This window comes from Cantharellus anzutake, assembly GCF_015039405.1.
Source record: "Cantharellus anzutake strain C23 chromosome Unknown EI90scaffold_310, whole genome shotgun sequence".
NCBI classification, from domain to species: domain Eukaryota; kingdom Fungi; phylum Basidiomycota; class Agaricomycetes; order Cantharellales; family Hydnaceae; genus Cantharellus; species Cantharellus anzutake.
Window position 1 is genome coordinate 2,179 of NW_024067260.1, and position 69,150 is coordinate 71,328.

General features: G+C 48.1%; 3 protein-coding genes and 10 non-coding genes across 13 annotated transcripts; 6 read left to right on the top strand and 7 right to left on the bottom strand.

Annotated features, from left to right (window-relative positions):
- The first annotated feature begins 6,365 nt into the window (after window positions 1-6,365).
- Window positions 6,366-7,106, top strand: EI90DRAFT_3103594 (uncharacterized protein). Its single transcript, XM_039062595.1, has one exon. The coding sequence runs from the start codon at window positions 6,537-6,539 to the stop codon at window positions 7,026-7,028; it is 492 nt and encodes a 163-aa protein (XP_038907517.1). The 5' UTR covers window positions 6,366-6,536; the 3' UTR covers window positions 7,029-7,106.
- A 5,698-nt stretch (window positions 7,107-12,804) lies between these two features.
- EI90DRAFT_3140266 (uncharacterized protein) lies at window positions 12,805-13,032 on the bottom strand (the record flags this gene model as incomplete). The annotated part of the gene is made up of 2 exons (XM_039064953.1): window positions 12,805-12,954; window positions 13,024-13,032. 2 exons carry the CDS (start codon window positions 13,030-13,032, stop codon window positions 12,805-12,807), a joined length of 159 nt encoding a protein of 52 aa, XP_038907518.1.
- A 16,713-nt stretch (window positions 13,033-29,745) lies between these two features.
- On the bottom strand, window positions 29,746-30,380 carry EI90DRAFT_3140269 (uncharacterized protein; the record flags this gene model as incomplete). Its single annotated transcript, XM_039064954.1, has 2 exons — window positions 29,746-29,826; window positions 29,913-30,380. The coding sequence occupies 2 exons, from the start codon at window positions 30,378-30,380 to the stop codon at window positions 29,746-29,748; spliced, it is 549 nt and encodes a 182-aa protein (XP_038907519.1).
- A 6,460-nt stretch (window positions 30,381-36,840) lies between these two features.
- On the bottom strand, window positions 36,841-36,921 carry EI90DRAFT_t347. The gene has a single exon. It is a non-coding gene; the product is annotated as a tRNA-Ser (tRNA).
- A 220-nt stretch (window positions 36,922-37,141) lies between these two features.
- EI90DRAFT_t346 lies at window positions 37,142-37,223 on the bottom strand. The gene has a single exon. It is a non-coding gene; the product is annotated as a tRNA-Ser (tRNA).
- A 72-nt stretch (window positions 37,224-37,295) lies between these two features.
- EI90DRAFT_t345 lies at window positions 37,296-37,377 on the bottom strand. The gene has a single exon. It is a non-coding gene; the product is annotated as a tRNA-Ser (tRNA).
- A 69-nt stretch (window positions 37,378-37,446) lies between these two features.
- Window positions 37,447-37,528, bottom strand: EI90DRAFT_t344. The gene has a single exon. It is a non-coding gene; the product is annotated as a tRNA-Ser (tRNA).
- Window positions 37,529-37,598: 70 nt separating this feature from the next.
- Window positions 37,599-37,680, bottom strand: EI90DRAFT_t343. Its single transcript has one exon. It is a non-coding gene; the product is annotated as a tRNA-Ser (tRNA).
- A 372-nt stretch (window positions 37,681-38,052) lies between these two features.
- On the top strand, window positions 38,053-38,135 carry EI90DRAFT_t338. The gene has a single exon. It is a non-coding gene; the product is annotated as a tRNA-Ser (tRNA).
- Window positions 38,136-38,206: 71 nt separating this feature from the next.
- On the top strand, window positions 38,207-38,288 carry EI90DRAFT_t339. Its single transcript has one exon. It is a non-coding gene; the product is annotated as a tRNA-Ser (tRNA).
- Window positions 38,289-38,357: 69 nt separating this feature from the next.
- Window positions 38,358-38,439, top strand: EI90DRAFT_t340. The gene has a single exon. It is a non-coding gene; the product is annotated as a tRNA-Ser (tRNA).
- A 56-nt stretch (window positions 38,440-38,495) lies between these two features.
- Window positions 38,496-38,577, top strand: EI90DRAFT_t341. The gene has a single exon. It is a non-coding gene; the product is annotated as a tRNA-Ser (tRNA).
- A 228-nt stretch (window positions 38,578-38,805) lies between these two features.
- Window positions 38,806-38,887, top strand: EI90DRAFT_t342. Its single transcript has one exon. It is a non-coding gene; the product is annotated as a tRNA-Ser (tRNA).
- The last annotated feature ends 30,263 nt before the right edge of the window (window positions 38,888-69,150 follow it).

The following is a 69,150-nucleotide window of genomic DNA, read 5'->3' on the forward strand; positions in this document are numbered from 1 at the left end:
CTTGGTCTTCAGCCTCTTGACGGTGATGTTCGCCCACGAACCAAGCTGCCAAGGCGTCCGTTCTGGATCTCCCACCGCAATGGGGATCAGCTGCCAGAGACATATCTCCGCTGCCGCTGCGTAGAACTTGCATGACGATGTCAGTAGGGGGGAGAGAGAGGGGAGTTGCACTCTCACGTTGTGCATTCCACGTGCATGCCAGTTGCTGAACGCTGTTTGACGCTTTTCGTCTCGGAACCAAGGTATCCTCTCCAGGACCACAAAGATGTTCCGCAGCGACGACGACTTGAGGCATGGTTTGATGTTCGATAGCTGTTTGTTGCTGTTGAATCGTGCTGTAAACGTCGACATGGCATCCACAGAGGGACGTGGTTTGCGGTGGAGGGCCTCGAGGACGAGCGGTATGAGATCCACCCACTTGAGTGGGGCCTTCTCCAGTTGCAGGTTATCCTCGAGCATCCAGGAACGGAACATGATGGTGTTCGCCATGACGCCTGCCATCCATGTCAGCGCCCACATCTCGGGAAGAAAAGATGACTTGCTGTCATCGTAAACCCTGGCCAACCACCATGCTCCCTTTGCAGCATGCACTTGTTTCATCTCCAATAGGGACAGACTGGAGAGATCGCCTGCAAACTCCCTCTCATCGTGTCGCAGGAGTTGGAGATGACGTGCGATCGTCACCTCCATCACGGTCTTACGATGTTGCCCATGGATGATCGACACATCCCCACGCAAGAACCCATCCTTATCGATCTCAAAGGCTGCGCCATGGGGGAGAAGCACGCTCATGGCGAACAATTCCGTGTGGTTCAAGATGTGTGAGCCCCATGCTTCCACATGTCTCTGAACCCACTGCCAGTTTATCTCCCTGTTGAGTGGGTGCTGCTTCATCTGTGAGAGCCGAATCTGCCATCATATGAGATGTGATATGTGTGGCCACTGATGAGATATGGACCTACTTTTGCAGTTCCTCTCAATGCAGCCCCCTTGATTGCATCGAATTCGTTCATCTCCATGTTCACAGGCATGGACACTTGTGCGACTTGCCCAAGCTGGAAGGTGTTCAGTGGGGTTGGAGTGGCCATGTTGTGTGAGTGGGGGGAGATAAAAGTGGGGAGAGGACAGGGTTTTATACCAGAGTGGCTTGGTCATGTGCCATGATGTGTTTCAAATCACCTGATCAAGAAAAATTTATCTTGATGGTGGCAGTGCACAAGACAGAGGGTTGGGTTGAGGGCCTGGCTGTAACCTTTCACTGGTTTCACTGGTTTCACTGGTGCTTGTGTGTTTTTGCCCACGTGAGTTTTCGTGTGGCTCCTCAAATGACAAGTGGAAAAATAAGGGAAAAAAAAAAATGGGGAAATGGGGCAAGGGGACGAACTGACTTTCCATGGACGTTCCACAGAGAGGAACGGGGATCACCATACATTGTTAGTTTGTTATCTTCTGGCAGCGCTGTCAGGGACTGTCAGGGATCGCTCATCATCGGATATCGCCCAAAAACATAGACAAAGTGAGGTTCCAACCCTCACCGATCAATCGGGAGAGACAGGATCAAAGGAACGAAACAAAGAATAAGGAAACACTCGGATCAAAGGGCCAGAGTCGGATCAGGATGATGCCTCATAGTCTTACGAGAACCGCTGATGGGGGGGAAACGATCCATTGATCTTCTGACTAAAAATACATGAAAGTTGGGGAGGCAACTAAGACAGGAATTTGTGGAAAAACCACATAATCACATGAGTGGCACCGTTCCTCCACTTCCGGTTCTGTCCATCGTATGGCTGTTTGAACCACTGGATCAGGTATTCCTGATCCAGTAACCTATCATCATGCATGTACTCTGCCAGTCCTTGGATCATGGCATCGTTCTCGAGGATCAGCCACATGATCTCGAACGCTATCCCCTCGTACAGGCATGCCTGGGCTGCATCGTGCAGTGGAGCGAAATCTGGGTTGAGGAGGCATTTGTAGCAGTAACCCCTGTCACCCTGGTTGCAAAAGTACTGCTTCTTCCATGCAAATGCTTGCTGTCCATTCAACTTCACCCTGATCCAATAGGCACACTTGTGTGACTCATGATCTGTGGAATGCTTTCCGATCGTGAGACATGTCAAACAATGCCGCTTCAGTTGTGGGAGGATCTTGAGCAGTGTGGGGGGAATGTTCAGCAGATGAACCAACTTCTTATGCTGCAAGGCGGAGTTGACGTTCAGGGAAGTCGATGTTTTTGCAAGGGGGACTGGGGCAGTGTGACTGGCAGTGGGTGTGGATGCAGAGGCTGGGGTGGGAGCATGAGGAGTGTGGGCAGGAGCAGGAGTGTGAGTGTGGGGAGCAGGAGGAGGAGGAGCACGAGCAGGAGGAGGAGCACGAGCAGAAGGAGGAGCACGAGCAGGAGGAGGAGGAGCACGAGCTGGGGCAGGAGCTGGGGCAGGAGCGGCAGGAGCGGCACCTCCATGCTTGTCTGAGAATATCCATCAGATATCGTTGGAAAGACATTGCATCGAAAGCCTTACCCAAAGGTGAGTTCCATGGCAACGCATCGTCATGGCTAGATTGGAAACATACACCACATGCAGCCACCGTGGTGCTCGACTTCTCCCTCAACTCCAAACACGTCACAGATCGGCCATCCATGTGATGGGATGGGAAGGATCTCAGGCACCTCGTGGTGTCGTGCAGCATCTGCTTGATCGACTGGTGCCCTCCAAACGTGTCTGCATGCAACTTTACCTTCTGCTCCTCACTTGGCAGCAGCGTGATGCAGAGAGAGGCCTTTCCATCCCTTCCTATCCTACCGGAGCTCTGCATGTAGTCGGACATGCTCCATGGCGCTCCGACCATGACTGCAAAGCGCACGGATGGATAGTCGAACCCATAGAATCCAGCCTTGTTGAGACACATGAGGGCATGCAACCCACCCCTCCACTCGGCGAACCTATCCCGTCTCGTCGCAGCGTTGACGCTCCCACTGATCGATGGGCAGCCCAACGCCTCGCCCCACAGTGCACAATCTTCCTCGCTGACAAAGTATACCAATCCCCTCTCTCCCTGATGACGCACGAGACGATTCTCCATGACCTTGATGAACCTCACGGTTGCCTCCCTCCACCTCTGCTGCCAACCACGAAAGGCTGAATCGTCCCTTCCAGGCGATCTCCCAAGCTGCATGTTCAAGACCTGGTAGCAGATGTTCGGCCTCTGGGTGGGAGAACGGATGATTTGGATGGAGGTCCCAGGACTGAACTGTACCTTTACGGCCTTCCAGAATCCCTCCATGTGGTGAGGGGACATCGTGGCGGAGCAGAACATGACGGTGCAGTTTGGCAGCTTCATCAGCTGCATGATGGTCGCATTGTATGAAGACCTGAACGCCGAATCTTCGACCAGCCCATGGGCCTCGTCGAACATGACCGTCCCGAGTTTCCCAGATTTAGCCACTCCGCTCAGCCAGCTGGTGCATGCTTCGGAACAGAACGACTCCAGCGAGATGGTCACCACTCTCTCCATAGGATTCGGGTTCCGTCCGGATTCCCATTTCCCACATGTGATCCGGATCTCCTGCATCCTCCGCTGCATGTCGCCGTGGAGCACCTGGTATGGCAGCACCATCACTGCCCTCACGTCTGCAGGCCAACTGTACACTGCAAGCTGGAAAGGAAGGGTCTTCCCAGAGCCTGTGGCGGAGACGTTGACCAGGTGCACCTTGCGCTCCAAGAGCTTTTTGTAAACGTGGTACTGCGCAGGGGAGCGGAACGTTGCATTGGAATCCCTGAGCATGCTGCGAAGCCGAGCGAGGGAGTTGGCATCGTACTGGCTGTCGAGCGTGTCAGTGGGGATTTCTATGGGAATGGAGGGAGTCTCTTCTTCGAGATATGGGTTCGGGAGGTAAAGGTCATCGTCGTCCTCGTCCTCGCTTGGAGGCTGCCGAGGTTGCTGGGGCTGTGGGGGTTGCTGGATCTGCCGTGGCTGTTGGGGTGGTTGGATGCTCTCCACGAACACTCTGTCAGCGACCTTGTCCTCCAATGCCTTGATGAGATCTGGCACGATGCGAGTCGTCACGGACTCGTCGAACGCCACCTTCACCTGGTCGACGATCGCCTCCAGATCCCTGAGGCCAAATGAGCGAACTGGGGCAGTGCCAGCCAGCTCTTCGATGGAGGAGTCCCGACTCAGTATCTGGTCCATCGTGGCCACTCTTCCCTCCAAGTTGAGTCCGAGCACCTTGGCATGCCACAGGCGTGCCATGGCACGGAAGAGGGCGATGACACGGGGTGAGAGTCCACCCACCTCCTCCGGCTGCAGTCCATAAATCAGCTCAGAGGTGGCCGTTTGGTGCCCAGCCATGGCGTCCATCCCCGTCGTGATGTCATCATGTAGATCGATGATGCCAAGGTGAAAGTACCGACCCACTGCAGATGCCAGGTGTCGATAGGTGGACACGTTGAGTTTCACCCCTAGGTGGGCCTCGGTGTGTTTCTCCATGATGCTCGTCAGGTCAAAGGTGCACAGGGTGTGACCGTTGATGTGGTAGAAGAGGTAGTGATGGAGGACCTTTGCGGCATCGTCGCCCCAGAGGAACTTGCCAAACACTTCCTCTGTAGGGCGCACGTGAACGAGATAGCGGAGGAGCAGGTTGCTGAGATCGATGTGGGGAAAGCGTGGGATGTATCGCTCCACTCCAGCAGTGGAGTTTGTCTGTTTCGAGAATGTCAATAGTGGCTAGAGAGAGAGAGAGGGAGATTACCTTGTTATACCCGATGATCGTTGCAAGACCATCGGGGGTCATGAACAGGCTCCTGTGGACGTTCTGCATGTTTCGGAACAGGATGCCAAGGATCTCGGTGCCCCGAGCTGGCTGTCCACTCCCTAGATGGATGAGGAAAAGCAGGCACATGTTGAGCTCCTGTGCCTTTCTCATCCAGTCTCCTGTCAACACGGCGTTCCATTTCACTTCCCCCCTCTCCCGTCCCAGAGCGTACTGGCGATCGGAAAGGAAACGAGTGATCAGGGCGAAACGATTGTCCCTGGTGTTGGTCAGGAAGGAATACCCAGGCATTCTGTTCTCCAGATCGTCCTTGCTGGAATTGTCGTAGATCTGTGTGTCTGCGTCTTGAGTGAGGGATTCCAACAGCGATGTGGCTTCTGCCATGACCTTCTTGTACATCTTTGGGATGTCCGCCAGGATCACCGTCTTGCCTTTGACCGCGATGGACCTGTGGTCTCGGCTCCATAACGTGCTTGGGAGTTGGCGCTCGCTGCCTGCGATGGTGGAGCAGTAAGAGTTCAGGGAGGTGACCACGTCGAATGGGGATGAAGTCCCTCGTCGAAGCCACTGTAGACAAAACTCCTGACAGGCCCTTTTTGCGATGAAGATATGAGTCAGAGATGACATAAAGAGAGCAAAGATCCTTACTCGAACAATGGGTCCATGGTCCTTGTCAGGGCTGCAGCCTGGATGTGGATCTCCTTTGCAGCGACGAGGCGCATGATGTGGGTCAATCCAGACATGATGGTGGTGACCATACGAAACGTGGAAAAGTTGCCCCCCTCCTCTGTGTTGATGCTCATGAGGATGAGGGACATGTGGACCGGGTCCTTGTCTCCAACTCGGGGAAGGGATGGAGGTGGGTGGAAGAAGATGGAGAGAAAGAGCGAGTGGATGAGCCTGTCCCACGATTCGTTCGTGTGGGAGAGCGGTGTGTTCAGTGCCTGCCAAACATTCATTGCACATTTCTGCTGGTGCTCAGACAGGATCACGTGGATGGGTGGCGAGTCCAAGGAGCAGTAGCGAAGAACAAAGCAGATGACCTGTAGTGCATATGAGTGGTAGCGTTGGGTCGTGCTCTTGTTCTGTGGATAGGTGAACGGCCGGTGGGCGATATCTCTGTGGGGCAAGTGTCATGACGGTCCTGGATCCTGATGGTCGAGCTGCTCACCCTTCCGATGTGTTGATCCACCTCAAAACGAGAGGTGGCGTGTTCTCGACGATGCCCCGAATCTCCTTGAAATAGGGCACCACCCTCTCCTTGAAGCAGAGGAGGAGAGGCTCGTGTGGGAGAGCCACAAGTGCGGAGAGCGCCTTGTAGTCCTTCCCCTCTATCGTGCGTATCCAGCCATACTCCCTGTGGAAATTGTGGACCTGCTGGGCGCTGTCGGGAGCCTGGATGATGCCTTGACCCCACCCCCTCCTCCTCTCTTGCTCCATGAGATCCTCCAATGCGGCAGCATGATCGATGTCAGATGCGGGAGCGGTGTAGTTGGGGTTGACTGCCCAAACCTGGTGGTCCTTCTTCTCTGGAAAGACGACCTGAATGGGGGAGGACACGACATGGTCCTTGGGTGCGAGGAATGGGTGGGCCTTGTGGAAGTGGTTCCTGGAGAAGGAAGAGTACTGTTCGGCAGCCAGGTAGCACCCCTCGACGGTGCACATGTAGCCATCGAGGATAGGGATGGAGGCCACAGGGGCTACCTTCCTCTGTGGGTGGTGGATGTGCTGGGGAACTCGGTGACGTTGCAGGGCAGGATCGATGGAAGGGGGCAATCGAGACATGTGGTGCCGTTTTGCAACGTGGTTTTGGAGCGCACTCCTTTGGACTGCATGTCCACAAGCCTCGCACACGATGCAGAGATGTTCGGGGTCGATGCCTATCTGGAGCGTTTTGAAGTCTTCTTCGGGTTGGATGAGCAGGCGTCCAGAGGGACGGTGGGCAGTGGGTTGCGTTGGAAGGTATTCGTCATCTTGGATAGGGTCAAGGGGGCGGGTGGTGAGGGCAGGGGTGTTGGGGACCGTCGTGGCAGGGGATGTGGATGCAGATGTGCTGGTGGCGGTGAGGCGAGGAGTGCTGCGTGACCTGGAGGGCCTCGTGTGGGATACCTTGGCCAACCCCTTGAGTTGGATGATGTGCTTGTGGCGGGCAAAGTTGCGAGGATTTTCATGGGTGTATGTGCATTTGGGGCAGTGGAAAACACCATCTAGTCGGGAAAGGGTTAGGTCAGTGGTGATCCTTACCTCTGACTGATGGACTGTAGCCATGTGTGTCCTGCATTCGTTGGTGGTGGCAAACAAGAGTCGACATGCCTGGCACTCGAGATGGTCGCTGGAAAACATGTAAGGGAAAGATGATCACACAAGTGGATGATACTGACTCCTCATCAGAGGTTTCCTGAGCTCTGGATGTGTCTTTAGGCATGGGGGGGACAGAGGACTGTGGTAGAGGAGGAGGAGGAAGGGGGGGAGCTGGAAGAGCTAGAAGAGCTGGAATGTCCCTACCTTTATAGGGAGATGTTAGGATCAGGTGATCAAGTAAATATTTTCTTGGTCATGTGGAGCCAAGGGGGAGATCAAGTAAATATTTTCTTGATCACATGAGGTGGATACCAACCATTGTGGATTCCTTTAATAATCATGCCATGTTTATTGATGGACACCCATCACAGGGACAGCACGACTTCCTACTTGTGCCATTGCTGTTGCTTTTTTCCTCATTATCGACTTCACCTGTCTTGGTGCCACATGATCAAGAAAATATTTACTTGATCACCTGATTTGCAGATCCAGAAGGTATAAATAAAGATGGGATCGACTGCCTCTGTTTCCTCTTTACCACCTTCAGACCCCCCCTTCAGACGTGAGTTTGGGACAGCTTTGAGGGAATCCATCGCTGACACAGGCTGCCCATAGGATGAATGCACCTCCAAACAAAACTCTTTGTGAAATTGCAGAGCATTGCATGCCCCAGACCCTACTTGCCCTAGTGTCCCAATGTCTTCATGCCACCGTTCAGTCACACATCTACAAATGCGTTTTGATCATGGAAGGGAATCTTCATCGGCGATGAGCTGCAGAAGAGATGGGTGTAGACGCCATCTCTGGGTCATGCCACACATACTTTGCATTGCTGCTCCATTTTGGTTCCCAACTTGAGGGTCCTATGTGTCAGGGCAGACCTGCTTACCTCCACATGTCATATGGACACCCAGACCATTTCACATCTGACCTCCAGACCCAGATCACCACCCAGCCTCCCCCTCTTGCTGTGTTTCCCCTCTTGTCAAGTGGTTATGCATAGCGTGTGTGTATTAGCTTTCATATGTGAACATATACATTGAACCTCCCTTCACTGCCCAGTCCCACTGGAGTCGGTACCTCACACCTCTGGGGTCTTCTATTGAGACCGACCCCAGCCCTTCCGGCCATGACTCCAGTGGCAGCTCGTTGAAGGACATCCATCACAACCTGATAATGGTCCATGGCATGATTGGGCACAAGTTGATCATGCCATTGCTGTTTTCTCCTCCATTTTTCAGTATTATCACGTGCTGTTGATGTTCCGAAAGCCATATTGATCATCTCCACCGGATGCAAGAGACCCTGAGTCAGTAGCTGCTCTCGTTCCCAAGTTATTCGATAAACACACTTGTGCCTTGTGCCCCTCTCCCATGTTTGCCCATTGTCCAACTTTGTTTCCTGAATAACGTCACGACAAGCGACCCACCTCACTCGGGGTTTTTTTCATCTTGTAGAGAAAATCCATACAGCCTTTGGACATTGATTTATTAAGAACTGGACAAGTACTGGCCAATGGAACGATAGGGCATGACTTGGCATGCTATTTTCTTTCCTCAATAACTGGGTGACCATGGTAGCTATTCACTCAGGGCTTGTTGCATCTTGTAGAGGGGATCTATACAGCCTTTGGATACTCATTACAACCTGATGATACCAACAAATGGATGAGTGATGGCCCATGGCATGATTGGGTACAAGTCGATCGTGCCCTACTTGTGCCATCACTGGTTTCTCCCCCATTTGTGAGTATTAACTGTTGATGGTCCAAAGGCCATATGGATATCCTATATTAGATGCAAAAGATTTCGAGTCCATAGCTACTCTGGTTCCTGAGATATTCAACAAATAAACTTGTGCCCTCAACTCGTGCCATGTTGGCACAATAGTCTATTTGCAATAACTCAGTCACCAGAGCAGCTATGAACTCATGGTTTTTCCATCATGTAGGGGACATCCATACGGCCTTTGGACATCCATCACAACCTGATAATACCAACAAATGAATGAGTAATGGCCCATGGCACGATTGGGCACAAGTCGATCGTGCCCTACTTGTGCCATTGCTGTTTTCTCTCCCATTTCTCAGTATTATCAGGCCTTGTTGATGTTCCAAAGGCCGTATTGATAATTACCACCGGATGCAAAAGACCCTGAGTCAATAGCTGCTCTCGTTCCCGAGTTATTCGATAAATACACTTGTGCCCTTGACTTGTGTCATGTTGGCACAACTTTCTTTTTTTGATAGCTCAGTCGCCAGAGCAGCTATGAGCTCATGGTCTTTTCCATCATATGGGGGACATCCATACGGCCTTTGGACACTTATCACAATCTGATAATACCAACGAATGGATGAGCAATGGCCCATGGCACGATTGGGCACAAGTGGATCGTGCCCTACTCGTGCCATTGTTGTTTTCTCCCCCATTTCTGAGTATTATCAGGCACTATCGATGTTCCAAAGGCCGTATGGATATCCTCTACAAGATGAAAAAGACCCCGAGTCCATAGCTATTCTGGTTCCCAAGTTATTCAGTAAACACACTTGTGCCCTCAACTTGTGCCATGTTGGCATGACTGTCTTTTCTCGATAACTCAGTAACCATGCCAGCTATTCACTCAGGATTTGTTCTATCTTGTAGAGGAAATCCATACGGCCTTTGGACATTCATCACAACCTGATAGTACAAACAAATGGATGAGTAATGGCTCATGGCACGATTGGGCACAAGTCGATCGTGCCCTACTCGTGCCATTGCCATTTTCTCCCTCATTTGTGAGTATTATCAGGCACTATTGATGTTCCAAAGGCCGTATGGATATTCTATACAAGTTTAAAAAAACCCCGAGTGCATAGCTACTCTGGTTCCTGAGCAATTTGACAAACAAACTCGTGCCCTCGACTCATGCCATGTTGGCACAACTTTCTTTTTGCAATAACTCAGTAACCATGCCAGCTATTCACTCAGGGTTTGTTGCATCTTGTATGGGAGATTTATATGGCCTTTGGATGCTCATCGCAACCTGATAATACCAATGAATGGGTGAGTAATGGCTCATGGCACGATTGGGCGCTACTCTCCTTCCCAAGTGATTCAATAAATATAAACTTGTGCCCTCAGCCTGCAGTGACTTGACCACATGACCAAGCGAAAGCAAACTTGGTCACATGATCAAGTCCAAGCAAACTTGATCATATGATCAAGCCAAAGCAAACTTGATCACATGATCAAGTCCAAGCTGGCTTGATCATATGATCAAGTCAAAGCAAACTTGATCACATGGTCAAGTCCAAGCTGCCCATTTCATTTCCTGTATGTCCTACTTGTGCCATGTGCCCTGCTGAAAATCAATGGCATGACTTTCTTTTTTCGATATCTCAGGAACCAGAGCAACTATGAATTCATGGTCTTTTGCGTCTTGTAGGGGAGCTTCATATGGCCTTTGGACACTCATTGCAACCTGATAATACCCACGAATGGATGAGTAATGGCTCATGGCACGATTGGGCACACGTGATCGTGCCCTACTTGTGCCATTGTTGTTTTCTCCCCCATTTCTGAGTATTATCAGGCACTATTGATGTTCCAAAGGCCGTATGGATATCCTCTACAAGATGAAAAAGACCCGAGTCCATAGCTATTCTGGTTCCCAAGTTATTCAGCAAACACACTTGTGCCCTCAACTTGTGCCACGTTGGCACAACTGTCTTTTCACAATAACTCAGTAACCATGCCAGCTATTCACTCAGGGTTCATTACATCTTGTAGAGGAGATCTATACGGCCTTTGGACATTCATCACAACCTGATAATACCAACGTGAGTAATGGCCCATGGCACGATTGGGCACAAGTGGATCATGCCCTACTCGTGCCATTGCTCATTTCTCTGTCATTTCTCAGTATTATCAGGCACTATATATGTTCCAAAGGCCATATGGATATCCTATACCAGATGAAAAGTACCCTGAGTCTATAGCTACTCTGGTTCCTGAGCCATTCAACAAACAACCTTGGCCCTCGACTCATGCCATGTTGGCACAACTTTCTTTTTGCAATAACTCAGTAACCATGCCAGATGTTCACTCAGGGTTTGTTGCATCTTGTAGAGGAAATCCATACGGCCTTTGGACGTTCATCATAACCTGATAATACCAACAAATGGATGAGTAATGGCCCATGGCACGATTGGGCACAAGTGGATCGTGCCCTACTCGTGCCATTGCTGTTTTCTCTCGCATTTCTCCGTATTATCAGGCCTTGTTGAGGTTCCAAAGGCCGTATTGATAATTCCCACCGGATGCAAAAGACCCCGAGTCGATAGCTGCTCTCGTTCCCAAGTTATTCGATAAATACAGTTGTGCACCTGTCCCATGTTTGCCCATTGTCCAACTTTGTTTCCTGAATAACTTCATAACAAGGGATCTGTTTTGCTCAGGGTTCTTTTCATCTTGTATAGAAGATCCATATGGCCTTTGGACATTAATAACTGGACAAGTAGCCAATGGCACGATAGGGCACGACTGGGTACACTATTCTCAATAACTTGGTAACCATGGCAGCTAGTCACTCAGGTTCATCTTGAAGAGATTCATAGGCCTTTGGGAATGTATCACTACCTGATAATACCAACATGAGTCCATGCATGATTGGGTTGATCGTGCCCTACTCATGCCATTGCCATTTTCTCCCCATTTCTCAGTATTATCAGGCACTGTTGATGTTCCCATATGGATGTCCCCTACAGGATGAAAAAGACCCCAAGTCCATAGCTACATTTCTTCCCAAGTGACTCGATAAACACACTTGTGCCCTAGACTGATTCAGCAAATGCCTTGTGCCACTTCCATATGTATTTTGAATGAATAGGTACGCTTGCTCCCCAGCCCAATGTCCTCGCTCCACACCAGATGGGCAGCTTCGCAGCCCACTGGTGGTCGCTGCGGGGGCTGTCTCGCTTCACGCTGAATGTTACTCAATGTTATTTTTTCAATAGACCGCACTCCATACCACAGCCTTACCCAAATGCACAACCCCATACCCAAACGCACAACCCCATACCCAAAATGCCCAGCCCCATACCCGACTCAACCCATGGGCAATGTGAAAATCAGGGACACATATCAGCATTACAGAAAAGGCCCCAATGTGACTAACAAAAACTTGTGCCCTCAACTTGTGCCATTTGGGCTTTCTCGATAACTCGTTCACAGCTAGAATTATCATGTAGGGGAGACCTATGTGACCTTTGGATAGTTATCACAACCTGATGGCATGACTGGGCGAATCATGCACTACCTGTGCCATTGCTGTTTTCTCCCTCATTTCGGAGTATTATCAGGTTCTATTGATGGTCAAAAGGCTGAATCGATATCCACTCCGAGTCCATAGCTGCTCTCATTCCTGAGTTATGGAATAAACAACCTGTGCCCATGATCTTTTCTGGATAACTCAGTATCCAGGGCAGCTATGAACTCATGGTCTTTTTCATCCTGTAGAGGAAATCTATACGGCCTTTGGACACTCATCACAACCTGATAATATGCACAAATGGATGAGTAATGGCCCATGGCACGATTGGGCACAAGTCAATCGTGCCCTACTCGTGCCATTGCCGTTTTCTCCCTCATTTTGAGTATTATCAGGCACTATTGATGTTCCAAAGGCCGTATGGATATTCTCTACAAGATGCAAAAGACCCCAAGGTTATAGCTACTCTGGTTCCTGAGCTATTCAACAAACAGACTTGTGCCCTTGACTTGTGCCATGTTGGCACGACTTTCTTTTTGCAATAACTCAGTCACCAGAGCAGTTATGAACTTGCAGTCTTTTGCATCCGGTGGGGGAGGTCCATACGGCCTTTGGACACTCATTACAGCCTGATAATACGAACCAATGGATGAGTAATGGCCCATGGCACGATTGGGCACAAGTCAATCGTGCCCTACTCGTGCCATTGTCGATTTCTCCCCCGTTTCTGAGTATTATCAGGCACTGTTGATGTTCCAAAGGCTGTATGGATATCCTCTACAAGATGAAAAAGACCCCAAGTCCATAGCTACTCTGGTTCCTGAGCTATTCAACAAACAGGCTTGTGCCCTCGACTTGTGCCATGTTGGCACACCTTTCTTTTTGCAATAACTCAGTCACCAGAGCAATTATGAACTTGCAGTCTTTTGCATCCTGTAGGGGAGGTCCATACGGCCTTTGGACAGTCATCACAACCTGATAATACCAACAAATGGATGAATAATGGCCCATGGCACGATTGGGCACAAGTCACTCGTGCCCTACTCGTGCCATTGTCAATTTCTCCCCCATTTCTGAGTATTATCAGGCACTGTTGATGTTCCAAAGGCCGTATGGATATCCTCTACAAGATGCAAAAGACCCCAAGTCCATAGCTACTCTGGTTCCTGAGCTATTCAACAAACAGACTTGTGCCCTCGACTTGTGCCATGTTGGCATGACTTTCTTTTTGCAATAATTCAGTCACCAGAGCAGCTATGAACTCATGGTTTTTTTCATCCTGTAGGGGAGATCTATACGGCCTTTGGACACTCATCACAACCTGATAATACGAACCAATGGATGAGTAATGGCCCATGGCACGATTGGGCACAGGTCGATCGTGCCCTACTCGTACCATCGCCATTTTCTCCCCCATTTCTGAGTATTATCAGGCACTATTAATGTTCCAAAGGCCGAATCGATATTCTCTATGAGACGCAAAAGACCCTGGGTTTATAGCTGCTCTGTTCCAGAGTTATTTAATAAACAAACTTGTGCCCTCCACTTGTGCCATGTTGGCATGACTTTCTTTTTGCAATAACTCAGTCACCAGAGCAGCTATGAACTCATGGTCTTTTTCATCCTGTAGAGAAAATCTATACGGCCTTTGGACACTCATCACAACCTGATAATACGCACAAATGGATGAGTAATGGCCCATGGCACGATTGGGCACAGGTCGATCGTGCCCTACTCGTGCCATCGCCATTTTCTCCCTCATTTCTGAGTATTATCAGGCAGTATTGATGTTCCAAAGGCCGTATGGATATTCTCTACAAGATTCAAAAAACCCCGAGTCCATAGCTACTCTGGTTCCTGAGCTATTCAACAAACAGACTTGTGCCCTCGACTTGTGCCATGTTGGCACGACTTTCTTTTTGCAATAACTCAGTCACCAGAGCAGCTATGAACTCATGGTTTTTTTCATCCTGTAGGGGAGATCTATACGGCCTTTGGACACTCATCACAACCTGATAATACGAACAAATGGATGAGTAATGGCCCATGGCACGATTGGGCACAAGTGGATCATGCCCTACTTGTGCCATCACCGTTTTCTCCCTCATTTCTGAGTATTATCAGGCACTATTGATGTTCCAAAGGCCGTATGAATATTCTCTACAAGATTCAAAAGACCCGGAGTCTGTAGCTACTCTGGTTCCTGAGCTATTCAACAAACAAACCTGTGCCCTTGACTTGTGCCATGTTGGCACAACTTTCTTTTTGCAATGACTCAGTCACCAGAGAAGGCTGAATTGATATCCTTGATGGGGTGAAAAAAACCCCAAGTCCCTAGCTACTCTCCTTCCCAAGTTATTCAATCAATATCAACTTGTGCCCTCAGCCTGTACCACATGACCAAGCCAAAGCAAACTTGATCACATGATCAAGTTCAAGCAAACTTGATCACATGATCAAGCTCAAGCTGGCTTGATCATATGATCAAGCCAAACCAAACTTGATCACATGATCAAGCCAAAGCAAACTTGACCACATGATCAAGTTCAAGCTGGCTTGATCACATGATCAAGCCAAAGCAAACTTGATCACATGGTCCAGTCCAAGCTGCCTATTTCATCTCCTATATGTACTTGTGCCATTTGTGCCCCTGCTGAAAAGGCACAACTTTCCTTTCTCAATATCTCAAGAACCAGAGCAGCTATGAATTCCTGGTCTTTTGTGTCGTGTAGGGGAGATCCATATGGCCTTTGGACACTCGTTACAACCTGATAATACTGACAAATGAATGAGTGGTGGCCCAGGGCACGATTGGGCACAAGTCGATCGTGCCATTGATGATTTCTCTCTCATTTCTCAGTATTATCAGGCGTTGTTGATGTTCCAAAGGCCGTATGGATATCCTCTATGAGATGAAAAAAACTCCTAGTCCATAGCTACTCTGGTTCCTGCGTTATTCAACAAACAAACTTGTGCCCTCGACTTGTGCCATGTTGGCCCTACTTCTGTTTCTCAATAACTCAGTCACCAGAGCAACTATTGACCCAAGGTTTTTTACGTCCTGTAGGGAGTATCTATACGGCCTTTGGACAGTCATTAAAACCTGATAATACCAACAAATGGATGAATAATGGCCCATGGCACGATTGGGCACAAGTTGATCGTGCCCTACTTGTGCCATTGTCAATTTCTCCCCCATTTCTGAGTATTATCAGTCACTTTTGATGTTCCAAAGGCCGTATGGATATCCTCTACAAGATGCAAAAAACCCCGAGTCCACAGCTACTCTGGTTCCTGAGCTATTCAACAAACAGACTTGTGCCCTCGACTGGTACCATGTTGGCACAACTTTCTTTTTGCAATAACTCAGTCACCAGAGCAACTATTCACTCAAAGTCTTTTAAGCCCTGTAGGGAGTATCTATACGGCCTTTGGACATCCGTCGCAACCTGATAATACCAACAAATGGATGAGTAATGGCCAATGGCACAATTGAGCACAAGTCAATCGTGCCCTACTTGTGCCATTGCTGTTTTCTCCCCCATTTCTCAATATTATCAGGCTTTGTTAATGTTCCAAAGGCCGTATTGATAATCTCCACCGGATGCAAAAGACCCTGAGTCAATAGCTGCTCTAGTTCTTGAGCTATTCAATAAACACACTTGTGCCCTCCACTTGTGCCCATGGTCCCATGTTTGAACTTTATTGCTTGAATAACTTCACAACCAGTGACCCGTTTCACTCAGGGTTTTCTGCATCGTGTATAGATTTTCAATACCTACCTTTTGATATGCTATACACCCCAAATGAATCGATTCTCAACTTGAGCTCAAACACTAAAACTCAGGGCACAACTTTGTTTCCTCAATAACTCAGTAACCGTGGCAGCTATTCACTCGGGGTTTTTTGCATCTTGTAGGGAAGATCCATACGGCCTTTGGACACTAATTTATATGTCATAATATTGAGAACTCAACAAGTACTGGCCAATGGCACGATAGGGCACGACTTGGCACACGATTTTCTTTCCATGATAACTTGGTAACCAGGGCAGCTAATCACTCCGGGTTTGTTGCATGTTGTAGAGGACATCCATACGGCCTTTGGACATTTATTAAAGCCTGATAATACCAACAAATGGATGAGTAATGGTCCATGGCACGATTGGGCACAAGTCAATCGTGCCCTACTTGTGCCATTGCTGTTTTCTCCCCCATTTCTCAGTATTATCAGGCGCCGTTGATGTTCCAAAGGCCGTATTGATAATTTCCACCGGATGCAAAAGGCCCTGAGTCAATAGCTGCTCTCGTTCTTGAGCTATTCAATAAACACACTTGTGCCCTCCACTCGTGCCCTTGGTCCCATGTTCACACTTTATTTCTTGAATAACTTCACAACGAGTGACCCGTTTCACTCAAGGTTTTCTGCATCGTGTATAGATTTTCAATACCTACCTTCTGATATGCTATACACCCCAAACAAATCGATTCTCAACTTGAGCTCAAACACTGAAACTCAGGGCACAACTTTGTTTCTCAATAACTCAGTAACCGTGGCAGCTATTCGCTCGGGGTTTTTTGCATCTTGTAGAGGAGATCCATACGGCCTTTGGACACTCGTTTATATTTCATAATATTGAGAACTGGCCGAGTACTGGCCAATGGCACGATAGGGCACGACTAGGGCACGACTGGGCACGACAATGAATTGGCCATAACTCCTGAACCGTTTACCGGACTTCCATTCCCGTTACACCGTTGGAAAGGTGTGATTTTTCTCTTTTTTATGATACCAAAAAATCGCCATGGCACAAGTATTATGATTCATAATACCTACTGTGATTAGATAGGAAAAGGTAGATACATCCTCATGTACAGTATATATGAGAAATGATCAAATAAAAATGAAGGAAAATATCCGATGAGTCCCATGTGCTTAGGTGGGTCATATCGGCAACAAACAATATCGGAAAAAGGAAGGGAAAACAATAATCAAGAAAACAATAAAGCAATAAATGGTATCCGACCAAAAATACCCAACTCTATCCATCGCCAATAAGCTCCCGCTAATTATGGATCCTAATACTCCTAAATGACGCGTTTCCAACGTTACCAATATCGTCCAAATCGGCCCAGTGGTTGCTGAGATAAGTGAAATCCAATCTGAGTGTGGCCGCACTGCTGGGTGGGCATGGGAATTTGGTCTGTGGGGACTGGAAATGTGTCTGGAAAAATAGGAAAAATCATGGAAGGGTAGTAATAGCATATGAGGATGTGTATGCTGTGTTTTGTGAAGTGGGGATGTGCTGGGATGGGGAAATCATGATATTCAGTTTGTTTGAGCAGTACTGGCTGTTATATCCGTGCATACCCGACCCCGACCCGACTTCCGGACCTCCACCCTCTTCACCTCCGGAGTCATAACCTACCGTTGCCGTTCCGATACTCACCTTTGGTCCTGGCAAACACACCTCCCCCTCACCTCTCCGACCCTATCTCCGTCTGCTCCGATACTCATCCCAGATCGAACATCGCCCCACTCGCCACCCTCCTACTACTCCGCTCCCCCTTCACGACACCTCCACCCTCCCGTTATCCTCCTACACTTCCCCCGTCTGCTCCGATACTCACCTTCGGACCTGACTACTCTCCTTTCCGCCACTCCTTCTCCCCTTACCTGTCCCCTCTCTCCTCCCTCCGTTACTCCTCTGCCACCCTTCCGCCAAGTTATGACCTTCCACCGCTGTTCCATACTTCGCACTCGGACACCGCTTGTACCTTACTCCGAGCCTCCGTCATAGTCCCTACCTCGGACTTTGACTCCACCTCGGCCTTAGTCCATTGCATTGGTGACCTCATACTACGTAAACACCATTGCCAATATTCCTCGGACTTCCAACCCCGCCTCCGTAACCTCCGTAACCTCCGCAACCCCCAAGCTTCGCGGACCGCCTTCGGCGCTCTCGCCGCCTGTAATGTATTTCTCGCATTTTCCCTTCATCCCTATTTGGACTACTGCTTCTTTCTATTCTAGCCAGTTAGTCATCATCCCCACTTCCCCTCATCCTCCTGCCCCTCTGGGCCTCGCCCTCTCTACCTCCTTTCGGACATATCACAGGTCTTGCCCTATGACCTTCGGTACCGCTCCGCTCCCTCTACCCTTTGTTCCCGTTCGGACGTCTTCGTTCCGATTCGGTCACCCTTTGTTCTCTTTGTGCTTTTGCCCCTTCCATTATATATATCGGTGCTTGTACATACTCGTTTTGGTTTAGTCCGAAATCAACCTGAAATGCCCCCAAGAGACTTCCTGCTCACCTACTGTGAAATTAAGGACCAAATGGACAAACAGCAATGGCACAGCGCTCCGCTTGAGTCGCTGAGGCCAAGGTCCCTCCACGCTAAGTCTCCGATTCCACTCCGGAGTCGTCCGTTTTCGCCCATTCTAACACTGGCTGTGCCCGCCTGGGTGGGAACAGAAGAAGCAGCCTTCTTCTCAACTTCCCACTTCAGACTAAGTGGTCAGGGACGCTCACCTCACAATGGGACTGCCACTATGCATAGCTGACACCTGTCCCATTGAGTCCCTTGCACCGGGACCTCACCACTTTCGGAGCTGTCCCTGACATTAGGATGCAGAGGCAAAGCCATTGATGTTGGAAGAGCAGGTACCCAAGCACTACAGGGACTTCCAGGATGTGTTCTCAGAGGAAGCCTTTGACAAGCTGCCCTGTCAGGGATCGGCCCCTGACCCTGCTTTCAGGGCACCCAACCACACCCCAGAACCACCCTCCCTGACTTCCCCCACTTCCCTGACCTCCCCATCCCTACATATCTCTCACAACTACGCCTGTGTCATATCCATCCACAGCCATTGTCTTCCACTACCTCCGATCCTTCCAGACTACCTCCACTCCTTCTTCACTAACCTCGGAGCTCCCATATTCCACAATCACCTCCACCTCCCCCAATGGTCACCACCCCCTCTTTTCAATATATTACCTATGCCTCCCTAAGTATGGAGCCCTGAAGGCTTCCAGACAGCTCCAACGTCCACTAGTGCACTCCTGCCCCTGCTGGGCAATTCACTTGCTTGCCCTGCAAGTCTACCTTTGGGTCTATCCCCCCCTTTCCATTTCTGGGTTATCGCCTGCCATTCTGCTAACCCTGTAACCCGACTTGTCAGTAATATTCAGTCAGCTAATGTTTAACCCTGTTAGCTCTGCTCCACTTGGCCCTGCCATTCATGGGCCCATCCTCACTGTAACTATATATACTTAACTTGTACATAGGTTACACCCTAGTGATAAAATCGACTAGAGTTGATCCCTCTTTAGTTCTTGTTGCCAGTAAGTAAATTAGGGCATGGATGTTGCAAGTGGGGTAACGGAGCACACAAGGGGGATCAGGGACCAGATAGGGAATGGATGCGCAGCACAACGGCACACCAACCTACCACCACAATCACCACCACCTCAACTACTTTGCACCACACCTACTCCCACCCAGCAGGATGAGAAACGAAAAAGGGGGGCCAGCAAGTGGCTTCCTTGGACAGAATCAAGACCGAACTGAAAACTCAACTGGGACTCGGCATCCTATAACTGGGTGTGGATCTCCCTGAGGACACTGTGAGGCTACCTTGCCTCCCTCAAGACTACTGCACTCAACCACACCTCCAGCACACTTCACTTCGTGACCAGATCTAAATGTAGCAGAGGGGAAATCTCTGTATCAAAATGTAACTAACCAATATTATATACAAACGACCCTGCAAACACATCCGCGAGCTTCCAGCATGTTCCATATGACTCGTCTGGTCACGTTGCAAGAGAAAATAGAATAGGATACACAATATCACAAGCAACAAAATATAAAACAATAGAAAGTGGCCACGGAAAACCTAACCTGTATCTCCAGCCCAAACCACTTGACACAACTGCGCTCCCTTCATGTCAACCAACTCGCATAGACTATAGCTATCCAACATCCAATTTGATGGAGAATTGAGTGAGATAGGGTTGAGGTGGGGAATATCCGGCACATTTTCCTAACTTTCCAACCACATGTTGCTGTTAGATTGGGTGGATTCAGACGACTCCGGAGTGGAATCGGAGACTTAGCATGGAAGGACCTTGGCCTCAGCGACTCAAGTGGAGTGCTGTGCCATTGCTGGTTGTCCTGGGGGTCCCTAATTTCGGATCTAGCAGAGGGAAAGTCTCTTGGGGGGAATTCAGGTCGATTTCGGACTGAGGTTACAAGTTACTATGTACATTGTATATAAGGAGGGGTCCGGAATCAAAAGGAGTGAGGGTACTCCAAAAGGAGACAAAGGGAGCTGAAAGGAGGGACAACACCGAGGGTCAAGGGTTTGACTCAATGGTGTTTCTCAAAGGAGGAATGAAGGGCCAAGGCCCAAGGAGGAAGGAAGGAGGTTGGGAGTGGGGAATGGCTAGCTGACTGAATAGAAAGGAAGCAGCAGCCCAAATAGGAATGAGGGAGTATAGCAGAATTGAATGGAGCAATGCAATAGTTGCAAGGTCCAACATAAGTCCGGAAAGTCCGAACTCGGAAGTTAAACTCCGGAATATTGGCAAATGTAATTAAATGGAATGAGCTAACCAATACAATGGGTATAAGCGGAGGTGGGGTCAAAGTCTGAGGTTGGAGCAAAGACCGGAGGTTCCGGAGACAGAGACACAAATGGGATTCCGGAGTGGAGGTCCGGAGTTGGGAGCATAGGTGTTGTGTACTCATCTGGAGCAAGCATGTAGATGGTGGGTGGGGAGACAGCCACCTCAGATGGTGGGCCAGCAGCTCTCATGACTCTCCTAGTTGAGGATGCAGTTTTCCTCTGTTCCTTGGCAATCACCAGGTGGAATTTGGACAACAGCACGGATTCACCCATATGTCATATCCATACAACTCCAGACCTCCACTCCTGATTCTGGACCTCCATCTCCTCCTCCATAACTCCACATCCTCCACTGCCTCCTCCCCCTGTTGGTTGTTCAGAGCCCACTCTACCTTTGGCTCCAACACAACATCCAACATGTCAGGGTGTCATATCCATCCCTGGCCATCGACTTCCGGTCCCTCCAATCCCTCCGTTCCAACTCCGCTCCTCCCTCACTAACCTCAGAGCCCCCGTATTCCACAATCCTCTCGGCGCCCCTCGATGGTCACCACTCCCTCATTCCAATTTATTACCTACGCCTCCCTAAGTACGGAGCCCCGAAGACTTCCGGACAGCTCCGACGTCCGCTAGCGCACCCCCGCCTCCGTTGGGCAATACACTCGCCTGCCCTGCAGAGCCCACCTTCGGGCCTATCCCTCCTTTCCGTTTCTGGGTTATCGCCTGCCTTTCTGCTAACCCTGTGAACCGACTCATCGGTAATATTCAGTCGGCTAATGGTTAAACCCCATTAGCTCCGCTCCGTTCAGCTCCGCCAATTGCGGAACCGTCTCCGCTGTAACCATATATATATCCCACTTGTACATAGGTTACGCCCCAGTAGAAAAATCAACTAGAGTTACCCCCCCTAGGTTCTAATTGCCAGTCAGTAAGTTAGGGCACGGACGTGTCACTAGGCACAGCGCTCTTGGCAGAAGTCGCTGAGGCCGAAGCCCTCCGTCACAGAGACATCTCCTCGTCTCGAGTCTGGTCTCTGACACAGGGCACACCTGCCTGACCTGGGTCCACCCAGGTCCACCTGGCCACACCTCACCTGCTGCCCTGCTGCCCATCCTTCTCCTCCCTCCTTCCCTCCTCTTTCTTTCTTTCTTCTCTCTCTCTTCTCTTTTCTTTATTTCATTCTTCCCATCATTCTCCTCCTGTTTATTCTTTCTATATACATGGACCACTTTCCCTTGCATCAATGTACTATTGACCTGCCTGGCCCAGACACCCTGGACAGCTCCCCACTGTGCCCAGCATGCATGCCTGCACTGGATGCCCTCAGGATCCCCTGCAGGGACACCTGGATGGCTGCAGCTGTCTCTGAGGATGATGTGGCACCCATCATGTGACTCAAGCCGCATGTACATAAATGTACCTGAAGTGGGAACCAAAGAAGTAACCTTCTTCTCACCTTTTCCACTTCAGTCTGAGTGGCCAGGGACAGCTGTCCCATATCGGGCCTGCCAGTATGCATGCCCAATCTACTCCCCATGAGGTCCTCAGCGCTCAGCACTGGGCACTATACCTGGACCACCTCGACCCCGGATGCATCCCTGACACAACACTACCTCTGGTCCGACTCCAGTTTACTCTGGGTCCGATCTCAACCTCGTACCTTCCAGACCAGAGCTTGTGATGCTGTCATGACTGACAAATCTGCTGACCCAAAACCCATCCTAACCAGTCCCCTACCTCCTCCTTCCTTTCTCTTTCTCTTTCCCTCTAGGGTGAATGTGCTGAAGTCCAGGCTGGAGCTAAGACAGTTGGGATGGAAGGTGACGTTGGGAAGTGGGGAGGTATGGTGTAGGGGATGATGCAGTTGTTAGGAAGGTGTAGTGGGGTGGGAGCATATGGGGTCAGGATTTCGGGATGTGACACCATCCCTAACACCGTCAGATTGCTCGGACTTTAGTTCAGATGACTATGGTTTATATACAAAATGTATCTAGTATGATACAGTTCTCCCCTCTGCTCCACTAAGTACTAGGTCTATGTGCCTGGGGTGGTGTCTGAGTGTTTGGCATCTTGGGGACAGTGCTTTGCAGGCAGTACTGCTAGCTTGACTTCCAGGGAGGTCCACCTACAGTGCAGGTTGCTTATTTTTGATGCCTCACTTTGCTTCCGAAGGACTTTCTTTCTCAGCTCCCAAAACTCGTTTAAACTGTATGGAAATTAGCAGAAAGGCAACACTTTTAAGTACTTTACCAATGTATCAGAGCAATTTTGTGTAATTTTGAGTAATGAAAATTTTTCTCAAAAAAATTGCCAGTGAATTAGGAAATGTGTTCAAATGATGTCCAACTGGTCTGAAATGACATGGATAGATGGTATTATATTTGAGTTGGTTACAAACAACACCAGTTTGTCTGTGTGGCATAAGTGGGCTAGGGATGTAACCCAGCAGGCAAACAGGAAAGGATGGGGACTGGATTGGTATCCAACAGGTCAGGGAAAAGGGGTAATGGTGATATGGTATGGTCCAGTGTGGTACGGTGCATGGTGTACTCCAGTCAGTCTCTCACCCCACCTCTCTAGGTGACACTAAGGCGAGGACTGATCTAGAGGTCTTCTTAGTCGTCTTCTATATCATACTACTCCCTACTAGCTTGGGAGGGGCAAACTCGGTGGTTTCTAATCCAAAGAAAAAAAGTAGATACATCCTCATGTACAGTATATATGAGAAATGATCAAATAAAAATGATAAAAAAATATCCGATGAGTCCCATGTGCTTAGGTGGACCATATGGGCAACAATCAATATCGGAAAATGAGAGGGAAAACAATAATCAAGAAAAGAATAAAGCAATAAATGATTTCCAGCCAAAAAATATCCAACTCTATCCATCGCCAATGAACTCCCGCTAATCACGGATCCTAATACTCCTAAATTGCGCATTTCCAACGGTACTAATATCGTCCAAATCGGTGCAGTGGTTGCTGAAATAAGTGAAATCCAGTGTGAGTGTGGCTGCACTGCTGGGTGGGTGTGGGGATTTGGTCTGTGAGGACTGGGAATGTGTCTGGAAAAATAGGAAAAAATCATGGAAGAGTAGGAATGGTATATGAGGACGTGTTTGATGTGTTTTGTGAAGTGGGGATGTGATGGGATGGGGAAATTGCGATATTCGGTTCGTTTGTGCAGTACTGGCTGTGCCCGCCTACAGCAGCATCACAATCATGTGCTACCCGAGCATCAAGGTCCCTTAAGTCAAAATGCCTGTGCAAGCACCAAGCATGCGAACAGAGGACAGGAAGCTCAAGGACATTTGGGAAGTGTCAGGGACAGCTCCAAAAGCGGTGAGGTCCCAGCATGCAGGACTCGGTGGGACAAGTAGCAGCTATGCGTAGCGGCGGTCCCGTTGCAGGGTGAGTGTCCCCTCCACTTAGTCTGAAGTGGGAATGTGAGAAGAAGGCTACTTCTTCGGTTCCCACTCCAGCTGTTATTATATCCATGCAGGGTCGATCACGTGGGGTGTGCCACGTCACCCTCGCACACAGCCATGGCTCTCCGGGTGTCTCCATGGGAGATCCCAAGAGGGTCCATTGCAGGCATGGTGTCACGACCCGGCATTCCCCGGGGTCAGATGACCTCCTCCCCGACCTTCTCCCATGCCCGAACACTCCCTGCACACTCCGCTCACTGCCCGTTGCCATCTAACCCCTTCCCGCCACCTCTCCACAACCCCTCTCCTAATTGTCGTTGAACAACCTAGTGGTGCAGAGCACTGCGACCTGTTGTCCCATGTTTCGCCACACCTTGTTATCTCGCAGTGAAGGTCATGTTTGACCTTCACTGTCTTGAACACATGCTTCTTGTTTGTTTTCCTCCTTTTCTCCGCCCGCAATCTCCACGAGATCTGGCAACTTATTCCCTATTCAGTTCCCTAGCGCTTATATACAGCTTGTAACTAATGCTTGTACTGTAGTTCGAAATCAACTAGAGATTCACCCCTAAGCTTACTTCTGTTCCCTGTAAGACCTCCGACCTTCTGAAGTATCGGGACTGCGTCGAGAACAAGGTGCAACGCTCCTCCTCGAGTTGTTGAAGCTGAAATCCTGGCTCACTCGCCTAAGTAGCCTCAGCCTCGAGATCAGTGGGGTTATCCCTCGCTAAAGCTCGGTCGTGTGTAGGATGCCTGTACCACTAGCAGGCAACGTTCAGTCGCCTACAGCCACCATTGGCAAAGCTTCCCACGGTTCTGACACATGGGGTGAGTGTGGTGGCAGTGACAGCACTATAGGGATAGTAAGATACAGGAGGGGGAAAGGGTGTGCATGCCAGTGATACATTGAACAGTGGGAAAGGTGGTCCATGTAAGAGAGAGAAAGAAAGAAGAAAGAAAGAAGACATGGTGCAGAGCGGGGGTCGGGTGGGGCATGTTGGGGCATGCCCTGACAGGAAGCGTCTTAAGCACTCAGATTTTGAGGGCAACTCCCCATCTGAATATGAGGACAATCTGGCTGCAAATTCAGACATCTCAACAGACTTATGCTCCAAGGGTGTGTCAGGGACAGCTCCGAAAGCGGCAAGGTCCCGGCGTGAGGGACTCGATGGGACAGGTGTCAGCTATGCGTAGTGGCGGTCCCGTTGTGGGGTGAGCATCCCTGACCACTTAGTCTGAAGTGGGAAGTTGAGAAGAAGGCTGCTTCTTCTGTTCCCACCCCAGGTGCTATTATATACATGCGGTTGGGGTCACGTGGGAGGAGCCACGTCATCCCTGCACACAGCCGCACTCCCCTGGGTATCTCTGTGGGAGATCCCGGAGGTGTGCCACTCTGTGAGCGGGAATGCGCGTGGCAGGCGCAGCAATCAGGGGAGCGGGGTTAGGTGTGTAGTAATACATAGAGAAGGGGAAGTCAACCATGGAACGGAAATAGAAAGAAAGAAGGAAAGGAGGAAGAAGAAACAGGGAGTGATAGCGGGGGAGTGGAGTAGGGCGGCGCAGCGCGGGGTCAGGTGGGGTGTGCCCTGACAGGGTGCCGATGTGACAGAGGAATCTGAAGAGGGAGACCATATAAGAAGCTTAGAGATATTTTACAGTGTCTTTGAGGAGCCAAGCCACCAAGGAGATGTTGAGAAACGGACTTGGGAGGTATGTCCCATACACCCATAATGACCACTCAATATCCACTGTTCAAGGCAAAGCTCCGGAGTGCATATACTGGAGATTCCACTCGGACTCAGTATCGGGTGAAAGCAAAGCACAGGGACCTAATAAAAGCGGCGACAACTTGTGATGCCGATATCCTCAGAAAGTTCTTGAGGCAGCCAGTCAGTCCTCATATCAGTTTCATTTTTCCAAGTGAGCACAACTGATATTTCTGGGAAGAACACCACAGAGAGAAGCCAAGAAAGCGCCATCATGGAATTTGAAGAGAGATTCACACAGTTGATGCGAGGTTTCGAGACAATGAGTTTGGAGGATGAGATGGTACATGCATCTGTTACACACCATTGGACAGTATGCCAGAGCAATGTCATCGATTTCCCTGTAGGTCAGTGATGAAGAAGTCCCAGACGATATAGGCAGTAGTGCAGCACTGGAGGACATATATGATGGAGAAGTGTTTGAAGATGGGACTTTGAACTGTGCCGGACCAGATACTCGACCACTTGCCACCACTGATGTGACCAATACAGAGCGCTCCACTGACATCTGCCAGTCCATTGAAGGCATTCTAACTGAAGAAGAACCTGAAGAAGTTATCCTGGCCACTGTACACAAACTCGTGAAACAAGCAAACTCGTGAAACAAGCAACATGGATCACCTCAATGGCAACATTGAAAGAGATTATGGTCCTCACAGTGGTAGCTGGATATATACAGCTGTATCGAAAGCAGCAGTCCATTCCAGGAAGAAAGCACCAGAGACCTTTGCAGGCAGCAGGTCTTGTGGTGGCACAACACATGGGAAAGGGCCCAGCATTTGCATGTAATCTGAGAGATGACACACCACATTAAACAATTCCGAAAGCTCCCAGAAAGGTGTCGATCAAAGAAAGGGGGTGCAAAGAGTTTTCTTCATAATGAAGCAGTGGTAATGGGTGTAAGATGGCATCTGGCAGAACAGTGCTTGGGTGAAGTAAACTTGAATCCATCTGAGTATCATCCACAACTCACTGCCAACATCTGATTAGGTGACAACTCAGAAATTAATGCAACATGTCAATGAGGTGCTTTTTCCCACCTTATTCCCTGAGGATGCCAAGAAGACAATCAGTGAGCAGACTGCTTGACAGTGGCTGTGGAAGTTGGGGTATCAAAATGTGGAGTCAAAGAAGGGGACATACACTGATGGCCATGAACAGCCTGATGTTCTGGCATATCGACAGAAGTACCTTGAAAAAATGGCCACCAATAAGGGGTTTGGAAGGTATGTTAACATGTACTGTATATATATTCTTACTTCAATGGGTCGATGGGTGTGGGTCAGATTCTTTCACAAGTATGATGGAAATGAGATGGAGCCAGTCCCAACTGTCTTTGCTGACAAGGAACATATACCCATGTTCCAGGATGAGAGTATATTTCATACTAATGAACACCAACGCTGTGTTTGGATAAAAAATGGCAAGCAGCCCCTCAAAAAGAAAGGCAATGGTCAGGCTATACATGTTTCCGATTTTATCACTGAGAAGGGTTGACTGGTCCTAACAGAGGAAGAAGAGATACAAAACCAAGAACGCCCAGCAACCATTCAGATTAAGTCTGATGCAAGAGTCATCACATATCCAGGGAAAGGTCATGATGCGTGGTGGGATGGAGCAACTTGTTAATCAGGTATGGACTTGAAATTGATGTAAAGTGCATAATTGATTATTTACAGCTGAAGGATGCAATTGATATATTTGAGTTCAAACACCCAGACTGTGTCGGAGTATGGATATTTGACTGCTCTTCAAGCCATGGGGGATTCGCACCTGATGTGTTGAATGTGAATCCAGGTGGAAAACAGAAAAAAATGCAACCAACCATCATCCTGCTTGACAACCCACCCCCATCACCAAAGAGGAAGATACTCATGGCCAAGTACAGCTAATGGTCTACCCAGATGACCCAAGCATCCCTGCTGGGCTGCAAGGAAAGCCTAAAGGAATGCGCATTGTGTTGCAGGAGCGCCAAAGTGTGTGGAGGAAACTTGTTGCCAAAAGTCCAAATGGGAAGCCAATTGGGACCTGTGAGCAGTGGCAAAAGTCTCAAGCTGCAAAAGATGCAGAAGCATGCATTTCTGCTGCAGAGGCAACTGGTGAGGAAGTAGAGGACATCCCACTGTCAGATGCACTGGATGACCCAACTACAGCCTCTGACTGGTGCTGTATGATGCATGTTCTATCCTGGCAATCTGACTTCAAGAGTGAATGGCCACTTCTTCAGCAATATGTAGAGGAGCGGGGCCACATCTGCTTATTCCTACCAAAGTTTCACTGTGAGCTTAACCCAATTGAGATGTACTGGGGGTACACAAAATATTGTGAGTCAAATCAATTTCTTGATTGATATCATTTTCTAATATGTAGGCTCTTCAGGATACAGAGCTGCAATGGATGGGAAGTTTAAATCTGCAAAAGCTCTGATTCCACAGTGCTTGGATTCCTGTGACATTGTAACAATCTGTTGCTTTTTCCATAAAACCTGGCACTATATGGATGCATATGAGTGAGTACTTAATTTTGTCCATTTGCTTATTAACATTCCCTACATAGAAAAGGTCTTACAGGGGCACAGGCTGAGTATGCAGTTTGGAAATACAAATCCCATAGACAAATAAAACAAAGTCTTTTTGATAACTAATTTCGAACTTCCATTTGTTCCTTACCTCCACCTTCCAAAAATAGAAAAAAGTTTTTAAAAAAAATTGGCAGTCATACCAAATTTTCAAAACCTGGTAGAAAATTACATTATCCACTGTTTTTATAGTAGGATTTTAATTTGAGGTGAAGTTGTCTAGCAGGATTTTTCATTGCAGAGCTGCCATGAATAATCAACCTACACTGTAGTGTTGAGGTTTTTAGGCTGAGTTAGTTGGGACCAGGGTCACGTCCAAAACCCTAGGTGCCCTTTCCACCCCCCCCCCCCCTGTTGTAACTCAGGTTATGGCACCTCTGAGGATGACTTTAGTGTTTATACAAGTAGTAGAAACAGTAAAGTCCGACTCAGTAGTCATGTGACTCATATGGAGTGAGATTGAATAGAAAGAAAAGGATAACTTCAACACCCCCCCTCTTCTTTCCTTTTGGTGAGGGAGCAGCTGAGAGAGTGGTGACCCTTGACTGTGGTCCAGCCTTCCTCCCTGCTTGCAACATGCATGTACTGGGTTGTGCCCTGAGCCTGTCCAGGGTGCCCAGGGCTGGGCCTGTCATGCATGCATCATGGGCAGGTCAATAGTACATGGATATAAAGGAAGTGTCATATCCCGGATCTTCCACCTCCCTCTGCCCTATTCCTATACAACTCCTATGACCTCCACCAGCCCTCCCAATCTCTCTCTGCTGCCTCTGGTCAATGCCAACAACCCTAGGACTACCTCCTCCTTTGACTCTCTCCCACTCTCATCAATTTTGCACTGAAGTGCCATCAACTACAATACATGACTTATATACATAATACAAATGAGAACAAAGGGAAAACCCAAGATGGACTTACCCACTTGCCAGGTTGGCAAGCTTGTGAGAGAATCGCCTTATCGAGCACTGTGGAGTGTGTTACAGGGATGGGGGAAATTCCCCATTCCTCGATCCGTTCTTATAGTAGGATGAGTGATCCCAGTCTTGCCTGGGGGTGGACGATCGAATTCCCATCGATCGTGATTGGTGATGTAGTGAGCTATTAAGGGATTGATGGTAGGTAGTCAGAGATGCCAGGATGGATGGGTCAGCCATGGGTACTTGGCGCTCCTCAAGGGAACGTACCGTGTGCGAGGTCGCGACTTGTGAGATGGGTGAGAACTTCATATGGTTGCCATCGGGTACTTGGCGTTCGCAGTGCGAACGTACCGGTAGCGGGTTGATGTCATAAGTGTGCAATGAGGATTGACTAGTAGGGCCTTCGGTGACTTGGCGTTCCCAAAGGGAACGTACTGTTGGCAGGGAAACATGATGACTGGCGAAGGAAGGAACAGACGGTGGATGGGCGGCGACTTGGCGTTCACGTAGCGAATGTGCCGGCATCACGGGAAGATGGGCTTCAAAGTATTCACGATCTCCATGATCGTGAGGTGACGTCGTAGGTTGAGTGCTGGGGGGAGAGCGGAGTGATGAAGAGCCATAGGGTACAGATTCAATAGGACGATACACCTGTCGAGAGTCTTCGACTCTCGACCTCGAGTTCTCGTGGCAAGGGCCGTTAGAGGACTCGATATAACCAGACTTATAAGACATATTGAGAGTTGTACAGTCACATGGGTTCAGTTGAGTCACAGAGAGGGTTGTTACAGAAGACAGTGAAGGAGAGAACAAAGGAAAGTCAGTTGGGAGGTTCAAACAAGACCACCACCAAGCTGTTCCCTGGTTCTTTAGTTAGGATGGGGGAGTGTACTAGTGTTATTTATTGTAAATATAGTACCAATCCGAGTGTTTTGGCTAATTCTATTTTTATGGGTTAGTTTTAAAGTTCCTGGGAATTGACTTACAGATAAACCGAGCCCTGCGGAGCTGTTTCTTTATTGAAATTTATTAATTTGTCTAGGTGTAATTCTGTGTAGCGTTGTTTAATTTGGATTTAAACTTGAATTTAATCTTCTACTTGGTGAAGTTTCAAAGATTCTATTCAGTTAATGAATTTGGATGGTGTCTGGAGTGTCCCTTGAGTTCGTTTTATTTTTGTCTTATTTTATCGCTTGTTTTAACAGTAGCAAAATAACTGTTTTGTGTTTACACTTTGAAATCTGGAGTGTTAACCAGCTCTCCTGTTGAAATATCTACTTAATATTTCTCTCCTTAATTGCTGCCTTTTACTACAGTGGCAATCTTAACTGTATATCACTTTTTCGCACTGGAGTGACAACCAGAAATGCTTGAGAAAAATAATACTCTATTTTCTTACTTCTCTAAGGGGGGCGAAAAGTCGCAGAAAGGGTCTCCCTTTTATACTCCTTGGGTCGCCTTCCTTTTTCACGCTCTACCTTCTATTTACAGGATTTATTTACAGTGTATTTTTCTCAAACTGAATAAAAATGAAATTTTCATGCTATAGTTCTACTGCGCTTTTGCTGCGCTGAACTGCAGTTCTACTGCAGTCAGACTGCGCCTAGAATTCTTATTGTCCTCCCTCGCCTAAGCTATTTTAATGGTTAATTAGAACTTGGCTGTGCTGCATTTGCCGCAGTTACCTATTTCAAATTCTATATATATACCATTAAATTTGCTATGACTCGATGACTCTGAATTCAAACTTCGCATTACTATGCGTACGGCTGTGCTGAGACCTTCAGCTGATTTATTCCATTTTTATTTAGTGACATTTAGTTAAAATGAGACTGAAATGGTAAATGAGTGAATTATTCAGGTTTGAAACTGAAAGAAAAAGTTGCTAGTAGTCAAGAATTACTCAAACGAATGTGTTATAGCTCTCCACCTCATTAGAATATTGTTCCCTAAAATTCCCGCCATGGTCTGTCGTAGTTTAGTGGTTTTCGTGAATTTTGTTCATATTCTCTGATATCCTTTTGTATTATCGCATCCTAATCCTCCATATGTATCGTTGGTTGTTATAGTAGGTTGTCCTTGAAGATATCATATTTTTATCTATTTTATTTAGGACTCTGGACCTCTTGAAGCTGTTTTCCCGCGCATTTTCAGGTTTCTAACTTCATGTCCTTCTATCTCATTCATTTCTGGATGTTTCCTCACGTTCTTAGTATCATAAATTTTCATTTATTCCCACCTTTCCAATGGTACTAATATTGTGTCCTATTTCCTGGTATCCGTTGAGTTAGCAAAGATTCGTGCGCACATTCGGTAATCACGTGTGTCGTTTGTATGCGGGAGCCGTTTTCGTTTATTTGTTCGGGATTTATGATATGCGCGGGTGTTTATTTCTTTCATATGGGCTTCTGTGATTTATTTCAGATTTTTCCCTCATGTTCTAAGGTTGTTTTGCACTTTCCGTGCTTTGTTTTGACCAGGCTCTTCCTTATTTGGACGGAAATTGGTCTTCGCGATCTGCCGAAGTGCGGATCTCGGTTCCGATGGCCGGTTCCCTGCGCATCGCCACCCTCACGTGTCATTACACATGATGCGGATTCCTATATTCCCGTCATGGGTATAACTTCACAACGGCTGGACCGTTTGGGCTGAGAATTTGCATAGCTATAGTTTCCTATTTTTCATAATTTCCGTGTAAATTTCGTTGTATGTTTTAATTATGGATCCTACGCAATCATCATCTTGTCCCTGAGCTCGGACTTTTGATGTCGCTATTCCCGTTATTGGATTTCTCATTAACGCATGATCCTTTTATTATGGAAATTTGGGAGGATTAAGAGTAGATCCCTTCCTTTCTAATGGGCTATCAAGCTTGTCTCGGTCGTTACTAGTTAATCTTCGCGCTTGCTTTTTAGACATTGTCCTCGTTTTGCAGGAGTTTTAGTCATATCTCCGTCGTTTATGGGTAGTTTCCCCTGTAATTACTCTCATTGGTTCCGTTTGGGGGACATCTACATTTCCTATTATAAACACGACTTTGACTTTTGCATTAGTTCCTGAGGAATCTTTGTTCCGTGGTACTTCCATCCTTGCTATGTGTGCGGACGTGGGAAAGTAGTTTCCGTGGAGGTTCTCTGATTATTTTTATAGTCAAATCTTGGTCGATTGTCCTAATTCTTGGTTTAATATTTGCTATAAATTCCCCCGAGAATTCCATCTCGTTGATGGTAAGCTTGAAGTATTTTTGTTATTTTTCTTTCTTTCGATTTATCGTGTATAGTCATAATAATTCGTAAAAATTCGTAAAATTCGTTAAAATTCAGGTCCTTCTATGTTCTCATATCTACTTGTCGTATGAGGTTTTGTGATTTATCTGGCATATTTCCATAATGGGTTTCCATAGTGTGGCCGTTATTTCTCCTACAACGGTACACGGGACAGTTGTAGAGCAGTTGTTAGTTAGCGGGAACCGCCTTTGGCGGTTTCCGTACAAGACACGTGACTATCTACAAATGGTAAGGTCGCGGGAAATCCCGCGAAACACAAACAACCTCGGCCAGCACCAAAACCCCAATGGGGAAAGCTTTGCACGAGGGGGGGAAAGGGGTAGAACGGGTAAGGAGGATAGGGTATCGGGATAGAGGACGGAAGGGAGAAAGAGGGGAGGAGCAATAGAGAGGGGAAGTCTTTGACCATGCGATGGATATGGTCGTTGGAGACTCCGTATCCGTAACAGAGTGGGTAGTTGAAGGGTGGGATTAGCGACAGCTATTGGATAGTGGGAAAACCTTTGCAGGGTTGGCAGAGGCCCTAGGAGGTCCAAAGTAATGTTGGGTGAGTAGAAATATTAATGAACTTCTATGATGAGGATAAGGGGTACTGGAGAAGGTACCGGAGATTGGAGGCAGAGGTGGACTGGATGTATGCCAGAGGATATGGTGGAGGTGAACCGGAATGGTGGTGGAGTAGGTTGGAGGTTGGGCAGAGTAGGTATGGATATGACACCCCCATGGAAACACCCAGAGAGCCATGGCTGTGTGTGAGGATGACATGGCACACCCCATGTGACTGACCCCACATGTATATAATAACAGCTGGAGTGAGAACTGAAGAAGTAGCCTTCTTCTCACATTCCCACTTTGGACTAAGTGGTTGGGGATGCTCACCCTCTGAAGGGGCCACTGCTACACACAGCCATTTCTTGTCCTGCCAAGTCCCCTGCACCAGGATTTCACCGCTTTCGGAGCTGTCCCTGACAAGGAGCCACATCATCTCTGCACACAGCCATGCCTCTCCAGGTGTCTCTGCAGGAGATTTTTGGGGGTTAGGGTTGGTTGGGGGGGGGTGGCTGCTGTGTGGGCAGGATGTGGGCAGTGGGTGTGGCAATGGAGGTAGTGGCATTAGGGTGTAATGGTACAGGAGGGGTGTGCAGCACTCCCGGGTATGTGGGCATGCCAGCAGTACATAGAGAAAGAGGAAAGAGGAGGAGGAAGGGTGAGGGGAGGGTGAGATAGGAGGAGTGGGGAGCAATGGTGGGAGTAGCGGAGTAGGGTGGGGCAGGGCAGAGTGCGGTGGAGGGGTCAGGTGGGGTGTGCCCTGACAATGGGCTGAGGATGCATTATCAGTGATTAAAATGCCAAGGAATCCAAAACTATGGGGAGTTCCTGTTATATATGATGACAATGGCTCCATTATTTGTGGTGCAAATGGAAAACCTTGCATGACCACAAAGCACATGGCTGATGCAACCTTCGATGGACACCCCCAACCACTTTATTACCCCAATGACCACCCACAGTACCCTGGATATTCTAAAGGCATGGCCCAGACAGATCCTTACCAAGTGGGGCTATGACACATGTCATGCACAGTGCAAGAAATTCAACTGTCAAGCCAAAGCACACCACTGCTGCTGCCGCAATATCCTTTTCCATTCTGAAGATTTCATTGGTGTTAAAATCCTTCTTGAAACTCTGCCAGAGTCAAGGCCCTTTTCCTTCCCAAGTTCCACTGTGAACTCAATCCTATTGAACAAGTCTGGGGGTATGCAAAGTGGGTCTACTAGGAATCTCCTCCATCAAAGATTGAGGCTGTGGAAATTAATGCCAAAGATGCTTCAGACTCAGTATCTTTGCTTCCAATCTGAAGGTATGCACCAAATGACATTCCAGGGGCTTGATGGTTGAGAAGCTGCATGGGCAGTGAAGAAATATTGAGGACATCACTAAATTCCTGCAGAAGTGACACAGGAAGTTGTCCAGGAACTTATGGCAGTGAAAAAAAAAATATTTGATGGTAGCAACCAAACAATAATTCACTGCATACAGCCACACCAGGCATTGCCAGGATAGTGATTATCTATGTACATTGCCTGCCTTGGGCCTGTAGAGGAACTTGGAGGCAGAGGAGTATGTGGAAGTGGATGATGACATTTTTGTTGGTGCAATGATGTTCATGGATCCCATGGACAAGAACTTCTCTATAAAACTCCATCTGCTCAACAAGCAGATAAACTGCCATCTGATGAACAATTTGTGGCAGAACTAGTCGATGATGTGGTGAAATCTTACAAGAGGGGGACAGTGTAATACCAGTCCCTAAATCTTCATCTGTTAAACTGTTGACAAGGTGCAACAAGTTCTGCAGTGCCTAATAAGCTCCTGAAGAAAACCCCACCAATCTTCAATGCAAAATTTAGAATCTCACAAGAGGTGGGTCAATACCCAGAGAATCACAGTACCAACTTAAGGCAGACACTCACTGGTGATGTTATGGAAATGAGAAATTTCCCAATTTAGACTCTTATGGGCCCTGCACACACCCAAATCATGTCTTTGTGATAACATCTATAACAACACCTGCTATATCTACTGTAAAATCATATGAACTCAACATCTACCTCTTTCCTTCTTCCTGCACCTAGGACAGATGAAATTGGGCACCTCTGGCCCCATGTTTGTAACAGGTGAGGTTAACATAGCTGGGGTAATGCTTTTGTCTTATTCAATAGTGGCACTGAAACAGATGCCCTATCCCCTGATTTTGTCAGAGCAGTGCACATTCCACTGCGTGAGTTGCCAAACCCCTTGGTTCTCCAAATGGGAACCACTCAGAAATTGGTGGCATGAATGTTTAAGGATGTTATGGCACCAGCCCCTGAGGTCTTATGTACCTCCATTGAAAGGGATCTTACTTGTTTTGGGGACGGTACGTTCCATTCCCCCATTCGCCTCAGGCCTCAGTTGGTCCATCTAAGTATACGCTTTGATGGGCTGTATATTAATGGGGTAGAAGTAAAGGCTGATCTGCCTTTTACAGCTACCCTGAGGGTTTATATACATTCTAATGCATTCTTGGCACAAATAAATAGAGAAGCTTCTGCGACACTAAATTAGCATCACAACATAATTATCAGACAACACAACATCAATTGATGTTGTGGGTGGAATATAGACATGGGCCAGGGCCTCACATCCATTCAGGGAGGTTAACCACCAGATCAACCTAATTGATCTGAATAAAAAATATGTAGAAAGGGGGGCTACTTGCCCCCAAGCTCTCAAACTGCAGCTTCAAGAGAAAATCACTTGTTATGAGTGTGCCAGGTGGTGGGAGCATAAAGCAGTTGCAATGGCTGCTCCCCTCCTTTGCCTCACAAAGAAGCACAGTTCATTGCAAATTGTAATCAATGTGAGATATCACAACACAAACTCTATTCTTGATGTCATAGACATGTGGTTCATTATGGACAGTATGGCTGGGGTTACATATCAATCTAAAATCAATATGATGGATGCATATGAACAGATTTGCATCAAACTAGATTGTGTGCAATATATGGAGTACCCCTTACAAACGTACTGCAACAGGGGGACTGTAATGGCCCCTCCATGTTCTGACTTGGATCCTGAGGGACCAAATTGGTTGAGCCATCCACATATGGTTCAATGATATATTCACTGGAACTACTTCAGATGTAGGTGCTAACCTGGTTGACTCCTCAGTCCTCAGGCTGTTGAGCTAATATTCAGCAGGGTGGGAGGTAGAAGAGTAAAGGAACCCTTTACCCAACCCTGCCCCATACATATGTAATTGGCATGACTTGAACATGCACCCTCTGGGAGGAATTGACTTCTGGTCAACTGCCTTAGCCACATTGTTCTTCATTTCATTTATGCACTAAAACAACAAAAGGAGACACTGACATGACTTGAACATGCACCCTTATAGTGGAATTGACTTCTAGTCAACTGCTTAACCATTCAGCCACAGTGTCCTACACAGTGATGCACCCTGTGAGTCACACATTTTTCTTCACCTTAGTTCATTCACTAAAACCAAAAAGGAGACACTGGCATGATTTGAACATGCAGCCCCAGAGAGGAATTGACTTCTAGTCAATTGATTTAGCCATTTAGTTACAGTGTCCTACACAGTGATGCACAAGTCACATGTTGTTCTTCACTCACTCACTCACTCACTAAAACCAAAAAGGGAGACACTGGCATGATTTGAACATATACCCTCTGAGAGGAATTGACTTCTAGTCAACTGCTTTAGCCATTCAGCCACAGTATCCTACACAGTGATGTACCCTGCAAGCCACATATTGTGGTTCTTCACCTTAATTCATTCAGTAAACAAAAAAGGAGACACCAGCATGATTTGAACATGCACCCTCTGAGAGGTATTGACTTCTAGTCAACTGCCTTAGCCATTCAGCCACAGTGTCCTACACAGTGATGCACACTGTGAGTCACATGTTGTTCTTCACTCACTCACTCACTAAAACCAAAAAGGGAGACACTGGCATGATTTGAACATGCACCCTCAGAGAGGAATTGACTTCTAGTCAACTGCTTTAACCATTCAGCCACAGTGTCCTACAGTGATGTACCCCAGCAAGCCACATATTATGGTTCTTCACCTTAATTCATTCAGTAAACAAAAAGGAGACACTGGCATGATTTGAACATGCACCCTCAGAGAGGAATTGACTTCTAGTCAACTGCCTTAACCATTCAGCCACAGTGTCTTACACAGGTTACACAATGATGCACCTTGCAAGCCTCATTCATATTGCTGCATTTCTCCTGCCAAACAAAGTGGCCCAAAAAGAAGACACTGGCATGATTTGAACATGTACCCTCTGAGAGGAATTGACTTCTGTCAATTGCTTCAGCTATTCAGCTACAATGTCCTGCATAAACTGCAAATCACATATAGGGTGTACTTTCCTTGGTCTTTTGTTGTGAGGACACTGTAGCTGAATAGCTAAAGCAATTGACTAGAAGTCAATTCCTCAGAGAGTACATGTTCAAATCATGCCAGTATCTTCTTTTTGGGTCACTTTGTTTGGCAGGGGAAATGCAGCAATATGAGACTTGCAAGGTGCATCATTGTGCAAGACATTGTGGCTGAATGGCTAAGGCAGTTGACCAGAGGTCAATTTCTCATATGAGGATGCATGTTCAAATCATGCTGGTGTCTCCTTTTTGTTTACTGAATGAATTAAGGTGAAGAACCACAATATGTGGCTTGCAGGGTACATCACTGTGTAAGATACTGTGGCTGAATGGCTAAAGCAGTTGACTAGAAGTCAATTCCTCTTAGAGGGTACATGTTCAAATCATGCCAGTGTCTCCCTTTTTGGTTTTAGTGAGTGAGTGAGTGAAGAACAACATGTGACTCACAGTGTGCATCACTGTGTAGGACACTGCAGCTGAATGGCTAAGGCAGTTGACTAGAAGTCAATTCCTCTTAGAGGATGTATGTTCAAATCATGCTGGTGTCTCCTTTTTTGTTTACTGAATGAATTAAGGTGAAGCTTGCTGCAGTACATCACTGTAGGACACTGTAGCTGAATGGTTAAAGCAGTTGACTAGAAGTCAATTCCACTATAAGGGTGCATGTTCAAGTCATGCCAGTGTCTCCTTTTGTTGTTTTAGTGGATAAAATAAGTTGAAGAACCACAATATGTGACTCACAGAGTACATCACTGTGTAGGACACTGTAACTAAATGGCTAAAGCAATTGACTAGAAGTCAATTCCTCTCTGGGGGTGCATGTTCAAATCATGCCAGTGTCTCCTTTTTGTTTTAGTGCATAAAATGAGGTGAAGAACAATATGTGGCTCACAGGCTACATCATCATTGTGTAGGACATTGTGGCTGAATGGCTAAGGCAGTTGACTAGAAGTCAATTCCTCTTTGAGGATGCATGTTCAAACCATGCCAGTGTCTCCTTTTTGGACCATCTGGTGTTTCATTGACAACAGTATGTGATTTGCAGGGTACTCCCAATCAGATATGATTGAGGTTGGTAGATTATGAAGTCTTACAACTGTGCAGAGGAATACAAAACCCAATTCTAGTGCTTTTTCTCTGCCTTTCTAGACAACTCTCACATCCACCACCTGTCTCCTGACTTGACTCTGCCCCCTCTGGTTGATGCCTATGAACTGTAACCTCCACAGTGGACTCTGACCTCCCTCCACCATCATCACCCTTTCTCTTCCACTCCTCCTTGAATCTCCTCTGGTGTGCTGGTAAGAGAATCAAAGTCCCTGACAACCTCTGGGCCTCTTACCTCCAGACTCTGGACCTCCTCACCTCCTGGACCACACCAACTCTGACCCTTTCTCTGCTTGTGATATTATTGTCAGGGCCCAGCCTTGGCACAGAGGCAGCTCTAACTCAGGGTCAGACACAGAGGATGCTACTGGGTCACTGTCAGGGCATGCCCCACCATCTTCCTTCTTCCCTTCTTTCTTCTTTCACTTTTCTGTTCTCTGTTCTATTTTCACATCTGTAACACTGATATGCTTGGAACTGGGAATCCTGCATGGAGCACTGTGCTGCTGGATGTGCTGTGTATGTCATATCCATACATACCCAATCCTGATCCTGACTCAACTCCCAGACCCTTTCCATCACCTCCAGAGTCCCACCTCACTCACACCCTGGCTGGTCTCCAAAATTCTACTTGACCTCCAGCCCAATCACCTTCCATTCCCCTGACTCTTACCCTGTCAATCTCCACTAAGGTATGACTTCCCATTCCATCTCCATACCCTGACCTTGGACACCTCCACTCCAAGATTCCCATCTTGGTCCCAACCTTGGACTTTGACCCCACCTCCATATAAGTCCATTGCATTCACTGTGTTTAGAGAAGGATTATCTGTAACCAAATGGTACAGGGATATTCTCTGTTATATTGCACACTAGAATGAATGCAGAGTATGTCGGGAATAGTTCAGAACTCCCACACACTGGAACAGAGAATAGCACAGCAATTTCACTGGCTGGATTTGGGGGGCACCAGCTAGGTCCTGGCAGTATCTGTTACCAAATATATTGCACACAGAATAGGGGTCTGATGTACACACATACAAACAACTCTTAAATCTGACAATATTCGGTTCTACTCATTTTTCACTCATTTTCCACATCCCCTTTACACTTCACACTGTTAGAGAAAATTCAGATAGTAGTACTGGAACCAGTGCTGTAAGAACAATGAATACACCCAGTGGACTTCAAGGTCCTGAAGGTGGAGGACCTGATATGCCATCCACCTCACCGATGCACAACTCCATCTGGTCCTCAGCTAGCCTCCCATATTGTGTTCACACCATCCCCATCACCACTGTCATGGACTGGGTCAATGTCATGAGCAACAAATCCTGGGGCTCCATCAGCGGCAAATCAATGCCAATAGGCAAATCTGCCAACCTGAAACCTGACCCAGCCAGCCCTCAATCTGATGTCTGGCCCCCTGCCCTATTGAGTGAGACTTGGCCGACAATCAGACCCTGGGCCCTGCTGGCATGGTGACTTCACCTCCAGTTCCCAAGCCTTTGGTGCTCCCAGCATCCAGTCCCTCTGGTTCCTCCTAGGCTTATAGCACCACTCAGTCTCACATCCCTGCCTCCTCCACATCCTCTGCATATTGCATCTTCTGTATTCTCCACATATTCTGCATCCAGACCTCTGCCCACCTCTGCACCCCTGCACCTCTGATGCTTCTGGTTGCCCTCCACACCCTGTGGTCAGGTCAACACTCCCACTCCCCTCAGGACCTCTGCTGGTCATCCTGCTGTCCTTGACAGTACTGACAGATCAACCTCTATTTTGTGGACTTGTGTTGGTGCCACACTGACCCCGCTTTCCGATTTGCAGACTTGTATTGGCACTGTAGGCAGGCACAGCTGGTACCATGCAAACAAGCCAATTATCACGATTCTACCACCCACATCAAGCACCCTACTTTCAAAACACATCTACCACTGTTCCAGATACCCCTTCCATATTTCCCATATTCTTTCCGATTTTTTCAAGCCATTCCTGACCACGGACAACCATCAGTTTCCAAATTGGGTAACTGTCACCTGCATATGCCACTGCTTCCTCTGTATCTCCATCAATTCTCCACCGATCCGGACGAATTTGGTATCGTTGGAAAGCCCTTGTCAACACAAGTCGAACAATGTCACGAGTGACGCATTTGGTTCAACGGTTGAGGCGATCGCCATGGTTCTTTATTTCCTTGACAATGTCAATATTTCTTTATTTGTTCCTTGTGGATCTGTTGCTGTCCTAAACCCGTCGGATCATTGGAATTTTCATGTATTTCTTTCATATTTATAGTTACCCTCTTTCCTGTATTTACAAAAAGGACTTCCCCAAACAGAGAGAGGTGCTTGTCATATCCATACAATCCTGACCTCCGCTCCGGGCTCCTGGAACTCCGAACTCCGACTTCCGGAGCCCTACTTCCCTTCCGTCACCTTCTCCTTGCCGACTCCCAAGAGGTTATCCCACCTCCGGCTCAGACACCACCTTCGGTCCGACTCCGGAACATTCCAGGTCCGACCCCAACCTCGACACCTTCCAGATGAGTACGCAAAACCTATGCTCCCGACTCCGGACCTCCGCTCCGGTATCCCGTTCACGTCTCATCTCCGGAACCTCCGGTCTTAGCTCCGACCTCGGACTTTGACCCCACCTCCGCTTATACCCATCGTATTGGTTAGCTCATTCCATTTAATTACCTTTGCCAATATTCCGGAGTTTAACCTCCGAGTTCGGACTTTCCGGACTTACTCCGGACCTTGCAACTATTGCATTGTCCATTTCAATTCCGCTATTCTCCCTCATTCCTATTTGGGCTGCTGCTTCTTTTCTATTCAGTCAGCTAGCCATTCCTGACTCCCATCCTTCTTCCTTCCTTCTTGGGCCTTGGCCCTTCATTCCTCCTTTGGGAAACACCATTGAGTCAAACACCTGACCCTCGGTGTTGTTCCCCTTTCCATCTCCCTTTGTCTCCTTTTGTCCTACCCTTGTTCCTTTTGATTCCGGACCCCTCCTTATATACAATGTACCTAGTAACTTGTAACCTCAGTCCGAAATCAACATGAATTCCCCCAAGAGACTTTCCCTCTGCTAGATCCGAAATTAGGGACCCCTAGGACAACCAGCAATGGCACAGCGCTCCGCCTGAGTCGCTGAGGCCAAGGTCCTTCCATGCTAAGTCTCCGATTCCATTCCGGAGTCGTCCGAATCCCTGCATTCTAACAGTGCTCCCCAAACGAACATGAAGTTTTAGCAGACATTACCAGCACCCAGAGTGGCGAATACGAAGCCAAAGAGGCTCAAGATATAGTGCAGGGACAGAGCCCCCATCAGTTTGATTTCTAGTGAGATTTACAAGTTTATCTTTTTTTTTATCACATCGCACCCAGACCATTTCTCCTCCCCCCTTCCTCTTCATCCAAACCTCCCCTGAGCACTCCCAACTCTGTGGTCCCCCTCTCTTTCTTGTTAGGGTGGTAGATCCCTTGCCCCCTTACAGCGCCATGCTGTAGGTGTGTCAGGAATGTGCCAGACGTGTATCCGGGTGACCCACGAGGCATGTGAAGTCATCCAGGTGTCACGACCCGACATATCCGACACTTCCCTCTACGCGTCCTAGTGTCACTTGGCCCGTCCCTCCCGCTATCATCATCATCCGTCCACCCATCCGTCCACCCATCACCCTCATCCGCACTTCCTCCCTCGCGCGCATACCTCCCAACCTAGGTTGCCCGCTTCATTGTTGTCCGCCCCCAGCCGGACGGCTTGCTAGACGGCCGGATGGCCTTTCTCTTTTGTCCGCTTGCGGACTATTGTTCCTCCTATTGTTCCTTGCTTTCCTTTTGTTGACCAAGTTTGCCGATATTGATTATTTGTTCCTTTCTTCATTCATTAATATCGCGCTTGATCTGCCACTCCTTCCGGGCCGCTCTCATTTAGTTACTTGTGTTTATAACGCGTGTAGGTTACACCGGATGTACCTCAGTTCGTATATCGACTTGGATTCCCCCTCTAAACTCTTATCCTCATCGTAAGGCTTCTGTCTGAAATTGGGACACCAACGTAAGAACGAAGCGCAGCGCTCCACCCGAGTCGCTGAAGCTAAAGTCCCGCCCCTCCGACCTTACGAGCCCGGACGACCTCGCGCACCTCGCGGGTCACCCGGATACGCTTCTGGAACGTTCCTGACACCGGGCTCGTAAGGTTGGAGGGGCAAGACTTTAGCTTCAGTGACTCGGGTGGAGCACTGTGCTTCGTTCTTACGTTGGTGTCCCGATTTCAGACAGAAGCCTTACAATGAGGAGAGGAGTCTAGAGGGGGAATCCAAGTCGATATACGAACTGAGGTACATCTGGTGTAACCTACACACATTATAAACACAAGTAACTAAATAGGACCGGCCCAGAAGGAGTGGCGGATCAAGTGCGATATTAATGAATGAAGAAAGAAACAAATAGTTAATATCGGCAAACTTGGTCAACAAACGGCAAGCAAGGAACAAAAGGAACAATAGTCCGCAAGCGGACAAAAGAGAAAAGGCCATCTGGCTGGTGAGTGGACAACAATGAAGCGGGCAACCTAGGTTGGGAGGTATGCATGTGGGGGAGGAAGTGCGGATGAGGGTGACAGGTGGATGGATGATGATGATAGCAGGCAGGACAGGCCAAGTGGCACTAGGACGCATTGATGGAAGTGACAGATATGTTGGGTCGTGACAAGGTGGGATAATCGCCCATGCACAGACTCGGCTCAGATAGCTGATTCTATGATTAGGAAACCACTTTCATTCATGCGAAAACTCGATACGAATTTGGTACCTAAAAATGGTCCTAAGTCCTACGATCCCAACGATACCAAAAACGTCCCAATTGGTGGAGATTTGATGGAGTTCTGTGTTGGAGAAGTTAGGCACAGCAGGTCACAAGTGTCATATCCATACAATCCCGACCTCTGCTCTGGTGTCAGGGCACACACCCTGACTAGCCCAGACCCGGACCCGTGTCCGGACCTGCTTCCACCCACCGCGCTTCCCGCATGCGCGCACGCTCCGCGCACTGCATGCTCCGGGCCTGGTTCCTACTCCTTCATGTGACTTCCAGGTATCCCTGGAAGTTTGCCTGATATTGTGGCCACTGTGGGAAGATGAGAAGTTAGCTTCCTTCTCATCTCCTTACCCACAGTAGATTGTGCCCTGGATAGGGCTGGCGAGACCTGAGGCTGTGGGCCATAGGGGAGGGTCATGGGGACCTGGGAGTCATCCCCTGACATCTGGGCTCCTGGAACTCTGAAACTGACTCTGGAGACCTACTTCCCTTCTGTCACCTCCTCCTTGCCAACTCCCAAGAGGTTATCCCACCTCCGGCTCCGACACCACCTTCAGTCCAACTCCAGAACATTCTGGGTCCGACCCCAACCTTGACACCTTCCAGACGAGTACACAACACCTATGCTCCCGACTCCGGACCTCCACTCTGGAATCTGGTTTGTGTCTCTGTCTCCGGAACCTCCAATCTTAGCTCTGACCTCGGACTTTGACCCCACCTCCACTTATACCCATTGTATTGGTTAGCTCATTCCATTTAATTACATTTGCCAATATTCCAGAGTTTAACTTCTGAGTTTGGACTTTCTGGACTTATGTCGGACCTTGCAACTATTGCATTGTCCTATTCAACTCCATTATTCTCCCTCATTCCTATTTGGGCTGCTGCTTCCTTTCTATTCAGTCAGCTGGCCATTCCCCACTCCCATCCTCCTTCCTTCCTCCTTGGGCCTTGGCCCTTCACTCCTCCTTTGGGAAACACCATTGAGTCAAACCCTTGACCCTTGGTGTTGTTCCTCATTCCAGCTCCCTTTGTCTCCTTTCAGAGTACCCTTGCTCCTTTTGATTCCAGACCCCTCCTTATATACAATGTACATAAGGTTGCTTCGCAACCATGACCTTGCTTGCACATGACATGGCACTACTAGTTGCAGCATCGCACTCTAGTACTAACTTTAAGCAATCATGTCTTTCACAGCAGTGTTCACATGCATAGCAGAATTTAATGGAGGTACAAGATTAAATTAGTGTAAGGTCGGTGTAGGTGCCGACTGTTAGAACTGGGTGAGGGTGGACGATTCTGGAGGGGGAACCAGAGACTTAGAAAGGAGGGACCTTGGCCTCAGCAACTCAAGCGGAGCGCTGTGCCATTGCTGTTTGTCCATTTGGTCCTTAATTTCATAGGTGGCAAGCAGGAAGTCTCTAGGGGGCATTTCAGGTCGATTTTAGACTAAGGGCCTAAAACGAGTATGTACAAGCACCGGTATATAATGGGGAGGGCGAAAGCACAAGGGAAACAAAGGGGGTCTGAATTGGAACAAAGGCGTCCAAACAGGAACAAAGGGATGAAGGTCATAGGGCAGAACCTGTGGTACATCTGAAAGGAGATAGGGAGGGCGAAGCCCAGAGGGGCAGGAGGATGAGGTGAAGTGGGGATGATGACTAACTGGCTAGAATGGGAAGAAGCAGCAGTCCAAATAGGGATGAGGGGAAAATGCGAAAGATACATTACAAGCAGCGAAAGTGCCGAGTATGATCTGTGGAGCTCGGAGGTTATGGAGGCAGGGTTGAAAGTCCGAGGTCGGAACTATGACAGAATCTTGGAGTGAAGGTATGAGTGGTGTCCAAGTACAGGGTACAGGAACAGCGGCAGAAGGTCGTAACTTGGCAGAGGTTTGGTGGAAGAGGGTCAGAGGGAGGAGAGAGAAGAGAGGAGCGGGGTGAGGAGTGGAGGAGAGGAAAGGTGTCAGGTCCGAAGGTGAGTATCGGAGCAGATGGGAGAAGGGTAGGAGAGTGACAGAAGGGTGGAGGTGTTGTGAGGAGTAGGAGGAGGAGGGTGGCGAGAGGAGTGGTGTTCGGTCCGAGGTGAGTATCGGAGCGGATGGTGATAAGGTAGGAGAAGGACAGAAGGGTAGAGGTGGCATGAGGGGTGAGAGGAGGAGTGGTGTTCAGGTCCGAAGGTGGATATCGGAACAGATGGCAGTAGGGTAGGACTCTGGAGGTGGAAATGGGGGTGCGGGAGTCAGATCAGGATTGGGTATGTACAGATATGACACTCCATAAATAGGGATCTCCCCCAGATGTCAAGCTCAGGGCACAGCGCTCCACTTGAGTCATGATCCCACTCTGCTAACCTTGAACAGCACTTCCAGACACACCACATATTTCTGCCCACATATCCACATGTGCGCACTCCAACAGACCTCTGCCACAACCTCTGACTTTGACTCAGACAGAAACCCGTCTGTCTTCTGACAAACACATGGAATGGCAATAATGTGGAAAAACAAATGAAAGGAAAATATAAATGAAAGATTGTTGTTATGGGCACTGTGTGGACAGTTATGTATGGCTCATAAGTCCAATGGCCAACATGGAAGTTCAATAAAAGAAAAAAAAAGGAGTGATAAGTGGGCTATATCCACTAATAATTCCTGTCCTCCACCAATTTCCATCATCACACCACACTCATCCATCTCTTCCTACCTGTAGCATCCCTTCCCGACCTCTCCATTTGATTCCCCAGGCTCATAGCTTTCTCCCAATACCAATTTGTCCCAAATGGTTGAGATTTGACTGAGTGGTGGGTGTGAGAATCATGAAATTGGCCCGGGCGCAGGGTTAGATGTCCTGGAAGGTGTCTGCAAGAGTCCCCATGTCGATTGCATCCTCATACATGTCCTTTGTGATTTTTCTGAGCACTCCAGAGTGCATTTTGGTTGTTTGTTTACTTTGGTATGGCTTGTGATTTCCATTTTGGGCTGAAAACCAGTCTCATGATCTCCCAAAGTATGGATCTTGGCTCCGCCACATGGGACTTTCAACACCACCACCCTCACATGCCTTTTGACATTGTGCGGAACCTCACAGTAAGATGAGAAATTGTCACCACCATCACTCCACAACAGCTGGGTCGATCTGGATGAAATTCATTTATAATTTTTCTCTATTTTTTGAGCCCTTGATCATCTCTTGGTGGCCAGTAGTGCCAAGTGTAGTTTTTGGGCTGAACCAATTCAGTACCAGTGCATTATGTGCAATTGTACTCCATTATAAAATGCAATAAATTGTTTTATGCACCATGGGCATTGGTAGGTGATCTTCACATGTGAGGAACCCTTAATGAAAGTAACCTGCAAAAATACTGGTGGTGTAGAGTGCAGTAGGTTATCCTGCCTACAGTACTTCCAGATGCACCACTAATTTCCACCCACATATCCATGCATGCACGCTGAAGGAGAGAACGAAGGAAGGTCAGTTGGGAGGTTCAAACGAGACCACCACCAAGCTGTTCCCTGGTTCTTTAGTTAGGATGGGGAAGTGTACTAGTAGTATTTATTGTAAATATAGTACCAATCCGAGTGTTTTGGCTAATTCTATTTTTATGGGTTAGTTTTAAAGTTCCTGGGAATTGACTTACAGATAAACCGAGCCCTGCAGAGCTGTTTCTTTATTGAAATTTCTTAATTTGTCTAGGTGTAATTCTGTGTAGTGTTGTTTAATTTGGAATTTAACTTGAATTAAATCTTCTACTTGGTGAAGTTTCAAAGATTCTATTCAGTTAATGGATTTGGATTGTGTCTGGAGTGTGTCCCTTGAGTTTGTTTTATTTTTGTCTTATTTTATTGCTTGTTTTAACAGTAGCAAGATAACTGTTTTGTGTTTACACTTTGAAATCTGGAGTGTTAACCAGCTCTCCTGTTGAAATATCTACTTAATATTTCTCTCCTTAATTGCTGCCTTTTACTACAGTGGCAATCTTAACTGTATATCACTTTTTCACACTGGAGTGACAACCAGAAATGCTTGAGAAAAATAATACTCTATTTTCTTACTTCTCTGAGGGGGGGCGAAAAGTTGCAGAAAGGGTCTCCCTTTTATACTCCTTGGGTCGCCTTCCTTTTTCACACTCTACCTTCTATTTACAGGATTTATTTACAGTGTATTTTTCTCAAACTGAATAAAAAATGAAATTTTCACGCTATAGTTCTACTGTGCTTTTGCTGCGCTGAACTGTGGTTCTACTGTGGTCAGACTGCACCTAGAATCCTTATTGTCCTCCCTCACCTAAGCTATTTTAATGGTTAATTAGAACTTGGCTGCGCTGCATTCGTCGCAGTTACCTATTTCAAATTCCTTATATATACCATTAAATTTGCTATGACTCGGTCATTCTGAATTCAAACTTCGCATTACTATGTGTACGGCTGTGCTGAGACCTTCAGCTGATTTATTCCATTTTTATTTAGTGACATTTAGTTAAAATGAGACTGAAATGGTAAATGAGTGAATTATTCAGGTTTAAAACCGAAAGAAAAAGTTGCTAGTAGTCAAGAATTACTCAAACAAATGTATTATAGCTCTCCACTTCATTATAATATCGTTCCCTAAAATTCCCACCATGGTCCGTTGTAGTTTAGTGGTTTTCATGATCCGTTCATATTCCCTGATTCCCCTTTGTATTATCACATCCTAATCCTCCATATGTATTGTTCGTTGTTATAGTAGGTCGTCCTCAAAGATGTCATATTTTTATGTATTTTATTTAGGGCTCTGGACCTCTTGAAGCTATCTTCCCGCACATTTTCAGGTTTCTAACTTCATGTCCTTGTATCTCATTCATTTCTGGATGTTTTCTCACGTTCTTGGTATCATAAATTTTCATTTATTCCCACCTTTCCAATGGTACTAATGTTGTGTTCTATTTCCTGGTATTCATTGAGTTAGCAAAAGTTTGTGCGCACATTCGGTAATCACATGCATCATTCCCATAGTTGTTCGTATGCAGGCACTGTTTCCGTTTAACAGGATTTATGATATGCGCAGGTGTTTATATCTTTCATATGGGCTTGTGTGATTTATTTCAGATTTTTCCCTCATGATCTAAGGTTGTTTTGCACTTTCCGTGCTTTGTTTTGACTGGGCTCTTCCTTATTTGGACAGAAATTGGTCTTCATGATCTGCCAAAGTGCGGATCTCAGTTCCGACAGCCAGTTCCCTTCGCATCGCCACCCTCACATGTCATTAAACAAGATGCGGATTTCTATATTCCTGTCATGGGTATAACTTCACAACGGCTGGACCGTTTGGGCTGAAAGTTTGCATAACTATAGTTCCCCATTTTTCATAATTTCCGTGTAAATTTTGTTGTATGTTTTAATTATGGATCCTACGCAAACATTGTCTTTTTCCTGAGCTTGGACCTTTGATGTCGCTATTCCTGTTATTGGATATCTCATTAATGCATAATCCTTTTATTATAAAAGTTTGGGAGGATTAAGATTAGATCCCTTCCTTTCTAATGGGCTATCAAGCTCGTCTCGGTTGTTACTGGTTAGTCTTCACGCTTGCTTTTTAGACATTGTCCTTGTTTTGCAGGAGTTTTAGTCATATCTCCGTTGTTTATGGGTAGTTTCCCCTGTAATTACTTTCATTGGGTCCGTTTGGGGGACATCTACATTTCCTATTATAGACACAACTTTGAATTTTGCATTAGTTCCTGAGGAATCTTTGTTCCGTGGTACTTCCATCTCTGGCTATGTGTGCGGATGTGGGAAAGTAGTTTCCATCGAGGTTCTCTGATTGTTTTTTATAGTCTAATCTTGGTCAATTGTCCTAATTCTTTGTTTAATATTTGCTATAAATTCCCCCAAGAATTCTGTCTCGTTGATGCTAAGCTTGAAGTATTTTTGCTAATTTTCTTTCTTTTGACCTATCACATATAGTCATAATAATTCGTAAAAATTCGTAAAAATTCAGGTCCTTCTATTTTCTCATATCTACTTGTCATATGAGGTTTCGTGATTTATCTGGCATATTTCCATAATGGGTTTCCATAGTGTGACCGTTATTTCTCCTACAACGCTCCAACAGATCTCTGCCAACAGCTCCGACCCTGACTCTGACAGAAACCCATCTGTCTTCTGACAGTCAAACAATTACTATGGACTGAACCTTGGTGAGTGTTAATAGATATATAAGACTGATGTATAGCTCACCGAGTGCATGTTAGGAATGCCAAATACTCCCACTCATGCAAATGTTCATCCAAGTATTGGAGGACCTATGTATGGTCAGCAATATTCACCTTTATCATCTGGTTAGTCATCCCAAATTGATGGCATTCCATTAGCCAATAAGAATCAGTAATGTGGGTCTGACTCATAATCCTTTTGGACCTTCACTCTCCCAGGAGGCAATTGAAAAGTTGCTCAGGGACCTAGTCCAACAGAAAGTAGATGAGAAAATTGAAACTATCTCCCAGCAATTAGGAGAGATGACTCAACAAGTGGAGCTAAAATCTGCAAATAGTACTGCAGACACTTGCCTGAATGGAAAAAATGGTGAAAAAGGCCACAAGTGGCCTGCCAATGCATGTGTGAGTTGTGTGTCCAATAACATGTAATGTGGGTCAGGCTTACTGATTTAGCCTTGAATACCCAGGACTAAAGTGTGTGATGGGTTGTGATGTGAAAACCCCAGAGGCTGCAAATCTACCTCTACCATTGCCATTGCTGGACGATGCTCCAATGCCACTCAGGGCAGATGGAGAGCCAGTCCTTATCCCAAACTGGTGGTTAGGGCTCAAGGCACCAATAAATCAGAAAGTGATTAGTGAAGCAGTGAGAATTAGCTTAGGAACACTAGTATGTGAAAGTGGAGACTGTCAGGGCACACACCCTGATTAGCCCGGACCTGCATGTGCCTCCACCCTGCATGCTGCAGGCTCTGGGCCCCAGTTCCCACCCTCTCATGTGACTGCCAGATATCTCCAGAAGTTTTTGCCATATTGCGGCCACTGTAGGAAAGCAAGAAGTTAACCTTCTTCTCACTTTCTTACCCACAGTAAGCAAGTTGTATATTACTTGCCTTACCCACAGTAGCACTGTGCCCTGGGATGGGTTGTTACAAGTTAGGTTGTGGGCCGCAGAGAGGGGTCATGGGGAACCACCCTCACACAACCCCTGATTCCTGGTACAGACAATTAAGATCCACATCAAAGAAGAAAAGATTGATGAGAATGATGTCTGTGACACGGCAGAACAGTATTTTACCTTGCTCATAGCCAAGTGGACCAAATCACAGTCTGAGGCTGGCCAACAATTTCCACAAAATAATGAGTGCTATCAAACATGCCAATTCCAGTGCAGATGGGGCTCCAGGAGGTCAGGTAGTGGACTGAAGCTTCTCCAGGGATGCCTGAGTCTGCTGGTTATACAAGAGCCTTGAAGGATGTGGCCTCGGTAACTCAGAAGGGAGTGCTGTGCCTCCATTACATCTTAGGTGTCCTTAATTTCATAGGGCTGGGGACACAAATCATTCATAGTGGAAGTTTTGTCAAGATCAGAACTAAGGTACTGTTATGAAAATGGGGCTGGAGGTGCCCATTTTCATCCATTCTGGTGCAGGAATAAGGAAGGGGGTTGGACATGAGGGTTTACAGGTGGTTTCACAGATGTTGTTTAACAGGTAGTGTGGCAGCAGGTTTTTCGTTAATTATTGATTGGTTAAACTCTATTACTATACAAATCATGTGATACAGGAACCCATAAGAGTCTAAAATGGGAAATTCCCATTTCCATAACAGGTACAATGGTTTCTAAACTACAGGTATATATAAAGTGGAATAGAGGACTTCAGACAAAGTCTGAAAGATACTGAAAGTTCCAAAAGACACTGAGGGGTAACCTGAACAGGGAACCCAGGTGTCAGGTCAATGAGGGCAGAGGAGAAGGCCAAGGAATGAATGGGAATGGGTAATGGGTAATATGAGCCATCCCTGGCACCAGAGGGCTTCAGGGTTCTGTTAGAGATGGGCGGAAACGGACGACTCCGGAGTGGAATCGGAGACTTAGCGTGGAGGGACCTTGGCCTCAGCAACTCAAGCGGAGCGCTGTGCCATTGCTGTTTGTCCATTTGGTCCTTAATTTCACAGTAGGTGAGCAGGAAGTCTCTTGGGGGCATTTCAGGTCGATTTCGGACTGAAACCAGACGAGTATGTACAAGCGCCGATATATATATAAGGAAGGGGCAAAAGCACAAGGAGAAACAAAGGGTGACCGAATCGGAACGAAGATGTCCGAATGGGAACAAAGGGTTAGAGGGAGCGGAGCGGTACCGAAGGTCATAGGGCAAGACCTGTGATACATCCGAAAGGAGGTAGAGTGGGCGAGGCCCAGAGGGGCAGGAGGATGAGGGGAAGTGGGGGTGATGACTAACTGGCTAGAATAGAAGGAAGCAGTAGTCCAAATAGGGATGAGGGGGAATTGCGAGAAATACATTACAAACGGCGAGAGTGCCGGAGGCGGTCCGCGAAGCTCGGGGGTTGCGGAGCTTACGGAGGTTACGGAGGCGGGGTTGGAAGTCCGAGGAATATTGGCAATGGTGTTTACGTAGTATGAGGTCACCAATGCAATGGACTAAGACCGAGGTGGAGTCAAAGTCCGAGGTATGGACTATGACAGAGGCTCGGAGTAAGGTACGAACGGTGTCCGAGTGTGAAGTACGGAACAGCGGTGGATGGTCATAACTTGGCGGAAGGGTGGCGGAGGAGTGACGGAGGAAGGAGAGAGGGGACAGGTAAGGAAGAGTAGTCAGGTCCGAAGGTGGATATCGGAACGGACGGAGAAAGCGTAGGGGATGACGGGAGGGTGGAGGTGTGGTGAGGGGGGAGCGGAGTTGTAGGAAGGGTGGCGAGTAGGGCGATGTTCGGTCCGAGATGAGTATCGGAACGGACGGAGAAGGGGTCGGAGAGGTAAGAGGAGGGGTGTGTTGCCAAGACCGAAGGTGAGTATCGGAAATGTTATGGAAATGGAGAATCTTATGGTCCGTGACAGGCAACCAGACCTTGAGGCCCTTCGCTAGGGAAATGGGCCTAGACTCCTATAGACCAGGCACACAGGTAAGATATTTCTTACTTCTTCTCACTTCATTCTCTGCCAAACCCCATGCCAAGCTTTCCCACTGGGTTTTGGTGCTGGCTGGGGGATTTGTTGATTTCCAAAGGACTTCCTTTGGCCATTATAACAGTTGTATTAGATAGATACAAGTCATATGATATGTATGGCAATTGCCGAGATGTTTTCTCACTATCGAATACATAACCCAAAAACCTTGTACCGCAATTGTAACGTCTTCACCATTGTGCCACCACTGTAAACTCAACCTGTAACCTTGGAACCATGTCCACCTCCCTATTCCTCCTTTCCATGACAAAACCGCAACGAGGAGGGCATTCCCACGCCCAACCTCCTGCTGCCCACTCCCACCAGTCCACCGGGTGGTTGAGTGGTTACTCCCATCCAACCAGAAGTTCCCTATCAGGAACTGTAGCCTATCCCACCTCCTCAGGAGAAGGATATGGTCCAGGCAGCTCCAGGATGCCTGGCCACGCACCCGCGGGTCCCACTTCCCACGGTCACCCTCTACCGTGCACTGGTCCACCAGCCCGCTTTCCCAAACAACTCCCGCTACCGGTACGCTCCAATGAGCGCCAAGTCACCGATAGCCACCAACTGGGTGACTCCCTTTGGGAGTCCCAGTATCCCTCACTACCAGTACGCTCCATCGAGCGCCAAGTTACCGCTAGCCAAACACTCCCAGCATACCCGCTACCGGCACGCTCCCAGGAGCGCCAAGTCCCCGTTAGCAGACAGCCAGGTGGCTCCCTCAAGGAGCCCACACCATACTCGCTACCGGTACGCTCCCAGGAGCGCCAAGTTACCGTTGGCCAACACACAGGTGGTACTTCCGTACACTCATCCTATTCCGCTCTCCCTCCGATGGCTACGCAGCCACCTCCATTAGTGAGCCGAACGGCTCAGGTTGGGTTCCCCAGAACCCATTCCTGTAACAGGAAAGGCAGCGGTAGGTTATGACTCCGGAGGTGAAGAGGGTGGAGGTCCGGAAGTCGGGTCGGGGTCGGGTATGCACGGATATGACAGGTTCTGTAACTAGGGAGGCATGAGGCCCAAGGCCCCAGCCCATGTCTACATTCCATTCACAACATCAATGATCTAATAGTTATGTTGTGATGCTAATATAGCATCATGGATCCTTTTCTATTTATTTGTGCTGTGTCATATCCATCCCCAGCCATCGACTTCCGGTCCCTCCGTTCCCTCCGGTCTAACTCCACTCCTTCTTCACTAACCTTGGAGCTCCCATATTCCGCAATCCTCTCAGTACCCCTCGATGGTCACCACCCCCTCATTTCAATTTATTACCTATGCCTCCCTAAGTACGGAGCCCCGAAGACTTCCGGACAGCTCCAATGTCCGCTAGTGCACTCCCGCCTCCACTGGGCAATACACTCGCCTGCCCTGCAGAGCCCATCTTCGGGCCTATCCCTCCTTTCTGTTTCTGGGTTATCGCCTGCCTTACCGCTAACCCCGTGACCCGACTTGTCGGTAATATTCAGTCGGCTAATGCTTTAACCCCGTTAGCTCCGCTCCGTTCGGTTCCGCCAATTGCGGACCCGTCTTCGCTGTAACCATATATATATCCCGCTTGTACATAGGTTACACTCCAGTAATAAAATCAACTAGAGTTACCCCCCCTTCGGTTCTGATTGCCAGTCAGTAAGTTAGGGCACGGACATGTCACTAGGCACAGCGCTCTTGGCAGAAGTCGCTGAGGCCAAAGCCCTCCACTACGGAGACACTCCTTCATCTCGAATCTGGTCTCTGACATGCTGAGAATGTATATAAACCCTTGGGGTAGTTGTAAAGGGTGGATCAGCCTTTACCTCTACCCCATTGAATATACAGCTACTAAAAGCATATCATTTGGATGGAACTTCTGAGGCCTGAGGCAAATGGGGGAACGGAACATCACCATCCCCAACCTGTAAGCATTACAGTGCAGGAGGAGTGGAGGTTATTGGAGATGGTCAGAGGTGATGGAAAGTGATGGACATGACAGCTGGAGCACTTCCTTCTTCCTTTCCTCCTCAAAATTGCCCCCACTTGCAACAACAATTCCAGGTGGGTGGGCTAGTGGCACTGGAGTATGTTGATAGGCATTATGGATATTTCCAAGCCATGACAGAAATGGAGGTATGGGGGAGAGATGGAGGGTAGTACAGAGGGTTGGGGGTTAATATGGATACTGTCAGGGATGGCTCAGAGGAGGCAGGGGTAACAGTGTAGTGCCCAGCACTAGCAGCCTGGGCAGCAGTGGGGTGATGGGAGTGTATGGTGGGCTGCCCTTACTCTGGCCAGTGTCCCTGTATGGCTTCTGAAGCAGTTATTAAAATGGAAAGCCAAACTAAACTAAGCTACTTGCCTGAAGCAGAAATAAGAAGGCTGCTTCTTTGGTTCTGCTTTGGCTCAGTTTATATACAGGTGAAAATAGGTCATGTGGGGGTGTCACATCAGCCTCAGATGGAGCTGAGTGTCAAACATGCTGATTCCAGTGCAGATGGGGCTCAACTAGGAGGTTCTGGGCATTGTTCTGGAACATTCTATGATCATGTGATTCTATCAGCAACTTGTTTGGTTTCCTTATTGCTTGACTCTACATGTATATAGCTGACTCTGAGATGGGGACATTCCTTTCCCCCTGCTTTAATCACAACTAGGTTATCAGAGCAACCTGTGTGAGCACACATTGAAGAAGGAAGGTCAGTTGGGAGGTTCAAACGAGACCACCACCAAGCTGTTCCCTGGTTCTTTGGTTTATGGGTTAGTCTAAAAGTTTCTGAGAATTGACTTACAGATAAACTGAGCCCTGGCGAGCTGTTCCTCTATTGTAATTTCTCAATTTGTCTGGGTGTAATTCTGTGTAGAGTTGTTTAATTTGGATTTTAACTTGAATTAAATCTTCTACTCAGTTGATGGATTTAGATTGTGTCTGAAGTGTCCCTTGAGTTTGTTTTATTTTTGTCTTATTTTATTGCTTGTTTTAACAGTAGCAAAATAACTGTTTTGTGTTTACACTTTGAAATCTGGAGTGTTAACCAGCTCTCCTGTTGAAATATTTACTTAATATTTCTCTCCCTAATTGCTGCCTTTTATTACAGTGGCAATCTTAACTGTATATCACTTTTTCGCACTGGAGTGACAACCAGAAATGCTTGAGAAAAATAATACTCTATTTTTGTACTTCTCTGAGGGGGGCGAAAAGTTGCAGAAAGGGTCTCCCTTTTATACTCCTTGGGTCACCTTCCTTTTTCATGCTCTACCTTGTATTTACAGGATTTATTTACAGTGTATTTTCCTCAAACTGAATAAAAAATGAAATTTTCACACGATAGTTCTACTGCGCTCTGCTGCACTGAACTGTGGCTCTACTGCAGTCAGACTGCACCTAGAATCCTTATTGTCCTTCCTCGCCTAAGCTATTTTAATGGTTAATTAGAACTTGACTGTGCTGCATTTGTCACAGTTTTCTATTTCAAATTCCTCATATTTACCATTAAGTTCGCTATGACTCAGTCATTCTGAATTCAAACTTCGCATTACTTTGTGTACAGCTGCACTGAGACCTTCAGCTGATTTATTCTATTTTTATCCAGTAACATTTAGTTGAAATGAGACTTGAAATGATAAATGAGTGAATTATTCAGGTTTAGAACTGAAAGAAAAAGTTGCTAGTAGTCAAGAATTGTTCAAACGAATGTATTATAGCTCTCTGCTTCATTGGTATATCGTTCCCTAAAATTCCCACCATGGTCCATCGTAGTTTAGTGGTTTTTGTGGATTTCATCCATCTTCCCTGATTCCCCTTTGTATTATTGCATCCTAATCCTCCATATGTATTGTTCATTGTCATAGTAGGTCGTCCTCGAAGATATTATATTTTTATGTATTTTATTTGAGGCTCTGGACCTCTAGAAGCTGTCTTCCCACATGTTTTCAGGTTTCTAACTTCATGTCCTTGTATCTCATGCATTTCTGGATGGTTTTTTACGTTCTTGGTATCATAAATTTTCATTTATTCCCACCTTTCCAATGGTACTAAAGTTGTGTTCTATTTCCTGGTATTCATCGAGTTAGCAAAAGTTTGCATGCACATTTGGTAATCATGTGCATTGTTCCCATGGTCGTTCATATGCAGGCGCCATTTCTATTTAATTTATGATATGCTCAGGTGTTTGTATCCTTCATATGGGCTTGTGTGATTTATTTCAGATTTTTCCCTCATGATCTAAGGTTGTTTTGTACTTTCCATGCATTGTTTTGACCAGGGTCTTCCTTATTTGGATGGAAATTGGTCTTCGCGATCTGCCAAAGTGTGGATCTCAGTTCCAATGGCTGGTTCCCTTCGCATTGCCACCCTCACGTGTCTTTAAACGTGATGCGGATTTCTATATTCCCGTCATTGGTATAACTTCACAATGGCTGGACCGTTTGGGCTGAAACTTTGCATAACCATAGTTTCCTATTTATCATAATTTCCGTGCGAATCTCGTAGTGTGTTTTAAATATGGATCTTACGTAAACATCGTCTTTTCCCTGAGCCCAGACTTTTGATGTCGCTCTTCCCGTTACTGGATATCTCATTGATGCATGATCCTTTTATATGAAAATTTGGGTGGATTAAGATTAGATCCCTTCCTTTTTAATGGGCCATCAAGCTTGTCTTGGTCGTTACTGCTTGTTCTTCGCGCTTGCCTTTTAAACATTGTCCTCATTTTCCGAGAGTTTTGGTCATATCTCCATCATTTATGGGTAGTTTTCCCTGTAATCACTTTCATTGGGTCCGTTTGGGGGACATCTACATTTTCTATTATAAACATGACTTTGAATTTTGCATTAGTTCCTAAGGAATCCTTGTTCTGTGGTACTTCCATCCTTGGCTACATGTGCAGACGTGGGAAAGTAGTTTCCATGGAGGTTCTCTGGTTGTTTTCATAGTCAAATCTTGGTCGATTGTCCTAATTCTTTGTTTGATATTTGCTATAAATTCCCCCGAGAATTCCTTCTTGTTGATGCTAAGCTTGAAGTATTTTTGCTAATTTTCTTTCTTCCAATTTATCGTATGTAGTTGTAATAATTCCTAAAGATTTGTTAAAATTCAGGTTCTTCTATTTTCTCATATCTACTTGACATATGGGGTTTTGTGATTTATCTGGCATATTTCTATAATGGGTTTCCATAGTGTGACTGTTATTGTCATATCCATACAATCCCGACCTCCACTCCGGGCTCCCGGAACTCTGAACCTGACTTCCAGAGTCTTACTTCCCTTCTGTCACCTCCTCCTTGCTGACTCCCAAGAGGTTATCCCACCTCCGGCTCTGACACCACCTTCGGTCCGACTCTGGGACATTCCGGGTCCAACCCCAACCTCAACACCTTCCAGACGAGTATGCAAAACCTATGCTCCCGACTCCAGACCTCCACTTCGGAATCACGTTCATGTCTCCATCTCCGGAACCTCCAGTCTTAGCTCCGACCTCGGACTTTGACCCCACCTCCGCTTATACCCATTGTATTGGTTAGCTCATTCCATTTAATTACGTTTGCCAATATTCCGGAGTTTAACTTCCGAGTTCGGACTTTCCGGACTTACCTCGGACCTTGCAACTATTGCATTGTCCTATTCCCTCCTTCCTTCCTCCTTGGGCCTTGGCCCTTCATTCCTCCTTTGAGAAACACCATTGAGTCAAACCCTTGACCCTCGGTGTTGTTCCTCTTTCCATCTCCCTTTGTCTCCTTTTGTCCTACCCTCGCTCCTTTTGATTCCGGACCCCTCCTTATATACAATGTACCTAGTAACTTGTAACCTCAGTCCGAAATCGACATGAATTCCCCCAAGAGACTTTCCCTCTGCTAGATCCGAAATTAGGGACCCCTAGGACAACCAGCAATGGCACAGCACTCCGCCTGAGTCGCTGAGGCTGAGGTCCTTCCATGCTAAGTGAAAGGTTATCTTACTAGTTTGGGGACGGTAATGTTCCGTTCCCCCGTTCGCCTCAGGCCTCAGTAATCCGTCTAAGTATACGCTTGATTTGGCTGTATATTGACGGGGTAGAAGTAAAGGCTAATCCGCCTTTTACAGCTACCCCGAGGGTTTATATACAATCTTATACATTCTCGGCACAAATAAATAGAGAAGCTTCCGCGACGCTAAATTAGCGTCGCGACATAATTATTACACAACACAACATCAACTGATGTTGTGGGTGGAATATAGACATGGGCCGGGGCCTCACATCCTCCTCCCTTGCGATACTAGATCGCAGACAGGGTACTAGCATATATACACAAGGGGAAAGCAAGCATTTTTAAAGAAATAAATTCTTTTTTTTTTTTTTTTTTTTTTTTTACGTTCTACATACGAAGAATGTATGCAAACGGGGGCACACTCATTGCAGGAGGCTATAATAGTATTTTGTAGGCGAAGCCCACTTAGAGTTTCTCCTGGAACATATGCACCCAGATCTCGACGACAGTGTTGTCGACGATGGAACGACTTTCTCATCGTTGTGAGTTTATTAAATACCATCGTCCACCGTGACGATGTTGACAGTGTAGGTCGTCGACGGCAGAGTTGTCGCCGACGAGAAAGTGAATAATCAACGACGATTGCGTTGACGAAGGACGAAGGGTACAGAATAGACAATCAACGACAGCATTGTCGTTGACGAAGGTAAGAGATTATTGATCAACGACGGCCTTGTCGTTGACGAAAGTGGGTAATCAACGACGGCATTGTCGTTGACGAAGGTATGGATGAGGGGGGGTCAGTTCCTCATTCGTTTACGCGGCGCTGACCCGGACGGGCCAGAGCCGGATGGGCGATTCGACGTAGTCCTACGAGTCGTCGTGGACCTAGCCGCGTCGACAGCGACATCGTCACTCAGATAGTTGTCGTCGTAGTGACGAGTCTCGACATCAGCGTCGTTCATGGACGAATCCTCATCTTGACGACGGTGCGAATAATGGACATGGTGCGCGGGATGGCCACGTCCATGAGAAGAGGGAGCACGCCCTCGCACTGGTGGTGCGTGGGCGGATTCGTACACCGACGAGTGTGCATACGTCGGAGGGGGGTATTGCGGCGGAGGTGGGGCGTTTGAATACGCCACAGGGTGTGGGCTCGCGTACATCATAGGCGGGTTTGAGTACGATGTTGGGGGAGGGTTCGAGTACATAAGTGCTCATTCCTGGCGTTGAATTTTACGATGCTCACGAGCGTCGTCAGTCATTGGTTTTATCCATCGACACGCGAGGATGTACATCCGTGCAATACGAGCCGGGGGGTACTGGTCGGGAAGTCTTTTCGCCTCCGTCTCAATGTCATCGCACGACATACGCATTCGTGAGGCGCGGTTGTTTGTAGCCACCCTGTACCAATCGGTACAGGTGTCGACGTCCTCTTGCGAGGGCTTGCCCATCTTGAACGACCAGGCAAGATGGTACATTGTAGCATAGAACCTCACACCCTCTTCGGTGTGTATGTAGTTACGAACCAACTCGAACCACTTAGGTTCTTTGTCGCGGACGAGCACAGCCGCGTCTGGGAATTCGATTCTATCGACATGGTCGATGTCGTAGAAGCGGGTAGGAAGGGCCACCGATCGACAATATGTCGGTGGGGGTAGGGGTTTGCCATGCACTTCAGTGAGTTTGGCGTCGTAGTACTCGTAGTAATGGTAGCCGGGTGGACGGTTCGCGACGAATTCTTCGAACGGGGCATCAGGGTCGACGACCCATTCGCCTTCCATCTCGTCATCGTCGGACGTGGGGGCCCATCTCTTGGAAGAGGTGGTTTTTTTCGACAGCGCAGACTTGGCCGACGCAGGATCCACCGGGCCAACCCCGGGGATAACGATGGTTTGGGGAACAGTGGGCCATGACGACGAGGGAGCAGAAGATGTGATCGGGGCGGGTTTGGGAGACGCAGGGCGTCCCCTCGCCGTGCGCGCGACTCTAAAGACGTCCTCGTTGAGTTCGTCGTTGGCCTTTCGGAGGGATTCGACCCGTCGATGAAGACGGTCGTTTTCAGAACGCAGGTCGTCGGCCTCGTTCTGCAGCATCTCATACTTGTTCCTGAGCTCATCGAGCTCATCACTCCTACATTCATCTTCGAACGTAGTCTCTTTGCGTTTCTCGAGTTTCTTTTCGATACGGGCCCACACGACTTCTGTAATCATTTCGAGTTGATCGAGCCCTGTCTGCGTGGAACGCGGCAGGTGGGGGTATTTCTCACTCGCGCTTACGCGAGTGGGCAGGACCAAATGGTCCTGTTTTGGGGTTAAAACGCCCGTGCTGGGCGTTCCAGGGGTGACAGTCTGAGCGACTGTGGAGTTGTCGTCCATTGACGACATGGCAGCATCCGTGGTGGGACTTACAGGTGGGGAGTTTGGACTGGAGTCTACGAGGGCCTCCTTGATGGGGGAAAGGTCGAGGGAGGAATCAGCGAGGGGGGATTCAGTAGCGTTCATTTGAGCGATTTCAAATTTGATGGTAGGAAGCAGGATTTGATCCCGCTTTCATCGCATTTATCCGATATTATTCGGATATTCCCGGACTTGCCAGTTTAGGCAACTCATGGCTTCAATGCCATAGTTGGCCATGATAAGGCATTGATATCCGCTGGTATTGGACCGGTAGGCGACGTTCACGCCGTGGTCGTGATGGTCCGCTGGATCTATTGTCCGGCGTCTGATCCCGTCGTTGACGGTTCAGTTCCTCGACGTTCTCTACCCCTTGTACTGTTAGGTAGTCATCCAACGCAATTAGATCGTTTACGTTGGCCAAGGGTTCCCAAGTAAGGTCACCAAGTCCCCATCGGACACGGAACCATAAAGACTTATCGTCGTCCCATCGATGGTCGACGATTTCCTTAACCTGGTATTCCCGTTCTGGGTCGTCGCCAAAGTCGTAAAACACTTCTACGGCGCACCCAGGGAACAGCACAGAATCATTCGGCTCATGAGGTGCGAGCCGTGAGACGTGGAACTTCGCAAAGATATTTCTTTGCGTCAACACTGGGGGAAGCCTGAGGACGTAGTTTGATGAGTCCTCAAATACCTCCAGTATTTCGTAGGGGCCAATATAAGTTGGCAACAACTTATGCGCCCTCCCCTTAGGGAGGTTCAGATCTTTCGTTGAAAGATATGCATAGTCCCCTTTCTTCAGTTTTGGGGAATCAGGGCGCCGATGTCGGTTCGCCTGGATAGCCTGTTCTACACGACTCTTAATAATAGCGTCGTGAGCGGCCTGGATGTTGTCCAGGGCCCGCTGGGCAAAGGATTTCACCCCCGGCAATTCAGATGACGGCAGAGACACGGTCATTTGTGGGAGGTATCCGTATACCAACTCAAACGGGGCGAATCCCGTTGATTTGTTCGCACTTGAGTTCAATGCGAATTCTACCATGGGTATATGCACGGCCCAATCTCGCTGATCGGGTCGGACGAATGACCGAAGGATCTGGACCACCGTCTGGATCGCTCGTTCTGCTTGGCCATCCCCTTGAGGATGGAATGCGGTAGTTAACTTGAGTTTAACACCCATGAGTCGGTGTAACTCAGTCCAAAATTGAGACGTAAACTTCGTGTCACGGTCTGACACGATGGATGTTGGCATGCCGTGCAAGCGCACGACATGTTGCAGGAACAGATGCGCCAGTTCAATAGTCTTGACCTGGGTCATCACAGGCACTAGGTGAACCTGGCACGTTAGTCGGCACAGAACTACCCAGAGGTAGTTATAACTCAGGCTCGTCGGGAATGGTCCGACGAAATCCATGGCGATTGACTCCCAAGGTTTCTCAGGGACCGGGAGCTGGTGAAGCAGTCCCGGATATCTGAGTTTGCTTTTCTTGGTCGTCTGGCACGTCCCGCAGGACGTGCAGAATTTCTCGATGTCTTTTGACATCGAAGACCACCAGTAGTGTTTGCATATGTACTCGAGCGTCTTCTTGGCGCCGAGGTGACCAAGGATGCGGTGTCCGTGCTCGATCACGATGCCCGTTATCCTCTCCCCTTTATGAATAGATTCAGGGAGGACAAGTCGTGGCTCGCCTGAATCATTCAGACGGAAAATTAGGCCATCGACGATCGAGAACCTAGGGAAATCCCCAGGTTTTGCCAGGATCCCTCTCCAAGCATTGTGTTTGGAGTAGCTGTCTTTCACACTTGCGATGAAAGCTTTGTCCTCTACATGAGGACGTAGCTCTGCCAATGGCGGCAGTACATCTTCGAGGGAAAGCTCCCTCCTCCCTTGACAATCGTCAGGGGGATCGAGCACGGATGCTTCGAGATCTCGTGGCTCCTGAGCGTCTCCGATAGAGTGGGACGCGCCCAGCCGTATGCACTGCAGTCTCAACCTGTGCAGGTGTAATAATTCCCGTGCTTCCTCAGCACGCGCCAAGGGCAGATCGTCGCCCTCTTTATCAATTCGTATATCTGCGGATACGTAATCGTCGTAGTGGACATCCTCGTCTGACGAGGACTCATAGTATCGCGACAGGGCGTCAGCCACTTTGTTTGTGTGGCCTTGTACATACACGATGTCACAATTGAAACCGTGAAAGAAATTCTGCCAACGAATGTGACGCGGCGCAGTGTGATTCTTCTCTTTGAAGTAAGTAAGCGCCTTGTGGTCAGTGACCACAGTGAATTTCCGCCCACCAGTCAGCTTGTCGAGCCATTTGGTGAGCGCTTCCAGAACGCCTAGAGCTTCTAGCTCATAGGCGAAATACGCCCGTTGAGTCGGGGTGAACTTCTTCGACATAAACGCAGCAGGGTTAGAGGTTTGCCATTCTGCACCCTGTGCGAGCACGGCCCCGACGCCAGCGGGGCAGGCGTCCGTGATCACCCAGACACGGTACTTGTTTTGGTCTTCTGAATCCGGTATATCCCAGATTATGGGCTTTAGAATCGGCGTCTTGCACACGATTATTTTGATCTGCACGAAACATTTTTCGTGCAGGGCGCTCCAGCGGAACGGCATATGGCTGGTGCATATGGATTGCAACGGTCCAGTGTATGCACTGACGTTGGGTAGGAATTTCGCTAGGTACTCAATGAGCCCTAGGAATCGCAGAACCTCGGTGTGGTTCTCTGGCGTTCGCCAGTTCCTTATTTTCTCTAGTTTGTCGGAATCTGCGTGGATTCCGTTTGAGTCCACTTTACACCCCAGTATGTCGAGTACAGGGGCGAATGGCTCAAATTTTCTTGGGCTTACATAGAGCTTCTCGTCCCTTAGACGAGTATATATCCACAAGAATTTCTCGTTGTGTTGCTTCACTGACGTAGTTCCAGTGAAGATGTCGTCGAACCATACGTGGACGGCTCGACCGATTTGGTCCCTTAGGATCCAAGTCAAAACGCGCTGGAACGTGGAAGGGCCGTTACAGTCCCCTTGTTGCAGCACGTTCGATATGAAAGTACCGTACGGGGTACTCATCCCCGTGTATTGTACGCAGTCCAGTTCGATACGAATCTGTTCGTACGCGTCTGTCATATCGATCTTTGATCGATAAGTTACCCGAGCCATACTATCCATGATGAAACGCATGTCAGGCATGGGCGTGACATCGAGAATGGAGTTCGCGTTGCGATTTCTCGCATCGATTACAGTCCGTAAAGAACCGTCCTTCTTTGCAAGACAAAGAAGTGGAGCCGCCGTTGCGACCGCCTTGCGTTCCCACCATTGGGCTCGCTCATAACGAGCGATCTTTTCTCGAAGCTGCGGTTCGAGAGCCTGAGGGCACGTAGCCCTTCTTTCTATATATTTTTTATTCGGATCAATCAAGTTGATCCGGTGGTTAACCTCCCTGAACGGAGGTAGGACCTCAGGGGCTGGCGCCATGACGTCTTTGAAACGTTCACGCCACCAATTCCTGAGTGGCACGAATTCAGGGTCTGTCATTGGCAGACCTTCTAAATGGGAACAGTCGGGAAGCCTGAGATCTTTCGACCTCGGGCTTGGCCAGTGATTGGGCCACTGGGAGGTATCCGTGTCTTTTTGAGCGGAGATGGCAAGGATGCGTGGCGAAGGGTTTCCAGCCTTCGCCGTATTGCGTCATGCTGTCTGTTTAGATGACAGTTCGGATCTCGGTGCACGGGGAAGTTTGGGGCAACCGCGTGCAGCAGCCCCCACTGAGGTTTTACCCCATTCCGTCAGGACATCAAATGTTCTGATGTCGCCCGTCTTTATGTGGACAGTGTGAGTTTCGAAATTGAGGCACGCTCCGTTGGCATTCAGCCACGGAGCTCCGAGAATGGCGTCGTAGCGGTCAATGTTGACGACGTCAAAATAGTGAGTAGACGTAACCCGTGAATGGTTACGGGAGTATTCGTGCCGTACATTATGCACGAACGACTGTTTTTGGTCCCCATCTGGAGAACCAAGGGGTTTGGCAACTCGAGCAGTGGAATGTGGACTGCTCGGACAAAATCTGGAGATAGGGCGTCTGTTTCAGCGCCACTATCAAATAGGACAAAGGCGTTTACCCCGGCAATGTTAACCTCGCCGGTGAGCGTCCGCCTTAAGTCGGCGCTGCGGTTTTCAGGGTATTTACCCGCCTCTCGCGAGATTCTAAACTTCGCGTCGAATATTGGCGGGATTTTCTTCAGAAGCTTGTTAGGCACTGAAGAACTCGTCACACTTTGCGTTGACGGTTTCCCCGATGAAGATTTTGGGACCGGTATAACACCGTCCCTTTTGTAGGTCTTTACTGCGTCGTCGACAAGCTCAGCTACTATCTGCTCATCAGATGGCAGTTTGTCTGCTTGCCGAGCAGACGCTAATTTAATGGAGAAGTTTTCGTCCGTGGGATCCACGAACGTCATAGCACCGACGAACATGTCGGCGTCCACTTCTACATACTCCTCCTCCGCCTCAGCGAGGAGGTTGGGATCGTATGGGTCGTCCACGAGTTTATCGTCGAACGCCTCATCGTCGGCCATATAGTCCTGCACCTCTGCAGGATCTTCAACACCTTCCGGTTCTTCTACAGGCTCCGAGTCCTGTAGGTCTCGTTCGTCAGACTCAACCGCTATGTTGTACATGAGCGGTTTGGGCTTGTCGTGATTTGGGCAATCACGTTGATAGCCTATTTTCCCGCATTTAAAACAACGCGGTTTCCATCCTTGTCCAAGGATGGTGTCGATTTCGTCGCTGTAGACGACGTCGATTTCTCTGTTTTTGGAGCCGGCGAATAGCTCGCACGGAAGGTTGAGCGTTGTCCGCTCTTCAGAGCTGACGTGTTTCCCCCGAATGTGTTTTTGTACACTTTCTTGGCGGAGGAAGAATCAGCAGCTTTTTTGGGTGCTGCTGCGGCGTTGGCTTGTTTTTGCGTCGTTTTTGACGCGGCTGGCGCTTGCGAGTCGTTACGATACGCAGAGATCGCCTTAATTGAATCGTATGCGTGGTCCAAGCGGAGCATGGCGGTCCACAACTCGTCTTTCGTTGTGTAGTCCACGGAAATGTCGTGGCGCATAACCATCTCCCGACGCATCTCGCCAGGGATGGCGTTCAGGAAACGTTCATTGAACGTTGCCTGGTCAGGAGGCGTGATCATCTCCCCAGCTGCACGATACAGCTGGTTATAGAAGTGTTTGATTCCCTTCGCGGAATCGTATGAAAGCGTTTTGAACGCTTTCGTGGATGCTACTGCTGCAGACTTCTTGATGAAGGTGCAGATAAGGATCTCTAGTAGATCCCAGAATGGGGGGGTTACCCCATTCTGCACTCCAATGCGTATATAGTGCATCAGGAGGTCTTGTGCCTCGCCTTCAACGGCGGTTGTCAAAGTGTGGACGTGAAACTCGTTGTAAGCTTCACCCTTCCACCCACACGACGACATATAGGCTAGCCAGGAGTGCAGCCAGTTGTGGAATATCTTCGAGTTATTCTCTCCAGACCATTTGATGGTCGGAGTCAGTCCCTGCATCTTCTTGAGCAGTTCTGGGCGTACATCTGCAGGCAGTGGCTGCAGGATTCGGACCTCCACACTTCGGCGTGCAGATTCAAGAAGCTGAGTCATGAACTCAGATGGATCAGGCACTACTCGTGCCGCCGGTGCTGCGTATGAACGCATGGTTGAATCAAACAAACCGGGTCGTACAGACGAGCGGTTTGGAAAGTTGGATGAAGGCTCCCGTTTTGCTTCGGTGCCAAATAGGTCAGGAAGTGGTGGGTTGGGCCAGGACGAGCCACCCTCGCCACCATCCTCGTCATCACCATCGCCACTCGGACGGCGGGGCCTTCTTCCGGAGTTAGACCTAACTTGGTCTACACGCCTCTTGCCCCCTTCTGGAGCCGCAGGCGGTTGTGAGAATCGGTGGTAGTTATCCAGCACTCGTCTGAGTGCTGTGCCGTGGGACAGTCTTTCGGGGTCTTCACCGTTTGCCCCACGACCCACGTTGTATACGAATGCTGCATCTGCATCCAGACGGGCGTTAAAGTCAAAAGTAGATTCGCTGAGACTACGCTTAGCGAAGATAGGTCTGACCTTGGCGGGCTGTCCGCCAATGTCATCTACACGATCCTGGACGTAGATCGGGCGTTTTTTTTCATGCGTAGTAATCGTACGGAACACTGGTGGCTTCCGCATCACCGTCTTCCTCTTGTATCGTCTCCACAGTGGCCTTCATCGGCACTGCTTTCTTTCTCCGTGGTCGGGAGGGAAATTACGTGTTTGAGTAGCGTCAACGCTTGGTATCTTCACCCACTGTTCGTGGGTTGGGACGACAGAATGAACGGCGCGGGCACGAAGCCTGGCCTGAAATGGAATGGAGAAGTTCCACTCTCCCCTGTAATCGATGATCCAGCCAGTTGTCCTGGGTCGATCTCCCTACCCTTTCCTTTGGCGTCAGTGGTTACTGGCGCCATCGACGGGGTAGGCGGCTTAGTTCCACTAAAGATAGGAACAAACGTCCGTCAGATTCTTGTACCTCGACAGACGCGCGTGAACTTGTCGCCTCTGTGACGACGGCAGAGACAGTGGGGATCCCTCCAGGTATGGGGACCCCACTGATTGGTTGACCCGTTGGATTAACGGGAACTACAGGGACCTCCTGGGGCGCTTGCGCCTCCACAGCGGGTTTAGTGATTTGTTGACCCGTTTTGATTAACGGGGACTACAGGGACCTCTTGGGGCGCTTGCGCCTCAACAGCGGTTTTTTTCGTCTGGTCAGAGACGACGATGGGGTTTCCACCCGTTGTTGGGTTCACTGGAGGGTTTGCAGATGGGTTATCCACCGTTGCTGCGGGTGGCTTTGGCTCGTCGCGTCGAGAGAGCGCGAGGAGAATTTCGTTAAGTTTCTCATTAAGTCTTTCCTCCACCTTAATGATGTTATGATCTAGACGAGCGATGTTTTCGCTATTCCCAGAGATCTGGGTATTCATGTTACGGACATCGCCTCTCAAGTCGGCGATGTCGTCGTCGACTTGGTCGACGCGATTTCTTAGTACTCGCGCCGTTTCAGACGCGAGGGAGTGGGTTGGGGATGGAGGACGCGACGCGCGCATTGGGAACGAATGCCGCGAGAGTCTCCGCTGCGAGGGCTTCAGACGTTGTGACTTCGTCAACGTCTCTCATATAGGTGGGACGCGTCTGAGACGCGTCCCTGGGCCCTTGCAGGCCCAGATCACCACCATCACTTGAGGTGGTGTCGTCTTCCGCCCTACGGCTAGTGGAGGGGCCGGCCGTGTTGGCGGGAGCGTTGGACGTGCTCCTGGTGTTGTATCTCCACGACATCCAGAAGAGGTGTCGAGTTGTTCAACAAGTTCGCATGAGAACTTGATCGAAGTCGCGCGTTGTCAGGGGCCGACGACGCGCGTGTTGCCAAATGGGGTTTCGGCGCCGGTAACGCGGTGCCGAGAATGGAAAGAGAATAAGAGCGTAAAAAAAGTGAAAGGTTATCTTACTAGTTTGGGGACGGTAATGTTCCGTTCCCCCGTTCGCCTCAGGCCTCAGTAATCCGTCTAAGTATACGCTTGATTTGGCTGTATATTGACGGGGTAGAAGTAAAGGCTAATCCGCCTTTTACAGCTACCCCGAGGGTTTATATACAATCTTATACATTCTCGGCACAAATAAATAGAGAAGCTTCCGCGACGCTAAATTAGCGTCGCAACATAATTATTACACAACACAACATCAACTGACGTTGTGGGCGGAATATAGACATGGGCCGGGG

Bases quoted from the DNA above. Each gene is read 5' to 3' on its own strand.
- EI90DRAFT_3103594 (XM_039062595.1), top strand. From the start codon at position 6,537: ATGGAAGGGGGCAATCGAGACATGTGGTGCCGTTTTGCAACGTGGTTT.